The 72,089-nt window shown below is 42.8% G+C and overlaps 3 protein-coding genes across 8 annotated transcripts in view; 2 read left to right on the top strand and 1 right to left on the bottom strand.

Annotated features, from left to right (window-relative positions):
• Positions 1-25,992, bottom strand: part of LOC121535748 (phospholipid-transporting ATPase ABCA1-like) — a 38,542-nt gene extending 12,550 nt beyond the window's left edge. For 2 of the 6 annotated variants that reach the window (XM_041843005.2, XM_045206016.1), the window contains exons 1-23: positions 23,822-24,113; positions 22,795-22,888; positions 19,824-19,965; positions 19,453-19,571; positions 14,517-14,638; positions 13,173-13,364; positions 11,648-11,737; positions 8,308-8,554; positions 7,845-7,984; positions 7,417-7,533; positions 5,790-5,984; positions 4,741-4,949; positions 4,324-4,500; positions 3,744-3,966; positions 3,401-3,622; positions 2,981-3,185; positions 2,669-2,776; positions 2,367-2,541; positions 1,887-2,018; positions 1,508-1,647; positions 1,161-1,298; positions 613-836; positions 195-267 (exon numbers count right to left, since the gene is read on the bottom strand). In XM_041843005.2, the coding sequence (XP_041698939.1) occupies positions 195-267; positions 613-836; positions 1,161-1,298; positions 1,508-1,647; positions 1,887-2,018; positions 2,367-2,541; positions 2,669-2,776; positions 2,981-3,185; positions 3,401-3,622; positions 3,744-3,966; positions 4,324-4,500; positions 4,741-4,949; positions 5,790-5,984; positions 7,417-7,533; positions 7,845-7,984; positions 8,308-8,554; positions 11,648-11,737; positions 13,173-13,364; positions 14,517-14,638; positions 19,453-19,571; positions 19,824-19,965; positions 22,795-22,888; positions 23,822-23,887 (3,550 nt within the window). In that variant the 5' untranslated portion in view covers positions 23,888-24,113. Of the gene's footprint in view, positions 1-194; positions 268-567; positions 837-1,160; positions 1,299-1,507; positions 1,648-1,886; positions 2,019-2,366; positions 2,542-2,668; positions 2,777-2,980; positions 3,186-3,400; positions 3,623-3,743; positions 3,967-4,323; positions 4,501-4,740; positions 4,950-5,789; positions 5,985-7,416; positions 7,534-7,844; positions 7,985-8,307; positions 8,555-11,647; positions 11,738-13,172; positions 13,365-14,516; positions 14,639-19,452; positions 19,572-19,823; positions 19,966-22,794; positions 22,889-23,821; positions 24,114-25,835 lie in introns of those variants that run through there. The other 4 variants (XM_045206012.1, XM_045206013.1, XM_045206014.1 and 1 more) reach the window with 4 other exon arrangements.
• Positions 25,993-57,865: 31,873 nt separating this feature from the next.
• On the top strand, positions 57,866-64,288 carry LOC121535739 (gastrula zinc finger protein 5-1-like). Its single transcript, XM_041842999.2, has 3 exons — positions 57,866-57,901; positions 58,102-59,132; positions 64,282-64,288. Exons 2-3 carry the CDS (start codon positions 58,216-58,218, stop codon positions 64,286-64,288), a joined length of 924 nt encoding a protein of 307 aa, XP_041698933.2. The 5' UTR covers positions 57,866-57,901; positions 58,102-58,215.
• A 69-nt stretch (positions 64,289-64,357) lies between these two features.
• Positions 64,358-71,656, top strand: LOC121535747 (protein krueppel). Its single transcript, XM_045206009.1, has 4 exons — positions 64,358-64,393; positions 67,818-67,909; positions 68,453-68,860; positions 71,374-71,656. Exons 1-3 carry the CDS (start codon positions 64,381-64,383, stop codon positions 68,744-68,746), a joined length of 399 nt encoding a protein of 132 aa, XP_045061944.1. The 5' UTR covers positions 64,358-64,380; the 3' UTR covers positions 68,747-68,860; positions 71,374-71,656.
• The last annotated feature ends 433 nt before the right edge of the window (positions 71,657-72,089 follow it).

Below are 72,089 nucleotides of genomic sequence, written 5' to 3'. Positions count from 1 at the left end.
TCATCGTCGTCATCATCGTCATCATCGTCATCATCGTCATCATCGTCATCATTTTATTGTTATCCAAAAAGGATGAGTACCAAAGGGTTTAATTGATCATTAAATTGTTCATTTCTGATCAAATTGAAAAGGGTACAATAAAACGACTCTCTTATAGGGATGAAGGTGTGCTAATAAGTATTTTTCTGACTTACCAATAGTGGTGGCTTCACTCTCAGGTTCACTACCCAGTCCAGCATCAGAGCTGCTCTCAGAAACACTGTCCTCCTGCAGAGAAAAAAGCAACACACGTTAATCTAACTGAGATCAAATCACTTTAGCAAAAGACACCAGTTAAGACCCTAAAGGTGCATTTATTTTGGTCTGACACAGGGCGATTAACTTGGTTATTATGTGAATTAAAGATCAGAGCAGTCTAGCTGTGAGTAGAATTCAATTTCTGCCATTTCTCACAACTGTGATATATTTAAATCTACCTTTAAAAGTGAGTACCGCAGTTTATATGTGTCGGGAGGTGTCAGGATCTGGGGGCTTTCGTCCCTTCATCCCAGATGAATTTCAATCTACCTTTAAGACTGTGAGGGCCTGAGGTTGAGGCTGAGGGAGGCCCACCTTCTTGCTGTAGGAGACGGAGCTGCTGGAGGAGTTCCGACAGGAGCTGAGGGTCAGGTCGAAGTCTCTCTTCACCAGGGTCAGGTAGTAGCCCGTCCCCAGCTGGGTCTTCAGGAACAGGGAGGAGCCCACGCAGCACAGCTTGCCGTGGGAGATGATGGCGATGCGGTCGCCCAAGATGTCCGCCTCGTCCATGTGGTGGGTGGAGAGGATGATGGTGCGGCCTGAGGGGGGGTAGAGCGTGAGACAGAGAGAGCGAGAGAGCGAGAGGGGAAGGAGAGAGAGAGAGCGCGAGAGAGGGGGGAGGGAGAGAGAGAGAGTGGGGAGGGAGAGAAAGACAGGGGGGAGAGAGAGGGGGGAGGGAGAGGGAGAGAAAGGAGGGAGGGAGAGAGAGAGAGAGAACCAGGGGAGGGTGTTAGAACGAAGAGGAAGGCATTAGATTGGATATAAAGCTAGCCATTAGCCTATCTACTCAAGAATTTGCCTAATGACAGTCTCACTCCTCCAGCACAGGAGAAATATGAACAATGATATGTAGGGTTCGTTACCTGCACGATACTTCAAAAGCAGGTCCCAAATGCCCCGGCGTGCGTATGGGTCGACTCCAGCAGTGGGTTCATCCAGGATCACGACCTTTGACCCTCCAACGAACGCCAACGCCACTGACAGTTTCCTCTGCATGCCCCCTGAGACCAAAACAAACAGGATCGATCAGCATCAAGAAGGTCAACTCGAGAAATCATTAAGGGTCAAAATGTCAATTATTCTCAGCAATAACAGCAATTCTATGTTTCGAAGTGTCACATTTTACTATTTGGAATTATTCACTATTTCATAACTATTTTTAACAATAGCTGATATAGTTGTTATATCGACAGGAAGGAGAGCCACTTACCGGACAGCGTGTTGCTACGACACTGGCGTTTGTGAGGCAGGCCGATGTCGTTGACGATCTGCTCCATCTCAGCCTTCACCTTCTCCTCAGACAGACCCTTCAGACGGGCATAGAACCAGATGTGCTCCTCCACCGTCAGCCTGGGACAGAGGAGGAAGAGGAGGAGGAGGAGGATGAGGAGGAAAAGGTGGAAGATACGAGGGTAAGAAACAGATACAGCCCAGTCATAAACAAACAGCTACAATCGTATTATGCGAATTAACTTGAAAACTTGAGTTAGAACTACTAGTCATTTTGTTTTACTTGAACTAGTAAAGTACTAAAACTGGCAACCCCAGTGAGTATGTATAACAATCATAGTACAGTAATGATGACTTACATGCTGAAGAGAACGTTGTGCTGAGGGCAGACTCCCAGGTTCTGTCGGATGGTGCTGAGCTCCGAGCGGATGTCCTTTCCCAGGATGTAGGCGGTGCCAGAGGTGGGTGGGAACAGACCCGTCAGGATGGACCTATCAGAACCAGGTAGAACACACAACCACACCCGTCAGTTAAGCCAACTCAACAAAGTTCAGTTCCAAACATCTCCTATGTACTTGTATTGCATCGGACTGTTGTATTTTCAATGTGTCAATGTTTTAATTGTATCTGTCCCAATGTTAATAAAGATTAAAATATGATTGCCCTTACACACAAATTCATTTAAGCTGTTTAAATGTCTAGATTGATAAAAGGTGTATAAACCACGTAAGCTGTCCTGCCACAGCACTGTGAACCGTGGCACATTGAAGCATATGATTGGTCTAGTTATGTAAGGGATCAAGGGGATTGGATGCATGTTCTTTGATCCTAGGCCTTACATAGTGGTGGTCTTGCCGGCTCCATTGTGCCCCAGGAAGGAGGTGATCTGCCCCTCGTAGAAACCCAGGGTCAACCCGTCTACAGCCAGCTTGTTGCCATGGCTATACACCTTCACTAGGTTCTTGATGTAAACACCAGGCTCAATGTGAGACGGCTCCTCTTCGATGCACACAGCTGAGGATGAAACGAGACAAAATTAGCGTCTGAAATATCTCGAATCAAAATCACCCAATAACAAAAAAGAAGGTGTTAAATCCTTCAATAAAAAGATAGGTAAGGCGATTTTATTTTTGAAATCTACCTTCTGCGTTTCCTTCCTTTCTTTCTTGTATATTCTTCCCTTGTTTCTCGCCACACCAGTAGGACTTGGTGAAAGGGAAGTACCAGGGTCTGGGGATCCCATACTGTCCTAAGGGGGAATACCAGGCATCATACATGATGAGTACAAACACACACTATTTTATGTACAATATAATATGACGTTTTATAATATTACGTTTATTATTTGGTCTATTTTGTGTGTAGGTTTGCATGGGAAAACCTAACCTATTGAACACATTCAAAAACAATACACGTTCATCAAATGACATGACTTCCTCTGGCTGCTGCTTACCAGGGAAGACAGCCTCGATGTACCAGGTCATGACCCCGTAGAGGAAGGAGTCAAAGAGCATGAGACAGATGGAGGTGGTGAGGGAGTAGCTGTCCTCCTCCAATGGGCTGGACAACAGGTTGGACCACTGGATGCCCACTCCCTGCTCCTCAAACAGGGCAAAGTACTCACAGCCGAACCCAAACGCCACCGGGGACAGCAGGCTCTGGAGAAAGACGGGAGAATAATACAAGTTAGAAAAGAGGACTATGTTTATGACGAAGAACAAACATAAACGTGAAAAACTAGATTCAAACAGTCTTCAGGTCTCGGGCAAGGTAACTCGTCATCACGTGAGAGTGTTTCACAAACCCACCTCCATTACAAGCCCATTCCAACTTACCACGACAACAAACGAGTGTATTAGTGATCTGAACTCACCGCAATGACTTTAGCCCCAAAGCCCACATAGTCCTGCCAGGCCACACAGAGGACGTAGGGTAGGTAGAGGGTGAAGTAGATGATTCCTCCGCAGGCCGCCGCCAGGTTGGCACGAGAGAAGATGGTACTGATGAGGAAGCACTGCATGATGGTTACCACGGCAAAGGAAGCCAGGAACAAGAAGACCACGCAAGGGTCGCTGTAGGGAAGCAGGTTCCCCATCTGATTGGACGAGAGGTGATGGATGAGATTATGAAACATGGTGAATTGTGTGTGTGTGTGTGTGATTGCGTATGTGTTCTGTGTGTTCGGTGTGTGTGTGTGTGTCTGCTTCCACACACACCTTGAGTATGACCACCAGCAGCGAGGCAGAGATGAGTAGGGGGATGAGGCTGCTGATGAACCAGCTGAGCCACAGGATGCCGTTGTCCAATCCCATGATCCTCATGGTCTCTTTGAGCCGCGCCTCCTTCTCGTAGACCACGCCCTTGATGATGAGGGCCACAGAGTACATCCAGGCCAGGGTCATGAAGAGAGGCATGGAGCGACTCATCACCCGCAGGAACCTGGAGATGAGGGAGAATAGAGAAGTAATGAAATAATTTAAATGATTAAAGATCCACCGTACTTTTTCAGGCAGTGTTAACAACTATTCGGAGCTTGTAGCCTCATCTCAATGTTCAAAATGTCTACTTTCCAGCATGAATCCCTGAGAGGGATAAAGATTAGCTTTGTGCTCTTGTGTGCTATGCTATGCTATGCTATGCTATGCTATGCTGTGCTATGTTGTGCTGTGCTGTGCTATGCTATGCTATGCTGTGCTCTGCTATGACATGATATTGTGTTATACACATATACGCTATAATATTTCATCCTGGCTAAACAACAACAGCATGTCTCCAAGTCTCCACAACGATACTTACATATCGTCTACGTAGCAGGGGTAAGGCATCTGTTGGATGTAGACCCCAGTCTTCTCCATACTGCCCGTCACTGCCCTGATGATACCCTGTTCTATAACGTCCTGCAGGTAGGAGAAACCACCCCAGATGTAGCGTAAGTCCTCAAAGGGGTCCGCCCGGGGACCAGGGTCCCAGTAACTACAGAGCGACAAGGATAGAAAGTTAGGAAGACATGTTTATATACTCTGTAATCAGGATTGGCTTCTAATACATTATTACAACATACTTCACTCTTTCAATAACTAGAATAACTAAAAGCATCAAATACATTACAGCCTACAGCAACCGGCGGCCCACGGGCCAAATACAACCTGCAAGCCAATTTGATTTGGCCAGCCAGAGTGGTCGTAGTAAAAAATCAAATAACATGTATCTTACTTGTCCTTGATTTTGTTGGTGCGCTCCACATTGTCGATGTCCATGCGGATCTTGTAGTTGACGTTAGCCGGCAGGACAGAACTGTTGCTACGGGCGATGTCCGGGAACACTATCCCAGCCCAGAACTTCTGGTTGTCTAGGAGACCCATGGATTTGTTGACCAGTCTTTCCTCATTGGCCACTGGTTCTAGTTTATCCAGGTTCACACACTGTGGAGGGATAAAATAAGGGTTGTTAGGCTTTTAACACACTGTGGAGGGATACGAGAAGGGTTTTCAGGCTAATAACTACACACTTGATTTCAAATGACTTGTACAAATAAATTACAATTTTGAATGAGTTTCTCATTGTGACAAAGGCACATTGAAAAGCTTATTTAAATTGCCATTGGCCTTATTTCCAAGGAAGAAATGTGTTAAAGTGATAAGCTGCACTAAGACCGTATATAATGATTGTGTTATAGGAGCCACAAATACCCTTGCAAAACGCATAAGCTATCAGCATGACTCTTGAAGGTCTTGGCCTCCAGCTTTTCAAGACTCACATACTTTGAAGGGACCAGCATCACCAAGCCAAGGCCTATTTGGACACCCTAAACTATTTTCAGCCCGCATGTATGTGTCATCTATAATTATCTGGAACGGGAAAGCATCAGGTTGTCTAATTGCATTGAACCTGGCATGGCAACAACAGTTACCCTTTCATTGGAGTGAATGAAATCGATCAGCATTTAGCTACAGAAAGCAGGGTTACGTAAGACACTGACAAACTGATCCAAAGTCTAAACTGTATTTAATTGATTTGATTTACAAAGGCATGGTAACTGTGATGAGGCTTAGAATGACCACGCGATCTATTGGAGTTGAGTGTTAACAGAAACCAACCAGGGGCTCATTTGTTATCTTGTGTCCCTTTACCTTGAACTGAGCTGACAGAATTAGATAGGAGTGTAGACTATAGAATGGGGCCAATTCCACCTACGGTATTCAATTTGCTTACTAGTGTCATCTAAGTGTATAACTGTCCTTGAGAACGGTGCACACACGCACCTCCATAAAGCGGGAGATGGTCTTGATAGCCTCGTCGGTCTCGTTGAACACCTCTCTCCAGGTGTAGGCCGAGCCGGCGGGACGTTTGTCCTCTGCAGCCTTGGTCAGGAAGCGGGACATGTCCTCCACCTTCCACTCTGTACCAGCCAGACGGTCATTAAAGAAGCGGGCACTGGCGTTGTTCTGAAGCAGTGTCTAAACAGGAATAAGGGAACAGATAGATATAGATTCAGATCCTAATGCCGTATCTGTTGCCTATAATTATTTGTGTAGTGTGGAGCTCTATGAAAATGTATGCACTCACTAACTGTAAGTCGCTCTGGATAAGAGCGTCTGCTAAATGTATTTCCACCAGTTCAAAGTTTGCACAACAGGACAATTTTCAATAAAAATCATATATATATATATATATATATATATATATATATATATATTAATATATATATATATAAATCTAAAGACAATAAGACAAAGATAATATATGGTCTAAAATGTACATTTAGACCGTTTGTTGTTTGTTCTCTTCATATATTATATTATTATATCCTTCATCCATCCTATCCATTAGCCTGTATCTATTATCCAGGGGCTCATATCAACAACACTCACACCACAAAGCAGTACGTAATGAAAAGACAATTACAAGCCATTGTGATTAATGGCCACATTAGTTGGAAGCCACTAAAAATAGCACAAGATAAATTGCTATGGAGAAAACGCCTCTGGGAGTTCATTTTTGTCATATATCTTTTTGACCACTGTGGGGCAGTATGGGACCTTTCTAATAGCATGAGGAGGAGCCATGTTATGTAGCTACCTCGGTAAGAAATGGGAAGATACTATCTCCTAAAGTTACCTTAAATTAACATGAATCAAATAATGTAATTTCATCATGTTGTTTGTCCCTCTCCTTTCAACTGCATGTCTGATTCTCAAAACGATTAGCCTACTGTGTGTACACTGAAAACAATGTCCCCTCTTTTCTAACCCCTTACAAAAAAAGATTGCAGTTTTGAAACTGCAGTAAAAGTGCAGTAACTGCAGTCGACTGTGGTATTTTGGACATAGTAATTGCAAAATAACTGCAGTTATACTGCACTCTGACTGAAATCTTTTTCTGTCAGGGACACCATAGACCACGTTAGTTACGGTGATAGAAATCTTCAACCACATCTTGTCAATAAATAATAATAAACCACACAGAAAATTATGTATTGCTTGGACTTTCTGGGGGTTCTTTCACTTCAAAGTGCTTTCACTTTAAATATTTTTCCCCCTTCCTAGCTCTGACTTTGCTGATAGCTACTTTATTGAGGAACAATGTACTTACTATGACTGTGATATGTGGTCGTCCCAGCTAGCTATCTTAAGATGAATGCACTAACTGTAAGTCACTCTGGATAAGACCGTCTGCTAAATGACTAAAATGTAAATCTAAAAGATCTTACGCAACAGCTTTCTTTTAGGCTAATAATATAACATTAGCAGACTCTATCTTGTTTTCTGTTTTCTGTATTCTTCTACAGTGCCCGATACTGTTGGTACCATGACAACAGATCTGTAGCTACTGTATACTGTAGGTACAACTGTAAATACTATGAGATCAGATGAGAGAGTAGAAACTCACCCGAACCAGGTCCATCTCCTCGCTGCTCTCCATGAAGGTCCAGACTTTAGGCCTCATCTCCTCCCACATCCCACCCAGGTCCCTCAGGATACCCAGCTCCTGGAATGTCTTGTTCATCTGGGGGGGGAGATAGGAGAGAGAGAGCGATAGGAGAGAAAGAGGGAGAGAGATAGGAGGGAGAGGGAGATAGGAGAGAAAGAGAGAGGAGAGAAAGAGGGAGAGAGATAGGAGAGAACGAGACAGAGAGAGAGATAGAAAGATGGGAGAAAGAGAGAGATAGGAGAGAAAGAGAGCAAGAGAGAGAGAGGGAGAATGGAGAGAGATGGTTAAAATGGCGGCCTCGATGCCGAGTTAGTGGAGACACATTTATATGTAGGTTCCTTTTCATGCAGGTTTCTTTGTGTTCCTTCCGTTAGAGTCTATCTCACCTCGTGTATGATCCTCTGTGTGGCGGGAGTGTCGGGGGTGTACAGGATCTTTCCCATGAGGAGAGGCTTCAGGGCCCTCCAGATCATCCTGGAGATGGGGCTAGCTTCCAGACTCCTCATCATGCTGTTACAGTACGGAGCTGAGGGGTGGAGGACAGATGGACACTGGTCAGTATCACACCACCGTAGGCGGAGTATTCAGTAGCCTATACACTTTGAAGAGGGTTACTGTGGCTATCTCTGTTCTAACACCAGGGAGGAATACGTTGGTGTCTATACATCCTGTATTTCCCCCCAAACTGTTAAAAGCCTTACCAAAAATTGAAATTGCATCTGATTGAAGTGTGTGAAGACCATTTTTTACTATAAAATTCCTAACAAATTGATCCACTTTTGATATAAGTAAAAACTATTAATGAATGTAAAAGTTAAATTTAGAGCAGGGAGTTGACCAAGGGCTCACTTGAGGTGTTGTCGTAGGCGGACACGGGTTCGTCGTCACTGTCGTTGCCGCCGTGGTTACCGAACAGTGCCTTGTAGTTGTTGTCCTCGTACCAGTTGAGGGACTTGATCTTCAGTCCGCCGCCCTCGGGGTGACCACAGACGATACGGGACACGGCCTGGTACATGTGGCTGGGGGAGCCTGTGGCGTTGGCCGTCAGGTAATGGATCTCGTTACGCATCTCCTTCCAACTCTTCATACTGGCCAGCTAGGGGAAGAGGAGAGGAATATGTACATTTAAGACACTATTGAATACATATTATGAGTCGTATTATTTAGGATTTTTTATTTCATGCATTTGTCTAGTACCTATTTATTGGAATGTTTACTCTTGTATTTGTGTATTGTGTTGTATTGTGTTTTGTGTATGCGTAAATTAAAGTACTTTCAGAGTACAGTAATATGTGTCAAGTCAACACATGATTACACCATGTGCCGAAGACATGTTAAGACATGTTTACACCAACACTCAGACATGTTCTAGAACTGATGTACTGTGTGAGTTCAGAGAGTTAAGGAAAGCTATTCCAGGTAGGAGTCTTTGGCTTGCATCACAAATGGCACCCTATTCCCTATATAGTGCACTACTTTTGACCAGGGCCCAATATGTAGGGAATAGGGTACCATTTGGGAAACAGACTTTGTTAGACCTAAGGTGAAAAACACTTGTCCTAACTGCCTGCCTGCGTAACAGCCTTGGACAAATATAGCAACTGTTCTTGTCACATTCACTCACATGGTATGGTAGCCTGAAAGCATTGAAAACATGTGGTTTATGTGGTCTATTGTGCAATCCCCCTTCCATATTTTCAATAAATTATTTTTATTTTTTTATTACTAAAATCCTTATTCTCCTCAAGTCCTCACTACTTGTGAGTTTCTGTGTCCAGTAATACATTAGAAGAGCAATGGGTTAACTGTGCACTCTAGGTCAGAAATGGTGACAATCCACAAACATTTAAGCCCCTAAAAAACCCTTAACAACTTCTATGAGAGTTGTATTTTTCTTTCTGTTGCGAAAAACGTAGTAAGCTTTCTGCGACATCTTTTTGAGTACGGACCCATCACACCTTTTTGCTTAGTTGAATTCCCAGGTTTTACGCACCAACCAAACTTCTGGTCCCCTTTTGATTGAGTCTATTTAGCTCATCTGGGTCTTTAGGTGTGAAAGTGAGGCTACAAAAACCAGGCCTTGCACCGACATGCTCCGACCTGTGTGCTTGAGAGTGAGACAGGCTCTCTGCGTATGTGTGCGTGTGTCAGTGCGTACACAATTGAGAGAAAGGTTACTCTCGGTCATTTCTCTAATACAGGAACCACAGTGGACTCACTGCACAAGTGGCTGGTTATCTTAGAAAAACACTTTGAAGACGGTGGACGGAGCTAAAATTAACGTACCTAAGCATACCAAGGTCTTTTGTCATTTGAGACTGAGAATAGAATAGGTAGGTCAGTTATTATAACACAACTCAGCATCTTTCTGGAACTATAAATATGTATTGGATTTATTATCTAACCTTGTTAGATAATATCTTGGGATACGTGATTAAATGAAACCGACTGGATATTGTTGCACAGTTCTAGTAGTTTTCTGCCACAAGGAGATTACTTGAGACACTCAGACACCTAACACATCTTCATTGACACTGATCCTTTAATTAACAACCCTAGTTTTCAAGAGCTGTCCTTTTTGACAAAGATGACGACACATTCTTATCATTTAGAATGTTGTAATCGTTTAGAATGTTGTAATCGTTTAGAATGTTGTAATCGTTTAGAATGTTGTAATCATTTAGAATATTGTAATCATTTAGAACGTTGTAATCATTTTGAGTCAAGTTTCTCATAACAAAGAAACTCCAGCGAACTCTTGAGATCCGCCTTCCTCGCTCAGTGTTCTGTGGTTGCAGCTGATTTCGGAGCCACATCAGCAAGTCACATGCTTCCTCAGCGCCGTCCAAAAACGTACAAAGAAAGAAAGAACAGGGCAGCCAGTGGGAGGAGGGGAGGAAGAGAGAAAGAGATGGGAGGGTCTTCCTCCTCTCCACCTCAAGTAGAGCTCGCCGTATACAGAGAGAACCTTGACCGAGAAAGGCCTCTCTCTCTCTTTCTGTCTGCCTGTGCCTGTCTCTCTGCCTCACGCCCGCGGGCTAGACATATAGCATGCAAACAGGCCGAGTCATTTGAGGAAGGCAGCCTGTACCAACCTCTCGCGCCTCCAGCCTGAAGAGAGGTTACTAGAGGTTATGTCTCAGAGCCAAGGCAGCTCACCACTAGGCTGCTACAGGGCTAACTAAGCTTCTTCCCTCTCATACAAAAGCAGCTAATGGCAAAACGCTGTGGTTGAGGTTAAATAAAGGTGGGAAAAGTTCATTTTTCCATTTTTGAAACATTCATACCGGTAGCTTCTCTTGTCTTGTAACATTGCTGCTTGCTTGACTTCTTGAGCAGGAAAGGGATCATTCAATCATTACTTGAAGGGACTTTTCTTTGTCTCTGCCCATGGATTTCCTCGGATGACACATACAGTATGCCAGATGGATATACAGTGACATACAGTTCTGCCAGAGAGCGTATGCTAAACACATCAGTGGGAACGACCTCGCTTTCCCACAGCTGACGGCTTCCTTATGTTCTGCCTACTCAGCAATATTGTGGCTGGAGAGAGGGGAGGTAGAAGGAGGAGAGATTGAGAGGGGGGGCAGAGGGGCAGAGAGTATTGTGGCAAGGTGATCTATTGTAGTTTTTTCCCCCTAGTACATCCTGCTAAGTCTCTTAGCGTTTCCCAGCCATGTACTGTAGTGGACATTCCTATTGTAGCTAGCACAGATTTGGTTACTCAAGAACTGGGTCTGATATGTTGGGGACAGTTAGCTGTGTTGACAGTGCAGATGCCACGGAGGGATAGCGTTGCAGTTTCGCCATGTCCTGACCTGGACTGGTACCAACTGGACTGCTGACACTAAACAGTCTATTTGTTATGTACAAAATGACAGGGTTACAGCCATTTGAGGTAAAGTGGCCATTTTGTGAGGAGCAGGGCACCAAGCTAGCTTGTTTGTTTGCATATTGTGGTCCAAAGTTGTGTAGCACCTGTTTTTGTCAGACCACTACTACAACTGATGGCAATCTTAGTGGTTGTTTTCGGCCTACATTCAAATGAGTTCACCGATAAGGCAGTTTGCTTTTCCATAGAAAGAAAGTGTCAAAGGTTGTTTAAGACTATCCAAAACAGATGCATACCCAGAAATGTACGTCAAAACATACATGTAAGCGGGTGTGCCTGTCACACAGCACCTACCTCTACAGCCAGCGCTCCCAGGCTCTCTAGTAGACTGTCGGTTGCCGCGGATACCTTCTGGACGACCTCAGGGTCGGACTTCACGTCCTTCTGTTGGGGGTGAGGAGGATGAGGGAGAAAGGGGAGGGGGGATAAAAGACATGAGAACAAACACACTCCAGGGACACTTCAGAGGGTGTTTCCTGTCCAACCTCATCTGTTATTGACTGTCACAAGAGGGCAGCTGAAATGTGAGCTGCTGCACTCTCACAGCTGTTACTGATGAGGGGGGAAAGTTAGACTGCATCTGAAATGGAACCATATTCCTTATATAGTGCACTACTTTTGACCAGAGCCCTGGTCAAAAATTGTGAACTATATAGGGAAAAGGGTGCCATTTCAGACCTACCTTAGCCACTAAGTACAGGTCTGGGGTCAGCTTTCCTTATAGGTCCAATATTGCTGCGTTCCATTGTCTATATTAGTGTACCACTCAGAATGCAAGGCTTAATTTGATGTGTAGTGATATGATGTGGATTTTGGATCAGGGCCTATATCAGTACTTAACAGCAGTGGGTTACTTTATACTGTATTCAGAACAGTTGGTATTTATTCAAACTCTAGTCTAATATCCCTGATCCCTATTTTGTTAGGGAGGGAAACCTATCGGTCTTTTTAAGAACAAATAATGTCACTTTAACACCGGTTTGAAATTACGGCTGATTCAGCAGTATGATATTTCAACAAACATTTACCACATTTCCTCCCATGTTAGTTGACCATTGCGACAGCATTTGCATTGGCAGACTGTTCTGTACACTTGGGCACCTTCCAAAAGCTTGTACCAACACCGGACTGAGAGTTCTGACTTAGCTAACGAAACTGGATCAGCTAAAACATTTCACTCTTAGATTTGCAAGTGTGACTGTCATCTGAAGTGATTCTATTCACTGAGTCCTATTATTGTTGAAATTAACAAACAGTATTTTTCTTTGTGTGTGTGTGTGTGCGCGTGCGTGCCTGCGTGTGTGTATGGTGTGTGTGTCTCAGTGCCATAAGGCTATTTTCAGACATCTGCCACAACAGGGTTGGCAGCCTCTCCAACTCCCATTACGAGAAAGAGACAAGGGACGCATTCATTGTCAAATTAATGTTTTGTGACAGGAACAGAAAACTATGCGATGAGAACAGAAATCTTGGAAAGAAATATGTATTCATAATTCCTGACCTAACATGTCTGGGAACATTATATTTTCTTTATCAGAAGAAAGAAGGTTTGGTGTCAGCAGGCTAAATTATCCCGCCATAAAGTGTGCTTTGTGTGAAAGTGAGTGCATAGGGAATTGCCTATTCAGTTGGTCTGACTGACCAATGATTTAACAAAACATTCATTGAACAAATGAAGATTTGCTAGGCCTATGGCGTTGTGTTATTAGGCGTTCAGTGTTAAAGCCCCCAGTGTTAAAGCCCCCAGTGTTAAAGCCCCCAGTGTTAAAGTGTTCAGTTTTAAGTCTTAAAAAGTGTTAGTATTTTAAGTGTTTCTTACCCGTATGGGTTTCAGGAAGTCCAGGTTGGACAGGAAGTGATCCTGGGCCTTGTTCAGCCAATCAGGGGAGGCCTTGCAGATGATGTCTTGAGTGAGCCGTGACACATTCTTGTCGGAGATGGTCACAAACTCCTCCAGAGAAGTGGTGTTACACATATCTCTAAGATGGACGCCAAAGCCTCCAATCAGGACCTGGTAGATAACATGAAATTATATTTCAGGGATCAAGTTCTCGCAGTCGAGGGGAGAGTTGTGATTTCATGTTTTAACTGTAACAACTTTCACGATGAATGCCTAGTCAGGAATGATTTTGCAAATATATTTTGAATCACATAACATCACAGGAAAGCTGTTATCATGTCAGTGCTGGTAGTTCTACTGCCTCTGGGGCAACGTTTCCCAAACTCAGTCCTGGGGACCCCAAGGGGTGCACGTTTTGATTTTTGCCTTAGCACTACACAGCTGATTCAAATAATCAACCCAACATGTTTTTATTCTATTCCAGGAAGATATTTGCTCAGCCTCGTAAAGATTTGCGGAATGACCCATAAAAAAAAAATCTCATTTCAGAATTCTACATTTCCAATTCATCCATTTCCATATGGCCATAGCTATAGTCATGCATGGGGGAGACTTGTTTTTTCACTTAGGGAGGCATAGCTCGAAGGTCCCACCAGTCTGAGGCACATGCAGTGCACATGTGTCCAAACTGGCTGACTGAGGGAGGGAGGCAGAGGGAAGCTGCTGCGGTGAATAACAATGTGTCCTGTATTAGCACATCCAAGAGAAATGTATCTCTGACCCTCTTCGCAAAAAGAAAACAACAGAAAGCCCAATTAAAATCCCCTAAACATTTCTACAATGTACTGTAGGACCTTCGCGGACTCTATCTGTGGAAAAAGGGCAGAGAGAGACGGGGCTGATGGGTAATAAAACATCCACAGTGGGGGGGGGGATACGGTTAATAGATCCACCGCGTGTGAGTGAGCCCCTCTCTGCACATGCTCACTGTGAGGCAGACAGAAGATGGAGGAGAGATGGAGGGCGGAGCTAAATCATGGGACTACAGCCCTCCAAATACTGAGCTTAATTATTTTCCAGGAAAAAGAGGATGATATGAGCCACAGACTTGGTTCTCTACGCAACACCATCCCCCTTATGATTTCATTACAGGGTGTTATGAGTTTAGCTGTCTCACGGTATATATCATTTAGTTACAACGCGTCAGATACCAGCAAACCAAGGTCATAGCATGTATGACTTCCTTTAAAAAGGTACTCGATGTGTTGACAAACCGAAGGCGAAACCTTCTCTTTTCTCTTCAGACACAGTGAATATGTTTACCTTCTCTAGGTTGAGGTCGGCCTCTACAATCTGCTGGACGGCATGATGGGATAGGGAGGCGTTACGATGCAGGAACAACGATAAGGTCTCCTTATCACGGAGAAAGTCCTTCAGCTTGAAACCTGGAATGGGATGATGGAACGCACATTCAACAGACGCAAGGAACACTGTGCTGCATGATTAGAAACATACATATGTTTTTAAGGATACAATTGTGATTTAGCATCTTGAATAAATAAATTATAGTCTATTATCTGCGGTAACTCCAAATACACTGCGTTCTTTGGGTGAAAACTGTAAAGTCCTCAATAATATGGTATAATAGATACTATATATTATACTAATATACTGGCATGGACAGAATGGAGTGATACAGTGAGGGGGAGACATATCATGGACCCAGTCTACCCCGCTCAGAGGGGCTATTGTGTTCACTGTGTCAGAACATTCCAGAGAAGTCATCTCCGCTTAAAAACCAGTTGGAGTCAGCTCAGCACTCTACTGCTTCGCACTCCGCAGCCGGGGTTACTCTAGGGCGTTCCACTTTGGCCCAAATACTGGGATATAGTACTGTGCTCCTCACTTTTCACTCTGTCCCTCCCTGCCCAGCTTGAATTGGAAATCTCCTTACTTAAACATTAGCGTCTCTGTGTTTGTGTTGCGTTAGTTAGCACAGTGACAAGAATAGCTGCCGGGGGGAGAGGGGGGTACTAGAAGGGAGTTTCACCCATAACTAGGGCCCAGGAGTTTTTCCTGGTCAGAACCCTAACACTATTCCTAACCCTATCCTCTTAGAAAAAAGTTATATCTAGAACTTTGTCTGTCCCTGTAGGAGAACCCTTTTGGGTTCCAGGTAAAACTCAACTGGTAACACGACCTAGACAGGAAACACTTAGCTGCCCCAGAGGCCCCTGCTCCCAGTGGGGACGTGGTGTGTGTTTTAGAGACGTCCCCACAGCATAGAGACGACCCCAGAACAAATAACCAGGGAGTGATAATGAGCTCTAATCATCCTGCCTTCAGGAAACAAGAGACTGGAGATGTGCCCTAACAACAGTACTGAGTGAGAGTACTGCCATGAAACACCAGAGGGATAGCCCCTAAAGGTACTGTTTGTCTGCACTTGGCTTAGGTGGTGACTATGCTGTGTCTTTGACCTACCAAAACAACAACAAGTAGGCTACCACAAAATTAGACAGACTGGCATCCAGGCTTGTCATTACTTGCCCTGGCTTCTGGTGAGGAATACTTGATAGACCTGAGGAGACAGATGATTCACCTGTTTCCAAACCTCTCTGACTCAACAAACAACCTACAATCAGACAAACAAAATGGCTGCCTTTGCCAAGTGTGACAAATGACAGTTGGCTACAGATAATTGCAGGTTGATAGAAGAAGTGGAACTAACGTACTGACCGAGAGGGTCACGGTCACCTGAGGCCAAATGACCCACCCTGTTTCCCATAGGGCTCAGATCAAACGTAGTGCACTATATAGGGAATAGGGTGCCATTTGGGACACAGACAAAGATTGTCCTGACTGACTGACTCTAATAACCTGAGAGAGGGAATCTGAGAGCGACTGATCTGGAACTTGACTGACCGACAGGGGGAAAATGACAAAGAATGTGGGACGCTAGGCAAGCCAGACCTCTTTGAGAAGGAGAATTGTCCGTGCGTCCGAGCGTCCGTGTGAAGAGAATACAGAACCGGGGAGTTACGAGACCTTCGAAAGAACAAACCACCCACCTAGGAAACCGTTCTGCCGGTCAGTCTGGCTGACATATCAACCCATTACATTAAAGCTAGTCTTTGTGACAAACCGAAAAGAGAAACGCAAGCAGCAGCATATTGACGTCTAGCATATAAAACATACAGCCAAGTGAGAGAAGGGAGAAGTCCATGGATTTTGTGAGAGAAGAGAGAAGTGGATATATTTCATTAATAAGACCAAAGTGCTTCTGTTCTGACACAAGGCACTAATTCTAACACGAACACCAACATGAACTTTCTTCCCTTTACATAATGGCACTCCACTGTAAGGCTGTTATATAGTGTAAGGATTTTAAAGAGGGTTAATGCAGAGCTGTGATCTGCTCATAGACTCCTTTTAAACACTGACAACCAATGTTAACACTGCTTGCTTTTTAGTCTTGATATTAAAACACTGCTATTTTTAACACTGACATCTTTCTCCACGTTTGGCCAGACTGTTCACGTGACTCGTTATATTTGCATACAACCTAATTAATTATGCTGGAATGAGCTATTACGCAATAGTGTTGACACAGTCTTCATGACCTGAATATCTCAGGTAATGTATTAACTCTGCTCTAGTCCTCTGGGAGGAAGCCTAGGTGGGAAGTTATACTGCAGGAGTAGATCGACGATAAATGCATGTTGGAGGGGAAATATGATATACTTTTTCACACCCTTTCTCTATCCAGACCAAAGTGGGGTCAGTGAGTTCTGTTTCGAAGCGATTCATCTATTTTTATATATATATTTGTTTTTAACCTTTATTTAACTAGGCAAGTCAGTTAAGAACAAATCTTTATTTACAATGACGACCTAAAGGCAAAAGCGGTAGGCCTATGTTAGTCTCTGAACTAATCTTTGGCTGGATATAGAACAGTGATAGTATGGTTATCACAGATACAGTTCATTTATGCTCCTTTGTGTAATAATGAATTACTTCGTTCGTTATCTTTAAAATGTGTCAGCTTGATGGTTTAACAGCGGTGTTAGCGTTAACCTTGATGAGGTACCATGATGCTTCTCCAGCAGCTGATGTTACATAATTAGCTAATTCAACCAAAAAAGTCCATGAATAGTCAATGTCTGTTGTAAGTTGAAATATTACATTGGTATAATGTTAATTCAACGCGTTTTGCCCGGTGGGTAGGTACTATGTATGGCAGATATATAGGGTGTGGGGACTGGGACACCTCAGGACTCATGCAAGGGAAATATACTATCATCAACCTGATATCCTCAAAGACCTTTTCCCCTCTTCTAGAGCCAAGGTCATGATAGCCCCATATACTATCCACTGTGAAAATGGCTGCTCAGCAAGAGCCAAAAGCTAACATACAGTATCCATTACATCTGTGGAGCAGTGTGCAGGAGTTTCTTTTCAATGGTATTCAGTTTTTCTATGCTGGTAATACGATTATTTATACTTTTTCAACTGCTGAAGTACCAGTAATCGCCATCTAAAATGAGATGGACAGTAATGTGAGGGGAGACTGGAGCAGTAACGTGAGGGGAGACTGGAGCAGTAACGTGAGGGGAGACTGGAGCAGTAACGTGAGAGGAGACTGGAGCAGTAACGTGAGGGGAGACTGGAGCAGTAACGTGAGGGGAGACTGGAGCAGTAACGTGAGGAGACTGGAGCAGTAACGTGAGGGGAGACTGGAGCAGTAACGTGAGGGGAGACTGGAGCAGTAACGTGAGGGAGACTGGAGCAGGCGTGAGGGAGACTGGAGCAGTAACGTGAGGGGAGACTGGAGCAGTAACGTGAGGGGAGACTGGAGCAGTAACGTGAGAGGAGACTGGAGCAGTAACGTGAGGGGAGACTGGAGCAGTAACGTGAGTTGAGACTGGAGCACACAATGATCCTCAAACAGGATGCAGACACATTCCATGTCCAGGGTTGGTCCAGTTCAGACACAGACACAAACACAGAGACAGCAGTCAGAACATTAATGGGCCAGTTAGTTTAGATCTGTATCCTGTTGTGATGGGTGGGCCCAGGGAGGTCTTCCTGCCATTTAAAGAGTTAGAACAGGACAGGACAGGGGCACTGCCCCCCGTTGGCCCAGCAGCAACCTCCCCACCCCAGGTCTGGCATGGACTGATTACACCAGTGCTATGCCACCCATAGAAATCAAATTACTAGAAGGGACAAAGCCTGGTCCCATATTCATTTGTGCCGTCTAGCCAACTCCCAGCAGATCTGGGACCAGGCTAACAAAGCCCCTCAGACCACCACATTCTTTGATTGGGTCACTCATGGATACACTGAATCATAGAACATTGACTGGAATGAAAACGTCCATTCTAGTAATTCTATTTCTATGCTGCCAACCTGCACCCATTGCCCTGCATTACAAGCCAAACGGCCCCATTTTGATTAGGAGCTGTATGGTCGCCAGTAATCTGCTTTTCTTCGCATTAGGAATTTGGGTTTTCATGGAGGCCATTAAAATCTAAGCATGTAATTTGCTCTGAACTCTCTGCACCGTTTGGCCCCAGGAAAACGAAGACTTCACCATCAAACAAATCTCAAGTTCAGTACTATGTGCTTCAAGTCTACAGCATGTTCCCTACGTCTATAGCGCAAGGCATGTACAGATAGGTGATCATACCTACCTACTGAAAATATAGGCTAATCAAACTGAGATCAGTATGCATGCTATACGTTTATGGCTCAGGGTCTATGTATGCAGGTGGGTACAGACTTAGGTTCAGATTCAGTAACATCAATGTACATGCAGAAACATACATAAAAGGTGATGCCATACAGTACTTTAAACAATAGGTACAAATATATAAATCAGCGTAAATATATGGACGGTGCATCAATAAAAAGGTTATCCATGGACATCCCACTGGGCACAGATGTCATTTCAATGTCTAGTTTTCATTTACGTTTGGTTGAGTTGTCAACTAACGTGAATTTTCAACGTGAAATCGACAAAAAATGTCACCATGTTGTTGGATTTAAGTTAAAAGTTGGGTGGAAAAAGACAAAATTCCCTTACGTTGATGACTTTTTGCAAATCCAATCAGTTTTCCACATTGATTCAACATCTTCACATTGCATTTTTTTGTTGAAATGACGTGGAAACAACATTGATTTAACCTCTTTTTTGTCCAGTGGGATGTATCTTTAAGTCTGTAGCTCAGGGTCTATGTACTGTGATCTGTCCTACCTGCCGTGTTGCTTTGTAGTTTCCTCAGAGCCCGCACCAGAACTTTGTAGCCCTCGAAGCTCTTGTCATTCTGGCTGTAGAGGAGGATCTTCTTGGCATCGATGAACAGACGGGAGATTCTGTGTTTCATAGAGAGACGATTAGACGATGTGAGGAACAACGGTGGTAAAACACACATGCTGATCCTCTGGTGTTGAGGGTCTGAAAGGAGGAACAATGCTACTTGTGGCATGGTTCATTATTTCAATGTTTTAATGTCTCAGTTTACATTGTTTACTTAGTTGTTTGTCATAAACATGACTAATAAAATTATTCTATCAATAAATCAATCAGTCAATATTATAGGGTCAGTTTTCGGGGGATGAACTCACATAGAATCGTTGAAGTTGCCCACCAGCCCTGGGGTCTCTCCTGGTGTGGGGTGGCGGAAGCAGGGGTTGTTGGCGTTACAGATGATACCTTGTACCCAGGGCAAGGTGCCCGCCGAGGGCATGGCCTTGTTAGGGAAATGGCCTGGAGAGGGACAAATAGAGAAGGTCAATGATCGACACCCCTTTATGTCACAATATGTCTCTCTATGTAGCTGCCCAGAGTCAAATTATTAGGTTGGGTAATTGTGGCACTTTAGTCAGTCAACCAACATTTCACAATGGCAGAGCAAGGAGGATTGAGTGAAACTCCATTTCAGCTTGGCTCAATTCAGAAGATCGAAATAACAGACAGGCGGACATCTTGTTTAGCAAGAGTACAGTACAACGGGGAACCTTAGTGTGCACAGATTGCTCGTGTACTCTGAGGAACTGTGTTGTCTACCAGAGAGAAAGAGACCAAGGCTGTGTCCCAAATTGCACCCTATTCCGCATGTGATCTGGGACGACTCGTGACCTTTGGATCAACATTCACTTTCAGTGAAGAGACAGAAGAGGTTATCAGTAAACTGTTATCAGCTACTGTATTTAGTTATAAAGCCCAGCAGATTGTGAAACAATCAAATAGAGTAGGACTACACACTGTGACCCAGTCCTGAGGTCAATATTGTTGAGTTGAGTGGGTGAAATCAAGTATTACTATCTATGGCCGAGTGGACTAGAGTGACAGGTTTGACCGTCAACAAAATGGTGACGTGCACATTCTGCAAAACAAGATGTTATAGAAGTATTCACATTTTCCTTTTCGCCTGCTGGGTTTATTAAAGCACTGCCAATTGAATAGTCCTTTCACATTCCACAGTTAAGGTATCATATACAGAGTTTAATAGCCTAGCCTACTGGCCTGCTATCCAACCTACACTGAGTGTACAAAACATTAGGAACACCTGCTCTTTCCACGACATAGACACAAATCAGTGTAGATGAAGGGGAGGAGACAGGTTAAATAAGGAATTTTAAGCCCTGAGACAATTGAGACATAGATTGTGTATTTGTGCCATTCAGAGGGTGAATGGACAAGACAAAATATTTAAGTGCCTTTGAACGGTGTATGGTAGTAGGTGCCAGGTGCACCGGTTTGAGAACTGCAACGCTGCTGGGTTTTCACGCTCAACAGTTTCCGGTGTGTATCAAGAATGATCCACCACCCAAAGGACATCCAGCCAACTTGACACAACTGTGGGAAGCATTGGAGTCAACATTGGCCGGCATCCCTATGGAACGCTTTCGACACCTTGTAGAGTCCATGCCCAATGAATTGAGGCTGTTCTGAGGGCAAAAGGGGTGGACCTCAATATTAGGAAGGTGTTCCTTATGTTTTGTACACTCAGTGTATATCTGTATTTAATAGGAGGGCAAAGGTATAGCCTTCTGACCTGGTGAGAATGTACGTCCCAAATAGCACCCTATTCCCTTTAAAGTGCACTAGTTTTGACCAAATCCCTATGGGCCCTGGTCAAAAGTAGTGCACTATAAAGGGAAGAGGGTGCCAATTGGGATGCATCCAATAACTTTACTGGAGACGTATTGAGAAGATAGAGATAAAGATGGCAATAGAAAGAATAGCAGTTATACATACTTCTACTGACGTACATACTGTCCTACACAGTCCAGTGTTGTTGGAGTCTTACTGGTATACATTTACATTCAGGAAGTCAATTTAATGGAGATGTATTTATTATTGTTTTCGGGGGAATTTTACGATAATTCAATTTCAGAGATAAACAATTCAATTTTAGCTTCTAACTTTGTCAAAATACCTTTAAAATGTAATCAACAGGTTTGTCGGAGTTGCCGTTTTCTAATAATTATTATAATGTTCTCATTAACATTCTATGACATTGTTTTCAATGTGAGTTTGCCAAGACACAACAGACAAATGTTGTACACCGGTCATTTCAGGAAAAGGGCTTTTCTTGACTGACTCCATTGAATCAATGATCAATGGATCTTTCACAAAGCGGAATGCAATGGAAATAGAATTACACTTAAATTAAGTAGCTCAAAGTTGAGAATATATGATCTGTGTAAGTAACAACCTGTTCCCAGAGCTGTTATTGTGTACTCCAGGAGTTCCAGGAGTTTTAAAGGCCAGCGGGTCAATATATCAAATATTGACCAACTGAGTGGGATATTGACCAACTGAGTGGGATGTTTTTAAGATGGCAGTATAGAGGGAGGACCTTGGCTTGGGATGAGTAATGGCAGTTAAGGACATTAATGTACTCTTTGCATTAACATTTCTTGGACATAAAACATTGTTTCTTAATTTCCAGTAGGCCTATGGAACATTTCCACATGTTCACTCAGTCCACAAATTTTCTTTCCTTATCCATTGTTCTAGAAGAACTAAATCCATTGGGACACATTTCTTGTGGGAATCTCCTGCCTTCCACTGTTCTGTTGTGACTATCTGTCTTTGATACTAACTGTAATGTCCTTTAAAAATGATGAGCTCTCTTTCCCTGAAGTATCTTTTGTCTGTATTGCTTTGCTTTCCAAAGAGTCTTGGACTCAATAGACACTAGTGGCTGATGATATATAGAGGACAACTGTCTGGCATTCTGTTATCCTCCATCTTGTGATCTCTGACTCATCTAACTACAGAGAACAGGAAATGGGAACAAACGATTACGGGAAACAGTATTTGACAATAGACCTCTTTGGACCAAACGCCATGAGGTCTCTAGTACGTCACTACTGACCCAGTCGAGACACTAACATTATTCTTGAATTGCCTCATTATAACAGAGTGAATAAATCACCATAAACTAGGCTACATTTGAGTCGATTTGATCTCAGTTCAAATTCTAAAAGCTTTATTGTCCTTCAAATTTACCTAAGACAGAAAATGGTCTTTCACAGGCTAGTACACTGTGATTTCAGGCACTCTGTGTATGTGTGGGCTACTTACACTCATGTTGCTCGTAGGGTGGGTAATGCACCCTCACAGAGATGAGGATGAAGAAGATGAAGAGCGGCCATATTATCTCGATAATTAGCTGGAGCTGAAAGGGAAGTTCAGAAGGTCGATGAGAGACTGATAAACTCAGTCAGGACAAACAGCTTTCAAACAGTGAACCCAATGCCATAGTAAGGATGCCTGGTCTCCCTACAGAACAACCCATTTAGAGATTTCAATCATACCATCATGTGTAATTTATTTGGGGGCAAAACGACAGATAAGGACGAATCTTTGAACCTGACATTGTTTGCAAAGTAGGGTGGCCATGGATGTAAAAACAATTTGATGCAAATAAATGTTTAATGTTTCAGTGTCCTAGAACAGTGGTTCCCAACCAGGGGTACTAGGACCCCTGGGTACTTGGCCTATCCACAGGGGATACTTGAGAAGACTCATGAGACCATAGGCCTAATGGTAAAATGCACATGAGGGGGTACTTCAGGGGTACTCCGGGCAGAGCAAAATGTACTTGGTGGTACAATTAACCGAAAAAGGTTGGGAACCACTGTTCTAGAGTAGACAACCCACATCTCAGCTTTCTTTGTGTACTTTAGTCTTCTTAGATTATTTTCAGCGATTTTGAGGTTTAACAGTTTGATGACATGATAAGACAAGGTGATGGTGTTATTTAAAACTTAAAACTCCTCCATGCTATGCGTCACTGTCACTACATTGACTCTCTGCTACGTTGATGTTTTCTATGGTCTGAACATCCTCAATGAGTCAAAGGATAAATAAAGTTCATTCAAGTGGTGTTTCACAATCTCATTCCTTTTACCAATACATAGACAATGCTATGCTTTCTGTGTGAATTGGCCACACAAACAACAATAGTAACACATTGTATTGCTATAAACCTTGTAGCCACTAAATCGTATTATTCCACTTTGCCCCAGCAACTTTCATTGACACGCTCTCCTTATCTCACAGAATCTACGTGGGGTTGACAGACTTTTATTTTGTAGAAGTTACTTACTGTCTGTCTCCGTCTGTAGGTGAAGTTCTTCCACAGCAGTAAGCCCAGTTGAGTAGAGATGGCCATCTCGCCTCAGGGACCTATCCTACAGCCGTCCAGCTCCCAACTGCAGACACACAGCACAGTGACAACACAGTGAGACTCAGGGACCTATCCTACAGCCGTCCAGCTCCCAACTGCAGACACACAGCACAGTGACAACACAGTGAGACTCAGGGACCTTTCCTACAGCTCTTGAGCTCCCAACTGCAGACACACACACACAGTGAGACCAGAGAAGAAGGCTGCTTGAGTCCACTGGACACCACGCCACTCATAGGTCAAAGTCTAACCAAATATAACCATCAGATCTCCAATGGATCCTGGACTGTATTAACCAATCGGGGCAGTTTTTAGTGGTGCATTAGCATCATTTCCAGGATTGAGAAATTCAGTGTCTGTTACACAAAAACACACAGGGACTTTTGGATCGACAATCAGTCACTGGATACTTGGCAAATGAAGGTGTGCCACCCACACAATTGCAAAGAAATAGACTTTAATATCTAAACTACCAGATGTCCTCATAACATGACATTTCAATTCAATCCAGCAATTGCAATGCAGAAATGAACAATCACTAAAATTGCATAAGGCAAATGCTGTTACTATCATCCAATTATACAGCCAGCTGTAGTATTAAATACTTTCAGATGCAACAGAGTTCTTATTACATGAATGGGTCCCGTGTGGCTCAGTTGGTAGAGCAAGGCGCTTGCAACGCTAGGGTTGTGGGTTTGATTCCCATGGGGGACCAGTATGGAAGAAAAAAAGTATGCACTCACTACTGTAAGTCCCTCTGGATAAGAACATCTACTAAAATGTAAAGCACTTGCCATTCAATCAACTATGGTGACGCAACAAGCTCTCAACCAATTTGAATGTCTTTTCTCAAGCCAAAACTGTATGAGACGAATGAAGGACCAGCAGGCTACGCATTTAACATTTCATCAGTGATGTAGCCTATTCATAACGGAACACATTCAAAAGATTAATTTGGCAAAATCTGAATGATAGTCTACCTCAGGTCCCAGCATAATAAAAACAGATTTTCAAATGAACAGATCGTATATTGGTTACATTTGAGGTGGTCACAATATTTTTAGGTTGACGTTCCATCAGCTTCGTCGCATACCATAACAAACCACTACAGTACAAGTTGTAAACAACAGCCTCCCTGCAAATTAATCATTGCGGTTGCCTGGTGCAGAATTGCTGCGCGCGACTCTAGTGTGTTAATGTGGTTATTGTCTTTTTCTCAAAACATTGCAAAAATCACTCAGAATATGAACATCTTACAAAGGCTAAGAACAAAATTAATCACTGCTTTGATGAAACAGGCTATGAAAAAAAAAAAACGAATTAATAACAATATTACAACATTTATTAAAACAATAAAAACATATTTTCACAAGCTAAGACGTTACATTATTTCATTGTAATCGAATGTGAACCATATCAGTGAAATATAATTATCAAAATCATTTCAGAACTTCCAGCTGGATGTTTCATTGTTTCAAGAGGAAGGGGTTACTATCGGTCATTCAGCGCAGCGCAGACTCCTCCATACAATGAACCGCAGCAGATGCTGTAGCCCATACACTCTATTCATCTAGCACAAAACGGTCATATGCGATAAAGGCATTAAAACACTACCTACACTTTGTCATCTTACCCATCGACCAAACCGCATAAATGCATCTAAGTCATTCAATACATTTGATTGAGAATGAACACTGGAATTCATGTGTTGATTGTTGTGAACAACGTTGCGTACTATACAGGCGCCGAGGCAAAGATGCGCTTTTGTTTTGAAAAGATTTACAGACTGAATCAAACATGCGCAACCAAATACATCCGTTGTGTAAATATCAAACAAAAAAAATCCTTTAGGATGTTGCATGACACAATGTATATCACCCACAGAGCAACTTAACAAAGAAACAACAAAAACTAACAAAGAAAAACAACCGACCTTTTTCCCTAATGCTGCGAAATTCCAATTCTTCAATGTTCATAAATTGTAATTCCTTGAATTGGAAAAGGTAAAATGGACGCTTTTTTATTCGCCTTTTCACCACCGTTATTGTCTTCGCGGCTCTGTCTCTCTGGTTCTAACAGAACTGCTTTTTTTCTCCTCCAAGCTTTTATAGTGGCAGCCAATGCAGCCGCTTTCGGAAGAGGAAAGGTAACTCGCGGTCAAAAGGATCCGAGGCTGTTTGTGTTGCTCTCGCCTTAAACGGGACGCACGTGCAGAGTCAAAGAACTGCTCTTAAGAGGGCTACGTCGCCCTATACAGATGTATTTAGGTATTGAATCCATCCATGCAATGTATACAATCATTTTATGATTGTGTAATTTTCATATCTGTATAATAGCCTAATTTTTTGTTGAAAACAAGTGCTCAGTCTTGTCAGTGGCTAGTGGGGACATAATCGAGTCCAATAAATACCAGTATTCTATGACAGACTCTAAATGTAGGTTCAATCTGAAGGCATATCAGTTCACACATTTTATAAAAATAGAATTCTATTTTATCCTTTTGAAATAGAATTCTAAAAGTGTTTGACCTTCAGATTCAACCTACATTTAGAGTCTGTCATAACATATTGATATTTATTGGCCCAAAGACCATTCCACCTCAGTGACTTTGACTAAACAATAACTAGACACACAAGCTTGACGACCAGGTTCACTGGTTAACTAACTACAGAATACTGTCCAACGTTGCTGCATTCGTGATGACTAGGGCCAATATCAATGTAATATCAACTAGGTTACACGAGAAAATACACTCCGAGGCTGAGCACAAATTGAATGTTGAAGATGTATCACAGATTGTTGAGTAGAGTAATCCTAATTGGTTTGTGTCTGTGTCTTTAGAGGATGGGTGCAAGGACTTGGTAGCATCTCTCTGCCAAGGGATTGACCATCTGGTGTTCAATCTTTAAATAGCTTGCCTCTTAGGTTTAGTCTCACTGTAATACAGTCTTACATACATGTAGTCTTGTATTCACATCCAATATACAATATGGACCATAGAATTCATGAACCCTAAAGGTCTTTATTTGCTGACTTAAGTCCTTTTGAGGGCAACACAAAGGCTGTCCTTACAGTAGCCTATCTTTGTAGATTTACTGTACCTTTACTGTAAGATTGTGAATCTTTACTGAATCTTTATGTATATCTAAATATATTTTTAAGTGTAGATTACTGTATCTATACTCATCTACTGCACAGGAGGTTGGTTGCACCTTAATTGAGGACGGCGGGCTCGTGGTAATGGCTGGAGTGGAATGGTATCAAATACATCAAACACATGCCATTCCATTTGCGCCGTTCCAGCCATTATTATGAGCGGTCCTCCCCTCAGCAGCCTCCACTGATCTACGGTATCTTGAAGAGAGTTTACAAAAGTATTTATTTTTTCCAATAGAGGTAGTAGGACACTGCCACACAGTAGGGGGTACGTTTCAATTAGACAGCAGTTAGGAGAGATTAGACACACAATCCATCATGAAATAGGATTCATTTAGATCTAACAAAAAGGATGAAAGAGGATCATGATTAAGAGAGACAATTGTATTGAAAACGGCTCAATATTTATCCTCACAAAGCTCAATTGACTTGATGTTCAAGTTGATGACATTAAAGGCCCACTCTGTGATATTTAGTCATTTTTTAGCATTTAAATGACTGATGCTACCCATTGATTCTTGATGAATATCACTTACACAGCAAATTGGCCAGTGTTACCTAGTGTTGATTTTTCAGTGTAACATTTCTAGTGTTGATTCAGGAGTTACATTAACTCTGTAAGTGGTAAATTAACTCTCAATGGTGTAAAATAACCTGTGTTGGTGTTAATATCCAGAGTTGCGTGTGATGTGATTGTGTCAGTTTTACTCTGTGAAGAGTAAAACATTCCCATCAAAACCACACTCATCATTATCATATTTCCCAGCATGCTCTACTGCAGGTATATGTTTTATAATTTTTTTATTATCTGTGTTTTTGCATGCACATTCATTGATTCATCACATGCTACACAAAGATACACAACATCATTTTTCAAAACTAATCAAATCAGTTAGATTTATTGCACCCGTGTAGCTCAGTTGGTAGAGCATGGCGCTTGCAACGCCAGGGTTGTGGGTTCGATTCCCACGGGGGGCCAGTATGAAAAATGTATACACTCACTAAAAACTGTAAGTCGCTCTGGATAAGAGCGTCTGCTAAATGACTAAAATGTAATGTAAATGTTACTGAAATGGTTGTTACAGTTTAAATGGTAGTCTCCTTTATCGGTGTTGATAACCCTGACAGCCATTCTGAATGCAGGTTGCTGGTGAATGAAATTCCAACTGTTGTATATCCTAACTCTGACTGGAGTCCAATAGGAATTACACATCACTTTGCAAGCCATCATAATGTGACTTGCAGGCCTGATGTGGCCTGTAAACAATGAGTAAAACTAAGCTTCAAAATAAGGCCTTATGAGATATGTAATGTCATAAAGAGTTTAATTTTAATGATCACATTCGCCTAGAAACTCACTTGGTGAACGAACTCAACAACCATGTCTCTGTCACTGACAAATACAGTCAAGAGTGGTAACTCTACAATTCACTGAAAAAGGCAAGGCACACTGGGAAACTATATCGGAGGCGTGGCTTAGTGGGGGGTGGCTTTCAGTTCGTTATTCTTGGCCAACCTTGAGTGGAAGTGCTGTACCAGTTTAAGTGGTCTATGGTTATGTTAATTAAAGTTTGAGTATGTCCGCTGCCAGTTCTGAAGTCTTTGTAAATACTTACATAAGGGCATGTGACAAAGGGTTGTAAACTACATTGTAACATCCTTAACCCAACACTGAGTGACTTTGTCAAGAGATAAATATACGAGGTGCTATTGCATAATATATATACATATATATACACAGTGCCTTCGGAAAGTATTCAGACCCCTTGACTTTTTCCACATTTTGTTAAGTTATAGCCTTCTTCTAAAATGGATTCAATTATTTATTTTTTCAGCAATCTACACACAATACCCCATAATGACAAACTGACAACAGGTTTTTAGAAATGTTTGCAAATGTATTAAAAAGAAAAACCAAAAATACCTTATTTACATAAGTATTCGTTCATCAAGTATATATACAGTACCAGTCAAAAGTTTGGACACACCTACTCATTCAAGGGTTTTTCTTTATTTTTACTATTTTCTACATTGTAGAATAATAGTGAAGACATCAAAACTATGAAATATCAAATATGGAATTATGTAGTAACCAAAAGGTTTTAAACAAATATATTTTAGATTTTAGATTCTTCAAGTAGCCACCCTTTGCCTTGATGACAGATTTTCACACTCTTGGTATTAACTCAACCAGCTTCACCTGGAATGCTTTTCCAACAGTCTTGAAGGAGTTCCCACATATGCTGACCACTTGTTGGCTGCTTTTCCTTCACTCTGTCGTCAGACTCATCCCAAACCATCTCAATTGGGTTGAGGTCAGGGGATTGTGGAGGCCAGGTCATCTGATGCAGCACTCCATCACTCTCCTTTTTGGTAAAATAGCCCTTACACAGCCTGGAGGTGTGTTGGGTCATTGTCCTGTTAAAAAACAAATGATAGTCCCACTAAACCCAAACCAGATGGGATGGCGTATCGCTGCAGAATGCTGTGGTAGCCATGCTGGATAAGTGTGCCTTGAATTCTAAATAAATCACAGACAGTGTCACCAGCAAAGCACCCCCACACCATAACACCTCCTCCTCCATGCTTTACGGTGGGAACTACACATGCGGACATCATCCGTTCACCAACACCGCGTCTCACAAAGACACGGCGGTTAGAACCAAAAATCTCAAATTTGTACTCCAGAACAAAGGACACAAATTCACCGGTCTAATGTCCATTACTTGTGTTTCTTGGCCCAAGCAGGTCTCTTCTTCTTATTGGTGTCCTTTAGTAGTGGTTTCTTTGCAGCAATTCGACCATGAAGGCCTGATTCACACAGTCTCCTCTGAACAGTTGATGTTGAGATGTTTCTGTGACTTGAACTCTGTGAAGCATTTATTTGGGCTGCAATTTCTGAGGCTGGTAACTCTAATTAACTTATCCTCTGCAGCAGAGGTAACTCTGGGTCTTCCATTCCTGTGGCGGTCCTCATGAGAGACAGTTTCATCATAGCGCTTGATGGTTTTTTGCGACTGCACTTGAAGAAACTTTCAAAGCTCTTGAAAATGTCCGTATTGACTGACCTTCATGTCTTAAAGTAATGATGGACTGTCATTTCTCTTTGCTTATTTGAGCTGTTCTTGCCATAATATGGACTTGGTCTTTTACCAAATAGGGCTATCTTCTGTATACCCCCCCACCTTGTCATAACACAACTGATTGGCTCAAACGCATTAAGAAGGAAAGAAATTCCACAAATTCACTTTTAAGAAGGCACACCTATTAATTGAAATGCATTCCAGGTGACTACCTCATGATGCTGGTTGAGAGAATGCCAAGAGTGTGCAAAGCTGTCATCAAGGCAAAGGGTGGCTATTTGAAGAATCTCAAATATAAAATAGATTTTGATTCGTTTAACACTTCTTTGCTTACTACATGATTCCACATGTGTTATTTCATAGTTTTGATGTCTTCACTATTATTCTACAATGTAAAAAATATCAAAAATAAAGAAAAACCCTTAAATGAGTAGGTGTGTCCAAACTTTTGACTGGTAGTGTATATATATATTTTTTTTTTCTATTGTTGGACATAATAGACTGTAAAATCACCAGAGAATCAGAGAGTGATTTTAATTTTGGAAATCTGTTCCAAAGTATTCCCACACATAATAGAGAGATATAGAGTACGTGATCGTATACAAATGTAAGCAAGGTTTGAAATTATACTGTTTTAGCTAAATATTTAATCTGTTTTAGTTAAATATTATATCAGTTTGGTGTTCTTGAGGTCAATTTGCAGTTGAGAAATTATTTGTAATTCTGTTCTGGCCCCATGACAATCCGCTCAAGAAAGAAAATCGGCCCGCGGCTGAATCTAGTTGATGATCCCTGCTGTATACACTTCCTCGTATTAATAAATACTATATGAGATGTTATTGCATAACACTAAAAGTGTTAATTCCCTAACAATGACAAAGTGTAATGGCGTCAGCACTAAGCACAGTGTTAATTTAACACTGAAAAGTGTGGACCCATGTACACACTGGCCCAGTGTTAAAACTAACAGTGTTGATTCAACACTGGATAATTTTCTGTGTATAAATGGCTCATGGTCTTAGTTCAACTGTCTAACCTCATTATAACTTTAAATTGCGGAGTGGGCCTATAACAATCTCTATTGAGAACAGCATGTCCTGGTTGACCGGTTGACAGTGTGTGCATCCCAAATGGCACCCTAGTTCCCCTTATGGGCCCTGTTCTAGTGTACTGTAAAGGAAATAGGGTGCCATTTGGGATGCACAAAGTGTGAGTAGTTGTCAAGTGCTTTTAATTTTCCAGTGCAATGGGACACAATAGCTGTTGTGGCTAGCACAGTGTGGGGGCTAGACTAGACATGATGTTAGCGGTGGAAGATAATGAGTGAATGAGTTGGGTAGCTAGCTAACCCTCTTATGATGTAAAAAGCCTATTGGGGGAGTGGGGCGGCAGGTAGCTTAGTGGTTAAGAGCGTTGTGCCAGTACCCGAAAGGTCGCTGGTTCTAATCCCCGAGCCAACTAGGTGAAAAATCTGTCGATGTGCCCTTGAGCAAGGCACTTAACCCTAATTGCTCCTGTAAGTGGCTCTGGATAAGAGCGTCTGCTAAACGACTAAAATGTAATATAAAAATGAGTGCCTGATTATTCAGCTGTCTCAAAGCAGAACCTTGCTGTGAGATCTGGTTTGTCTTTCTGTAATCTCGGCAACCCAGAACCAAAATCTTGTGTAACTACGTCAGCGACTCAATATATCTGTCCATGAGAGATTAGTATTTTTGTTAAACAGCGGTAGGCTACTTATAGAAACCTACACCTGCAACAACTTGAATGCAAAGCACTAGCAAAACAGAGGAAGTATGCTATAGGCTTTTCTAACAGTGAAACTTCATCGTCAAGGTTAAAGCATTGACTATTTTGTTCTGGCTCATACAAGTGATCCATAGACATTTTGTTTGTTCCATGTGTTAAAAATTAGACATAGGCTGGAATTCAATTGAAACCACCCTTACAACAAATATTTCAGTTTTAATCTGCAGTAAAAGTGTAGTAATTGCAGTTGAGTGTGGTATTTTGGACGCAGTAATTGCAGAATAACCGCAGTTGAACTGCAGCTATACTACAGTGCAGTTACACTGTAAAATTACTGCAGTAAAGATGTTGTTATTTTGGATGCAGTATTTGCAGCGGACTGCAGTTATACTGCACTCTAACTGCAGTTATACTGCACTCTGACTGCAAAAAATTTTTTTGTAAGGGCATGCTTATGCAAAGTGTAGGCCATTTGTTTACAAACTATTGCCTGTGTGCACACACTCTTATATAAGCTATAGTAACCAGTGGTGTAGTGGAGGGTAAACAGGTAAACGCAGTTAACCCATGTTTTTATTTGCACAACAGTTGACCTTCCTTTTGCGAAAAAACGCATTGAAAGTATTTGGAGTGTAAATTATTTTATTTTTACGCAACTGCCGATCAGAGTTTACCAAGCTATTTTTTTTTACCACTACATCACTGATAGTAGTCTATTATTACAGAACCCCAACATATATTTAGTCATAGGAGGAAGAGATGCTGCCTATTTGATTGAATTAAAGTCCATCTTTCATTGGGGGAGCACACAGTGGCGTTGCCCTTTTAAGAGCGAGCAGTTATGTGGGGGTCCATTGAGAGGGCTACTTGGTCTAGAGCAGAGAACCAGATTCACAGAGGAAACTGCAGTCGAAAGGATGCTGCACACTGAGTGCCTTTAGACGAGGCTTTATCTTTATAAATATGATAGACTAATGACGTATTAAAAATATCAAACACATGATGAACATGTTCAACATGAGCACAATCAGCAATCATGTTGAATGATGAACATTCGCTCATCAAATTACATTTGCCACAGAAAATGTTGACCATTGAAATTAATAACTTGCGTCGTCTTTATTTGGGGTTTGCACGATTGACATTGCCTCGATCTGCAATGAGTTGCGTAATTTGGCAACACCACACAAGAAACATTGCGCTTCCTCATTTGCCTAAATGCCTAGGCAACTTCTCAAAGCCATAACCTCTATATAGTAGGCTAACCTCAATAACGGTGTATCAAGAAGACCATGATGCAATGGGAACAGAGACTGCCTGTCTGTATGTCGCCATTATCCGAAAAGTACGTGTTACAGAATACAGAAACACAGTTGTGTTGAAAACAAGGGCACGCCTGCCTGCCTGCCCATACGCAATGTAAGCAGCACAGTTGATGAGCGGAGGAGGATGGTTTGTCCGATAGTAACCTCGGAGTGAGCAAGAAAGGGAGGAGGTTACGGGTTTATAATCAGTTTGCTATATATAGAACGGTATGTTTCATTTTTATATCTGTACCGTGCCCTGCAATTATGAAATCAACCAATTTTCATCCTGGACCTGTGACAGTGTCCATTCTTGTCAGTGTCATTCATATGCATCACTCATTCCTTCCTCTCTGTCTGATATTTGTCATACAAAGAAATATAATCTATGAATATAACAATGTTGACGAAAACATATTGAAGCTAAACACAAACACAAATGTCCAAATGTTGAGAAATCATTGCATCTTTTCGAAAAGAAAACGCTAGAGAAGAGAAACATCAACTCGAGTCGAGACTAAATCCGCTCTCCTCTCCACCTCGCATGAAAAGCAGCTTTGACCGATAGTAACCTCGCTTCGCAGGCGGCAGGAATTAGGTGAAAGGGGAATGATGTCATTGGGCTGTCGAGGAGAATATTATGGCTCGAAACAGCAGAATACCACGATGGCTACTTGGTTTTAGGGTAATATTTATAAGAACATGGTCATTTGTGATTTACTGCACTTAATGCTGCAATATGTCACTTTTTGGGCTACCGCACCAAATTGACATAGAAAAGTGAGCTATAGATCTGTCATTCTCATTGAAACCACGTCTAAGAAGTGGTAGATCTGTTCTATTTGCGGTATTTCTATGCTTCACGTTCTAAATTTCCTTTTTACATCTTTTACTTTTGCCTTTGTATACCAGCTTCAAACAGCTGAAAATACAATATTTTTGGTTATGGAAAATGTATTTCACAGCGGTTTAAATTGTACAATGAATCTCTACACTCTAAAAAGTAAAGGTTCCTGGAGAATCCTTTAGGGGTTCTTCAAATTGAAACTGTGGGGGAACCCCTATAAGTTCTTCAAAGAACCCCTTTTAATGGATCCTCAAAGAACCTTTTGAAGAACCTTTTGGGGTTTATTTTTTAACTACCCCCCCTATTAATATTATTATGAATAATACGCTTAACAATAACAACAATAACACAATATTTTAGTTGTCAGTGTTTATTATGATTTTAGTGGCAAAGCAGAATCAAAAAATCTAAATATGAGGTCAACTCCCAGCAGAGCCCCAAGTCCAATGGGTATATCCTCTGGCGTGTTGATGTTAATGTGTTGATGTTCTTCGTATCCATAGCCAGAATGATTTTGCAATGCAAGGTGATCGAGCAGGTTTCCTGTTATATTCATCAGAGGTGTAGGGAGGGTGAAGTCTGTGAATCCCCCAAAAATAGTAGTTATACAGATGATTAACAAAACATGCACACGACACTATTCATACCTTGGTTTTTGTGGTAAATGTGAATGAAAAGAAACGGTTTTAATAATTGTTTTCATACACATACCTTGTCCATAATGTAGAGGCCTGTGGGATATTCATTGAAGAGTTAAGAGAGGAGGATGGTACATGTGATCTGCATAGCATACCAATACCAATTGACATACCTTTGTATGCCTCCTTGTCTGTATACCTGCCGACACAGACACAAAAGTGAGCAGTTCAGTCATCTGCACCCAATACAGCTAGCCTTCAATATATTCTTATAGCCTACAGTACATATTCTTACGTCTTTGTTGATTGATATCCATTGAATTGTGTCCATTTTCTGTTTTAGTAAGATTTGCACAAATATGAAAAGATGGATAGTGTCATCAGAAAATAATATCAATTACAGTGGCTTGCGAAAGTATTCACCCCCCTTAGCATTTTTCCTACTTTGTTGCCTTACAACCTGGAATTTAAATTGATTTTTGGGGGGTTTGTATCATTTGATTTACACAACATGCCTACCACTTTGAAGATGCAAAATATTTTTTATTGTGAAACAAACAAGAAATAAGACAAGAAAACAGAAAACTTGAGCGTGCATAACTATTCAACCCCCCAAAGTCAATACTTTGTACAGCCACCTTTTGCAGCAATTACAGCTGCAAGTCTCCTGGGGTATGTCTCTATATGCTTGGCACATCTAGCCACTGGGATTTTTGCCCATTCTTCAAGGCAAAACTGCTCCAGCTCCTTCAAGTTGGATGGGTTCCGCTGGTGTACAGCAATCTTTAAGTCATACCAAAGATTCTCAATTGGATTGAGTTCTGGGCTTTGACTATGCCATTCCAAGACTTTTAAATGTTTCCCCTTACACCACTCAAGTGTTGCTTTAGCAGTATGCTTAGGGTCATTGTCCTGCTGGAAGGTGAACCTCCATCACAGTCTCAAATCTCTGGAAGACTGAAACAGGTTTCCCTCAAGAATTTCCCTGTATTTAGCACCATCCATCATTCCTTCAATTCTGACCAGTTTCCCAGTCCCTGCCGATGAAAAACATCCCCACAGCATGATGCTGCCACCATCATGCTTCACTGTGGGGATGGTGTTCTCGGGGTGATGAGAGGTGTTGGGTTTGCGCCAGACATAGTGTTTTCCTTGATGGCCAAAAAGCTCAATTTTAGTCTCATCTGACCAGAGTACCTTCTTCCATATGTTTGGGGAGTGCCTTTTGGCGAACACCAAACGTGTTTGCTTATTCTTTTCTTTAAGCAATGGCTTTTTTCTGGCCACTCTTCCGTAAAGCCCAGCTCTGTGGAGTGTACGGCTTAAAGTGGTCCTATGGACAGATACTCCAATCTCCGCTGTGGAGCTTTGCAGCTCCTTCAGGGTTATCTTTGGTCTCTTTGTTGCCTCTCTGATTAATGCCCTCCTTGCCTGTTTTGGTAGGCGGCCCTCTCTTGGCAGGTTTGTTGTGGTGCCATATTCTTTCCATTTTTAAATAATGGATTTAATGGTGCTCCGTGGGATGTTCAAAGTTTCAGATATTTTTTTATAACCCAACCCTGATCTGTAGTTCTCCACAACTTTGTCCCTGACCTGTTTGGAGAGCTCCTTGGTCTTCATGGTGCCGCTTGCTTGGTGGTGCCCCTTGCTTAGTGGTGTTGCAGACTTTCAGAACAGGTGTATATATACTGAGATCATGTGACACTTAGATTGCACACAGGTGGACTTTATTTAACTAATTATGTGACTTCTGAAGGTAATTGGTTGCACCAGATCTTATTTAGGGGCTTCATAGCAAAGGGGGTGAATACATATGCACGCACCACTTTTCCGTTAATTACTTTGTATACTTTTTTTAAACAAGTTCTTTTTTTTATTTCACTTCACTTCACCAATTTGGACTATTTTGTGTATATCCAAATAAAATCAATTTAAATTACAGGTTGTAATGCAACAAAATAGGAAAAAACGCCAAGGGGGTTGAATACTTTTGCAAGGCACTGTAGATCATACAAGGGACATACCTTACCTTAAATTGAGGAGATCTTTACATTTTTCAGTTAAGTGCCTGCACCCCCTGTCCTTTCAAATTAAAATCCAAATGTTTCAGTTGGGCAGTTAGGTTCCTGCAAGAACCACCACCAACTTAGGAGGTTCCTTGATGAACCCCACCTCCTATGGGGTTCTTGGAAGAACCCTTTGGGTGCAATTTTCAGTGCCAAGAACCCTAAGGTTCTTCAAAGAACTTTGTTGAACCCTTAATTTTTAGAGTGTACACTATAGTTGCTTGTTTTGTCACAAACTGAAATTAGGTGAATTATTTCTACATATTGCACCTTTAAAACATAATATTATTATACAGATGATCTATAACATAAACCACATTCCTCCCAATATATATATTTGTGAAAAGAAAGGAAAACATTTCCTTCAAGTGAAGATTGCATTTTAGGGTTGAGGGTGTTAAATGGATGCCCATATGACTAAGCCATTACCATTCATATTTCAGGACAGGGTTGTGTACGTGTAGTATAGGCTACTCTGTCTAGAATCATCTAGATGATCTGGAAGATGCTGAGCTAGTTAAATCACTGTGTCAGAACAATCGCTACAGTATATGGATCTACACTGCTCAAAAAAATAAAGGGAACACTTAAACAACACAATGTAACTCCAAGTCAATCACACTTCTGTGAAATCAAACTGTCCACTTAGGAAGCAACACTGATTGACAATACATTTCACATAATAATAATAATAATAATATGCCATTTAGCAGACGCTTTTATCCAAAGCGACTTACAGTCATGCGTGCATACATTTTTACGTATGGGTGGTCCCGGGTTTCGAACCCACTACCTTGGCGTTACAAGCGCCGTGCTCTACCAGCTGAGCTACAGAGGACCATGCCCAAATCTTACAACAGGTGGAAATTATAGCCAATTAGCAAGACACCCCCAATAAAGAAGTGGTTCTGCAGGTGGTGACCACAGACCACTTCTCAGTTCCTATGCTTCCTGGCTGATGTTTTGGTCACTTTTGAATGCTGGCGGTGCTTTCACTCTAGTGGTAGCATGAGACGGAGTCTACAACCCACACAAGTGGCTCAGGTAGTGCAGCTCACCCAGGATGGCACATCAATGCGAGCTGTGGCAAGAAGGTTTGCTGTGTCTGTCAGCGTAGTGTCCAGAGCATGGAGGCGCTACCAGGAGACAGGCCAGTACATCAGGAGATGTGGAGGAGGCCGTAGGAGGGCAACAACCCAGCAGCAGGACCGCTACCTCCGCCTTTGTGCAAGGAGGAGCAGGAGGAGCACTGCCAGAGCCCTGCAAAATGACCTCCAGCAGGCCACAAATGTGCATGTGTCTGCTCAAACGGTCAGAAACAGACTCCATGAGGGTGGTATGAGGACCCGACGTCCACAGGTGGGGGTTGTGCTTACAGCCCAACACCATGCAGGACGTTTGGCATTTGCCAGAGATCACCAAGATTGGCAAATTCGCCACTGGCGCCCTGTTCTCTTCACAGATGAAAGCAGGTTCACACTGAGCACGTGACAGACGTGACAGAGTCTGGAGACGCCGTGGAGAACGTTCTGCTGCCTGCAACATCCTCCAGCATGACCGGTTTGGCGGTGGGTCAGTCATGGTGTGGGGTGGCATTTCTTTGGGGGGCCGCACAGCGTCCTCCATGTGCTCGCCAGAGGTAGCCTGACTGCCATTAGGTACCGAGATGAGATCCTCAGATCCCTTGTGAGACCATATGCTGGTGCGGTTGGCCCTGGGTTCCTCCTAATGCAAGACAATGCTAGACCTCATGTGGCTGGAGTGTGTCAGCAGTTCCTGCAAGAGGAAGGCATTGATGCTATGGACTGGCCCGCCCGTTCCCCAGACCTGAATCCAATTGAGCACATCTGGGACATCATGTCTCGCTCCATCCACCAACGCCACGTTGCACCACAGACTGTCCAGGAGTTGGCGGATGCTTTAGTCCAGGTCTGGGAGGAGATCCCTCAGGAGACCATCCGCCACCTCATCAGGAGCATGCCCAGGCATTGTAGGGAGGTCATACAGGCACGTGGAGGCCACACACACTACTGAGCCTCATTTTGACTTGTTTTAAGGACATTACATCAAAGTTGGATCAGCCTGTAGTGTGGTTTTCCACTTTAATTTTGAGGGTGACTTCAAATCCAGACCTCCATGGGTTGATAAATTTGATTTCCATTGATAATTTTTGTGTGATTTTGTTGTCAGCACATTCAACTATGTAAAGAAAAGTATTTAATAAGATTATTTCTTTCATTCAGATCTAGGATGTGTTGTTTAAGTGTTCCCTATATTTTTTTGAGCAGTGTATATGAAGATATATGGCCCTTGTATGTAGGCACACAAAAAATGCTGGGTTAAAAACAACCCAATTTTGATTATGTGGTAACCCAGCACTGGCTAAATATTGGACAGAACACACGCTGGGTTACTTTGACCCAGCCAGTTGACCCAGCCAGATACAATGTTGGGATATGTATTATTTACATTTACCAACACTGCGATATGCATTGGCTCTTGTGGAACTCATACACGTGTGTAAGCCTCTTAAAGCCTAAAAAGTGTCAGTGTTTGACTTTAACATGTGAAAATAATACAACAGAACAGATTAATCGGAATGACATTTACTCTTATGGGTGGCCCAAAAAAACTACCTGAAAGCCATGCCCCAACTAAGCCACGGATCTAGCCTTCTGAGCTGACCCGCTGGGTGATATCTCAATAGCCCAGCATCAATAACCCAGTAGTTTTTTAAGAAAACAACCCAACTAAGTGACCCAACACCTGCAACCCAGCTGTTGGGTCAACCAAACAACCCAGTATTTTTTTTAGAGTGCAAGCTTCCTGCACTAGAGAAAAACTCTATACGGAAAAAGTAACGATCTCCTAGGGAAAAACTAGGGTCTACAAAGGAAAAAAATAAGGTCTACTAGGGAGAAAAAATATATTTTAAAAAATAACAAATCGATCTACCAGGGAAAACTGGATCCACTAGGGAAAACTGGTTCCACTAGGGGAAACCGGATCTACTAGGGAAAACCTCTACCTCAGGAGAAGAACATTAATCATCTGTAGACTGAAGCATCACATGCTATGTGGTCGGTGCCATGAGAGCTGACGTCTATAGAACCAATGACTCAGTATTTACTAAGCACCTTCACTATGTTACATCAGCACACTAAGTTACTCGGTTGGTGGTGTGTTGAAATGCTTGACAAATCATGCTTTACTTTCTCATTCGTTAGAATTATCTTGATTAATCCCACATCACCCCCCACCTTGCCTTTATTGCACCAACATTCATACTGATAGCTGCTTTATTTGGGGAAAATGTACTTCCTATGACTGATATGTGTTTGTCTCAGCTAGTACTAATTGTAAGCGTATGCATTGATAAAGTTGTTATGGAGGTGTTTGTCGTTAGTAAGGTTTTGGAATTGGAAACCTATATTTATTATGTTGTCCAATATGTTGACAGTTTATGCCAAGTAGTATGTTACATTGCATTGTAAGACTCATTTACAAAGTGCAGTACAAGCCTCCTCTTGATGTGGTTGATATTTCTAAAAAGATTAGGAGCTATGAGCTGCATTTAAATCGATTATAGAAGCTGTTTAATACTTATTGTGCAAAAATGTTTTGATCCTTAGAAAGCTCAGTAGAATTCATGAATGTACAAGGGAATATTATTGGAAATAGCTAAATTAATATACCTTATCAAATATAAGCTTATGGAAGGATACTATATTAGTTACTTTAATTATGTAAAACAAAACTGTAAAAGTATGAGCATTTTGGATAAGAATGTGGATTCTCCCAAGTAGGCCAAAAACAATTGACAGCAACATACTTATAGCATGTCATTATCCTCCCCATTGAAGTTTAATACACTCCTACATGTGTGTTCTGCCTGCCTGTCTGTGTCTCGTGCCTGCTGACCAACCAACCATCTGTAGCCCACTGCCACATAAAGGCCCATTCAACCCCAACAGCTGGCTACAACACTGTTCCCTCTCTCATTTCTCTCTCTTTATCTCTTTCTCTCTTTCATGGTCAGAGTGGTGGTTACCCCCCTCTGTTTTTCATGACTCTATATCTGTTTGGCCTTGAATACTTTTCTCTATCAATTGTTGTTTTGTCTAACAGACAGTTGTTTTTTCTTCTACCCCAGTGTGTTGGAGGGCAGGCTATCGCTGTCCCAACATGGGCCCGTGACCAACACTGTCGCTGTTCTGCTGACTGCGCACAATCGCATGTTTCACTTCACTAACTGTGTGTTGAGAACATGAAAAACAACCGGTTGTGTAACGCTGAGGTCTCTGGCCGGCATGTACTCACTTCTCCCATAGTTAGGGCCAGGAGTTTTTCTGACCATGTGACCAGATCAGGAAAAGCTCTAGGCCATAGTTAATGGCTGTACTGTAGGGGCTGGAGTTTTCCTGGTTGGGTCACATGCTCAGGAAAAACACCTGGTCCCTAGCAGAGGTGTAAACTTTTTTTTTTTTTAAGACAAAGACTGAGCGTTCATTCTGTTCCCAAAGGGATCACCCAGTCTATTTTAAGCAGGCCCTTTGAAGTAGTCAGATTCAGAGGCTGACGATGGATGTATGAAATACCTATTTTAGTTACAAACAGGGTTTCAATTACAAGATTGCTGGGGGCAGCTTGGTTGGCACTCTGGACACCCCTTTACCCACTGTAATATTAACACGGGAATCCCTATAGATGCTCGAAAAACTATGCCCTATTTTTAGAGCACCTCGCTGCGCAAGTATGACTGTATGTAATTCAATCCCTAGTATGAAATGAGTCTGGAAATGAACCAAGCCTCAATATAGGTTGAATATAAATCTCAGGTGGATTCGGAAAGTATTCTGACCCCTTAACTTTTTCCACATTTTGTTACGTTACAGCTTTATTCTAAAATTGATTAAATTATTATTTTTCCTCATCAATCTACACACAATACCCCATAGTGCCAAAGCGAAAACAGGTTTAGACATTTTTGCAAATTTATAAAAAAAATAACAAAAACTGAAATACCTAATTTACATAAGTATTCAGACCGTTTACTATGAGACTCGAAATTGAGCTCAGGTGCATCCTGTTTCCATTGATCATCCTTCAGATGTTTATACAACTTGATTGGAGTCCACCTGTGGTAAATTGAATTGATTGGACATGATTTGGAAAGGCACACATCTGTCTATATAAGGTCCCACAGTTGACAGTGCATGTCAGAGAAAAACCAAGCCATGAGGTCGAAGGAATTGTCCGTAGAGCACCGAGACAGGATTGTGTCGAGGCACAGATCTGGGGAAGGGTACCAAAAAATGTCTGCAGCATTGAAGGTCTCCAAGAACACAGTGGCCTCCATCATTCTTAAATGGAAGAAGTTCGGAACCACCAAGACTCTTCCTAGAGCTGGCCGCCCAGCCAAACTGAGCAATCGGGAGAGAAGGGCCTTGGTCAGGGAGGTGACCAAGAACACAAATGGTCACTCTGACAGAGCTCCAGAGTTCCTCTGTGGAGATGGAAGAACCTTCCAGAAGGACAACCATCTCTGCAGCACTCCACTAATCAGGCCTTTATGGTAGAGAGGCCAGACGGAAGCCACTCCTCAGGAAAAGGCACATGACAGCCACCTAAATACCTAGTCATGATGCCTTCATTTTCACAGACCTTGTAGCCAAAATACAGGTATCGGGTCTGCGTGAATGATTCTCTGCTTTTTTGCAGGTAAATTCATTAACACTTCCATTGTTAAACACCTCCCCAATTTGAACTGCAAACAGCCCCCACCACACCTTTCAATTAGCCAGTTACCCAAATTAGTGTTAAATAAGGGGTTGTTTGAAAGGGGCTCATATAAACATTGCCTTATATTTTTTACAGGTAACATACCACACCTTCTGTCAGAAATGGGTAAAAGAGACAAGATACAATTCCAACCTAACAATATGACAGACAGGCAGTCCTGCAAGGACACATTCTAGAATTCTCTCATTCTTCAATGATAATTGGAATTCCGCCGCTTGCGTCAGTGTGACTGACTGTGTGTGTGACTGACTGTGACACTACTGAATAGCATTGCTCAGCCCCTCGACCTTGGTGATGATGACTTGAAGGAGACGAGGCACCGACTAAAACCCACAGCCGCCCGATAGCAGGCGGATCAATCCCACTGGAGTGCAGTAGCAGCACGCGCCGCTCACTGCAGACACGTGAGGGAGAGGAAGGAGGAGCCAGTGTGTGTGTGTGGGGCTAACACTGCTAATACACCCCCTCCCCTCCACCCTCCTTCCTTTTCATAACAATGTCTCCCCATTGAACAACAACCCATACACATATATATATATATAAAAATCAAAATGTTTCAGTTGGGCAGTTAGGTTCATACAAGAACCCCCACCAACTAAGGAGGTTCCTCAATGAATCCCACCTCCTATGGGGTTCCTGGAAGAACCTTTTGGGGGCAATTGTCAGTGCCAAGAACCCTAAGGCTCTTCGAGGAACTTTGAGGATCTTAGAAGAACCCTTGTTGAAATAAAAAATTGCCTAATAACTGTAAAAATCTGAAAGTCTCTGTCTGGGCCCCTCAAAAGAAAAAGACACATGCCCTGGTCAGCTGCTTCAGTGTGTGCATGTGAAAGGTTGTCATTATTAAAACAAATAATGAAGAAAAAAGAGAAGGATGTGGAAGAAGGATGTGGTGCTCACAAAACAGGAAGCGATGTCTGTCCATAGCGTGTCTAGAACTGTGACTGTCAGCTGTTACCAGCCAAATGACAGGCCGTTCATCAATGCAACAACGACCAAAACATGCGCAAGTCAAGTCCCTCTTAACTGTGTCTGTTATTACCCCCACAGCTCACAAGCTTATCCATATATCATCTGTGGTGGGGATCTTTACAACCTCAAACATTCATCATCAATTTGATTCTTCACGTCATTTTACAACATATGTTTCACTGCCGTATGTGTTTTCATGTAGCCTCCTAGCCCATACTCTTATGCAGGGAAAGGATCCTCATTTTGAAACAGTCACCATTGTGGGAAGGGAACGTTTGGGAAATGACTAAAGATTTCCTCATTCATTGTCCTTATTTGAATGTCTTGGTCTCTCGTGTCTGTTTCATCTCCCCTGAGAAGATAGTGGTCTATGGATGGAATTGCGTAAGCGTTCCGAGAAGTTGTAATGTTCTAGAACCTTTGGTGACTCATTTTGCTTCCCAACAGGAATACAAGTAGAAACCCTGGACCATTGCACCATCTAGTGGAGTATAGGGATAAATGGTGCAGTACAGTTGTGTTGGTACGCTTGCTTGCACTATCATCATTATATAATAATATTTAAAACACATCAGATCAAAACAGATCAAAAACTGATATTTTTATTTATGTCACTTTCACAGAATTATACACTGTACAGATGGATGACTTTATAATATAGAGAAACAAATTGACATTATTTTCAAACAATGAATAGACAAATTGAAAATTGAATTTGGCCTAAAATAAGAAAAGTCAAGTGATTCATTTAACCCAAATAATTTGAAGTTGAAGTGACAATTTTAGGATGCCACGTATCCTAGAATGTACAGTAAGTAGCCTGGGGCTCTAAAGGTGAGTAGGGTCTTGTTTTTTCACTGTGAGTGTTCCTCCAATCTTGTGACCATGGGCTGGAAAACAGAAAACAGGGTAATCCCAGAGAGGAAGCCTTTGACCTTTGCTCTGCATTGTTTGCGACTACATTTAAAACAAGGGTTAACTAAACCAACCATTGGAGGGAAGCCAGTTCTGCTGAGATTACATGGCCCCGAGGTCATGCTTTCATTGGGGAAGAGGTCCAAAAACAATCCCTACTGTGGCCCTTTCCCCTATAGCCCTCCTCCCCTCTATCAACTTCCAGACTGACTGGTCTCTACAAACTGGGTCAGAGTGTACAACCTGTTTACATTTTATTCATTTAGTTTACTTCTGTTTAGGAGTGTAATTAACCACATACACCTTATTAACCCTTTGTTAACAGGCTGGTAAATACCAGTTTTTAGAGAGACAGTAAACCTAGGCAAGATAAAAGACTGTTGAATATTTTCCTAATAAGCAGTACCGTAATTCAAAGCTCTCTCTCTCTCTCTCTCTCTCTCTCTCTCTCTCTCTCTCTCTCTCTCTCTCTCTCTCTCTCTCTCTCTCTCTCTCTCTCTCTCTCTCTCTCTCTCTCTCTCTCTCTCTCTCTCTCTCTCTCTCTCTCTCTCTCTCTCTCTCTCTCTCTCTCTCTCTCTCTCTCTCTCTCTCTCTCTCTCTCTCTCTCTCTCTCTCTCTCTCTCTCTCTCTCTCTCTCTCTCTCTCTCTCTCTCTCTCTCTCTCTCTCTCTCTCTCTCTCTCTCTCTCTCTCTCTCTCAAAAAGCATATTTCTCTCAAACTTTGTGCACAAATTTGTTTACATCCCTGTTAGTGAGCATTTCTCCTTTGCCTAGACAATCCATCCACCTGACAGGTGTGGCATATCAAGAAGCGCAGTTGTCACACAACACAATGCCAAAGATGTCTCAAGTTGAAGGAGCATGTAATTGGCATGGTGACTGCAGGAATGTCCACCAGAGCTGTTGCCAGATAATTTCATGTTAATTTCTCTACCATAAGCCGCCTCCAACATCGTTATAGAGAATTTGGCAGTACATCCAACCGGCCTCACAACCGTAGACCACGTGTATGGCGTTGTGTGGGCAAGCAGGTCAAGAAAGATGCCAGAGTTTCCGACTTGGAATAACGAGTTGGATGACCGTTCAAAACACATTTTTCCACTCGGAGCTCGTTTCCCCCTCCCCTTTGCATAGCGCATAATGTTAAAATAATGTTAAATATATAATTCTAAACTAAAAAGAGAATGACTACTTTATATAAGATACATAATATTATAATGTGGAGCACATTGAGAAATGTTTGGAGCTTAAGTAAATGAATGTAAGGAACATAATATTCTACAGACCCTATTGATCTAGCACTAGAGTCTATATATGGTGTTATTTCTTGGATGACTATGGTCTAAATACCCAGCAGCCCTTTCTACCCCACCCATTCCATTGGTCCCAATGCAACACACTGTATGCCTATAAATTACATTATTGTCTTAGAGAGAAAAAACTATTCTATGTGTCAATGTAAAAGTGGGGTTGGAAATACTCAGTAGGGTCTGTAGAATCTATGATGTTATTTCATGGGGGACTGAGGTCTATTTGCCCAGCAACACTTTCTACTCCACGCATTCCATTGGTCCCAATGGAAATGGGTGCTGTAAAAGGCCAGCAACACTCCATATTATTCAGAGCCCCATGAAATGACACCATATATACAGTTGAAGTTGGAAGTTTACATACGCCTTAGCCAAATACATTTAAACTCAGTTTTTCACAATTCCTGACATTTAATCCTAGTACAAAATCCCTGTTTTAGGTCAGTTAGGATCACCACTTTATTTTAAGAATGTGAAATGTCAGAATAATAGTAGAGAGAATGATTTATTTCAGCTTTTATTCATTTCAGCACATTCCCAGTGGGTCAGAAGTTTACATACACTCAATTAGTATTTGGTAGCATTGCCTTTAAATTGTTTAACTTGGGTCAAACGTTTCGTGTAGCCTTCCACAAGCTTCCCACAATAAGTTGGGTGAAGTTTGGCCCATTCCTCCTGACAGAGCTGGTGTAACTGAGTCAGGTTTGTAGGCCTCCTTGCTTGCACATGCTTTTTCAGTTCTGCCCACACATTTTCTATAGAATTGAGGTCAGGGCTTTGTGATGGCTACTCCAACACCTTGACTTTGTTGTCCTCAAGCCATTTTTACACAACTTTGGAAGTATGCTTGGGGTCATTGTCCATTTGGAAGACCCATTTGCGACCAAGCTTTAACTTCCTGAATGATGTCTTGAGATGTTGCTTCAATATATCCACTTAATTTTCCATCCTCGTGATGCCATCTATTTTGTGAAGTTCACCAGTCCCTCCTGCAGCAAACCACCCCCACAGAATGATGCTGCCACCCCCTGTGCTTCACGGTTGGGATGGTGTTCTTTTGCTTGCAAGCCTACACCTTTTTCCTCCAAACATAACGATGGTCATTATGGCCAAACAGTTCTATTTTTGTTTCATCAGACCAGAGGACATTTCTCCAAAAAGTACGATCTTTGTCCCCATGTGCAGTTGCAAACCGTAGTCTGGCTTTTTTATGGCGGTTTTGGAGCAGTGGCTTCTTCCTTGCTGAGCGGCCTTTCAGGTTATGTCGATATAGGACTCGTTTTACTGTGGCTATAGATACTTTTATACCTGTTTCCTCCAGCATCTTCACAAGGTCCTTTGCTGTTGTTCTGGGATTGATGTGCACTTTTTGCACCAAAGTACGTTCATCTCTAGGAGACAGAACGCGTCTCCTTCCTGAGTGGTATGACGGCTGCGTGGTCCCATGGTGTTTATACTTGCGTACTATTGTTTGTACAGATGAACTTGGTACCTTCAGGCGTTTGGAAATTGCTCCCAATGATGAACCAGACTTGTGGAGATCTACAATTTATTTTCTGAGGTCTTGGCTGATTTCTTTTGATTTTCCCATGATGTCAAGCAAAGAGGCACTGAGTTTGAAGGTAGGCCTTGAAATACATCCACAGGTACACCTCCAGTTGACTCAAATTATGTCAATTAGCCTATCAGAAGCTTCTAAAGCCATGACATCATTTTCTGGAATTTTCAAAGCTGTTTAAAGGCACAGTCAACTTAGTGTATGTAAACTTCTGACCCACTGGAATTGTGATACAGGGAATTATAAGTGAAATAATCTGTCTGTAAACAATTGTTGGAAAAATTACTTGTGTCATGCACAAAGTAGATGTCCTAACCAACTTGCCAAAACAATAGTTTGTTAACAAGAAAGTTGTGAAAAACGAGTTTTAATGACTCCAACCTAAGTGTATGTACACTTCTGACTTCAACTGTACATTCTACAGACCCTACAAAACTTTTACTGCGGCACCCAGAATAGTTTTTGCTGTATAAGCCAATATGTATTCCATTTACAGTGAATCGCATTGGGGGCATTAATTTGACCTTGGAACATGTTTTAAAACCCATATTTAATGAAAATGTCACTTACATATGAACAAATATTAATCATTGTTAATGTTTAGACAATAATTATTCATATATATATCATGAATAAATGCAGGCTATTGACACTTTTCTACTATTACTTTGAGGACCTTTATTTTGAAGAATTTCGAAATTCTGTGACCCAGAAGTACTTTTTTAAGTGCTGCTGACGAGACGCTGATTTTTCTTTCACGTCAGTGTAAACGGAAGTAAACAGTGACGAAGAACAATTTCCACGTTAGCGTTTTTATTTAGACGTTTATTAACACCATCACAGCATCACATACTTACCCCAGGTAGTTGGAGACAGGACTTGGTTGATAGATGTTATCTATATAACGCTAGCTAGTTGCTAATGTTAGCTAACAATGGCTAACTGTATGGTTTTTCACACTCAAATAGCCTCCATCATGGAGGTGCTAGCGAATGCAGCCGTGGCAGAGATCTGTAAACTCGTAGATGACGACTATGCAGTCTTTCGTTTGGAAATAACTCAAAGCCAGAAAGAAAACAGGACATTGCGGAGGAAACTACAGCTAATGGAACTTAAGGGGTCACGGGAGCGCGCAGAGGGGACAATGCGAGAGCGCGTCCTCGCCAGTCGTCCCAGAAGTGTCAAGATCCTCGACCGATACAGAGGAATGGCAAGAGGTACATTTTGCATAAAGGCGCTACATGGTCAAACCTACTTAATTGAATGAACATGAAATTGATTTCAATATCATTGAAATATATAGGCCTATACTGTAGGTAGGCTGTATCTTTTTAATGCATTTACGGTGATACGGCCTCTGCAGAAGTCAGGGCATTCATACTTATTGCGTTACGGGGAGCAACACAGAGCTGTGAAGGAAGTTGTCTTTTATGGTATATTGGCGAACTCACAATTGAATATGCATCCCGCCACCTACTGTGTGGGATGTAAAAAGGATTCCCCAAAATAGAACAAAATACCCCAAAAAATTAAATACAAAATAAATAAACTGAAATAAATCAAACAACTTTGCTGTTAAAAATAACAGATCTGATCCCTACACAGGCTCAAGGGGAACCTGGAAGGGCAAGTCTAAAGATGTAAAATCTTTTCTGCCATCAGCCACAATAATGTCCAGTTTCTTAGACTTCTTTGAGACTTGTGCCATACAGTTTATTACTGTGGCAATGAACGCCACAAAATAAACCCTTTTAACACACAGGGTATCTTTTGACTGACAGCAAACAGTTACTACAGGCTGTGGTGAGTCCACTACCATTATAGTACATTCGGAAAGTATTTAGACACCTTGACTTTTAACACATTGTTATGTTACAGCCTTATTCTAAAATAGATTTTAAAAATGATAGTTCTCATCAATACCCCATAATGACAAAGCGAAAACAGGTTTATAGAAATCTTTGCAAATGTATTACAAATAAAAAACAAATACCTTATTTACATACACTACAAGTCAAAGGTTTGGACACACCTACTCATTTAAGGGTTTTTCTTTATTTTTACTATTTTTTACATTGTAGAATAATAGTGAAGCATCCAAAACTGAAATAGCACATATGGAATCATGAAGTAACCAAAAAAGTGTTAAACAAATCAACATCTATTTTATATTTGAGATTCTTCCAATAGCCACCCTTTACCTTGATGACAGCTTTGCACACTCTTGGCTTTCTCTCAACCCGCTTCATGAGGTAGACACCTGGAATGGATTTCAATTAACAGGTGTGCCTTCTTAATTTGTGGAATTTCTTTCCTTCTTAATGCTATTGAGCCAATCAGTTGTGTTGTGACAAGGTAGGGGGTATACAGAAGATAGCCCTATTTGGTAAAAGACCAAGTCCATATTATGGCAAGAACAGCTCAAATAAGCAAAGAGAAACGACAGTCCATCATTACTTTAAGACAAGAAGGTCAGTCAATATGGAAAATTTCAAGAACTTTGAAAGTTTCTTCAAGTGCAGTCGCAAAAACTATCAAGCGCTATGATGAAACTGGCTCTCATGAGGACTGCCACCGGAATGGAAGACCCAGAGTTACCTCTGCTGCAGAGGATAAGTTCATTAGAGTTACCAGCCTCAGAAATTGCAGGCCAAATAAATGCTTCACTGAGTTCAAGTCACAGACACATCACAACATCAACTGTTCAGAGGGGACTGTGTGAATCAGTCCTTCATGGTCAAATTGCTGCAAAGAAACCTCTACTAAAGGACAACAATAAGAAGAAGAGACCTGGTTGGTCCAAGAACCACGAGCATTGGACATTAGACCGGTAGAAAATGTGTCCTTTGGTCTGGAGTTCAAATTTGAGATTTTTGGTTCCAACCGCCGTGTCTTTGTGAGACGCGATGTGGGTGAATGGATGATCTCCGCATGTGTAGTTCCCACCGTAAAGCATGGAGGAGGAGGTGTTATGGTGTGGGGGTGCTTTGCTGGTGACACTGTCTTTGATGTATTTAGAATTCAAGGCAAACTTAACCAGCATGGCTACCACAGCATTCTGCAGCGATACGCCATCCCACCTGGTTTGGGCTTAGTGGGACTATCATTTATTTTTCAACAGGACAATGACCCAACACACCTTGTGTAAGGGATATTCTACCAAGAAGGAGAGTGATGGAGTGCTGCTTCAGATGACCTGGCCTCCACAATCCCCCGACCTCAACCAAATTGAGATGGTTTGGGATGAGTCGGACGGCAGAGTGAAGGAAAAGCAACTCCTTCAAGACTGTTGGAAAAGCATTCCAGGTGAAGCTGGTTGAGAGAATGCCAAGAGTGTGCAAAGGGTGGCTATTTAAAGAATCTCAAATATATTTTGATTTGTTTAACACTTTGTTGGTTACTACATGATTCCATATGTGTTATTTCATAGTTTTGATGTCTTCACTATTATTCTACAATGTAGAAAATAGTCAAAATAATTTTGACTGGTACTGTAAGTATTGAGAACCTTAGCTATTACACTCGAAATTGAGCTCAGGTGCATCCTGTTTCCATTGATCATCCTTGAGATGTTTCTAAAAACTTGATTGGAGTCCACCTGTGGTAAATTAAATTGATTGGACATGATTTGGAAAGGCACACACCGTCTATATAAGGTCCCAGAGTTGACAGTGCATGTCAGAGTAAAAACCAAACCAATCCAGGCTCTGTCGTAGCTGGCCGCGACTGGGAGACCCATGGGGCGGCGCACAATTGGCCCAGCGTCGTCCAGGGTAGGGGAGGGAATGGCCGGCAGGGATGTTGCTCAGTTGGTAGAGCATGGCGTTTGCAACGCCAGGGTTGTGGGTTCGATTCCCACGGGGGGCCAATTATGAAAAATAAATACAAATAATGTATGCACTCACTAACTGTAAGTCGCTCTGGATAAGAGCGTCTGCTAAATGACTCAAATGTAAAATGTAATGAGGTCGAGAGAGGATTGTGTCCCGGCACAGATCTGGGGTACCAAAAAACATCTGCAGCATTGAAGGTCCCCAAGAACACAGTGGCCTCCCATCATTCTTAAATGGAAGAAGTTCATAGAGCTGGCTGCCTGGCTAAACTGAGCAATCGGGGGAGAAGGGCCTTGGTCAGGGAGGTGACCAAGAACCCAATGGTCACTCTGACAGAGCTCCAGAGTTCCTCTGTGGAGATGGGAAAACCTTCCAGAAGGACAACCATCTCTGCAGCACTCCACCAATCAGGCCTTTATGGTAGAGAGGCCAGACGGAAGCCACTCCTCAGTAAAAGGCACATGACAGCCCGCTTCGAGTTTGCCAAAAGGCACCTAAAGACTCTCAGACCATGAGAAACAAGATTCTCTGGTCTGATAAAACCAAGATTGAACTCTTTGGCCTGAATGCCAAGCGTCACGTCTGTAGGAAACCTGGCACTATCACTACGGTGAAGTATGGTGGCGGCAGCATCATGCTGTGGGGATGTTTTTCAGCGGCAGGGAGACTAGTCAGGATCGAGGGAAAGATGAACGGAGCAAAGTACAGAGAGATCCTTGATGAAAACCTGCTCCAGAGCACTCAGGACCTCAGACTGGGGCAAAGGTTCACCTTCCAACAGGACAACGACCCTAAGCACACAGCCAAGACAATGCAGAAGTGGCTTCAGTACAAGTCTCTGAATGTCCTTGAGAGGCCCAGCCAGAGCCCGGACTTGAACCCGATCGAACATCTCTGGAGAGACCTGAAAATAGCTGTGCAGCGACGCTCCCCATCCAACCTGCCAGAGCTTGAGAGGATCTACAGAGAAGAATGGGAGAAACTCCCCAAATACAGCTGTGCCAGGCTTGTAGCATCATACCCAAGAATACTCAAGGCTGTAACAAAGGTGCTTCGTCAAAGTACTGAGTAAAGGGTCTGAATACTTATGTAAATGTAATATTTCAATTTTTTATTTTTTACCCATTTGCAAAAAAACTAAAACATTTTCGGATCAAGCATAAATTGGCTGTTAGGCCGACGCTGCGGGGGCAGTCGCACCGCTACCCTCTGCGCATGTGTTCAGGGCCCGGTTTCCCAAATGCATCTTAAGGCTAAGAATATAATTAGAACCTTCGTAGGAGCATTGTTAAATCTCCAAGCTGTTTTCCAAAACCATCGTTAACGTTGCACTTAAACGCTCGTAATTTAACGCCTGCCTCAGCCAACTCGAACAGCTGAGTGTGTCGTTTTTTGCCCTCCCGCGTCACTTTATACACAGAAGATCTATGTTATCAGTCTCTCCGAGACCACCGATAACTTCACAACGAAGTTGACTACAAATACGAAGTTGCCAATGTCTTTGCAATTGTAGGGATAAAATGAAAACTGAGATGCCTGTTTAAAATACATAGCCTACCTACAGTATAGGCTATAGGCCTATATATTGAAATACATTTCATGTTCAATTGAGTGTTATTTGGTTATTTGGCTACTGTCAAATTTTTTGCCTCAAAATATTTCATGATATGTAGCCTAACGTGCGCAATGATCTTGATTGTATTGTGGAATACTTTTTATCTTAAGGTATGATTTGAATGGAGAAAACTGATCTGAGAGCAGCGCTGCCTTTCTTTAGATCCTATCAGTATCTACACTTAAAGGCTCCTTATGGTCAATCCGGAGTCTGCAGTGGCAGTATACAGCATTTACTGTGACGCAGCCTCAGAAGTCAGCACATTCATACTTGTTGGGCTTTGGGCAGCTGTCATAGGTTTCTAATCAATTGGTCTGCACCACAACACTAGTAGTGATTCAGGGCTAATCTCTATAGCCGTCCAGCTAATTACAAGCAACAGGCTAAACGAAAAATACAAGACCTTACCTCTTCTGAGATGGAGTCCTTTTCCCGGTGCTCGACAAAGGAGCTCAGCCAAGATAGCAGGAAGTAAAAAGGCTGCACCGTTTTTCCCACCTGCATCTCCACCCCGAATCTCCCCATTGCCCCCCAGCAAAATTAGCCTACATTTTGGCCAGCATTTCCCAAACTCTGTGCACAGCTGATTAGAATTATCAAAGCTTGATGATTAGTTAATTATTTGTATCAGCTGTATAGTGCTAGGGCAAAAAGTTACCAAAAACAATTTAGTCCAATCAATGTGGCTAAATATCATGTGGCTGTCCATGGAACTGATTTCTGTGTGTGTGGGCGCACGTAAGTAAAGAAAACTAGTTTAATGTAGACTAGTTGAATGTCTATGCATTCCTCCTCTCTTTCATGTTGGCAAAAGGGTCTATGGCTCTGTCATAGAGTACACTTTAAGTTGTCATAGGCTACCTAGCTAAAATGCTTGCTAGCCTGACTTCCTCACATGGGCAACAATGAACCATCTAAGTTAGCTAGCTAGTTAACGTGAGCCTACTATGCTACATCTAGGCTACATATTGAACTTCAATCGGCACAGGCCAGTGGCACAACATATGAATTTATGGTTCGATCAGAATCGCCTTCATAATCATCGGCCTGTACAGAGAATTAAGTCCAAATCCACATGTTTATGTCATTGTCATCAATCAACTGCATTACAGTTAAAACTACTTTGACTACCACCACTGTTTTCTGTATGCTAGATATGCTACCAGTTTATACGAATGGGAGTTAGCATTTAGCAGTCACTTTTTCTAAACCTGAAAAGGGACAACTTCTAAATGTAATGCAGTGAAAACATCCAAATATATCCAAATTGGATTTGAGTAACCACGTTGTGGGCCTGGTACAATATATCAATCATGATGGATTTGACAAATATCCACTTTGTTAGATCAGATTTATTGAATGTGCGCCAATCCAGCTTCCTTCTATCCCCTACGGTCAGCATTCCATTGACCTTTTTACCGCATCTATCCCCATTACCTTACCGATCTCTTTCCAGGAGTTCAAACACATTTTAGTGTCTTTGAAGTCCCTACACGAGGTATCATAAATGTTTTTTTATTTGTGAACTTCTTCTGATAGCCTTTCGTCAAAGTTCTCCATGTTTGTTGTCAAGGAAGTTGTCAAGGAAGTGAGTTTGTGTTTATAGAGGATGTACCAACCCCACCTACCGTCAACCAATCATGTCAATGTGGAGCTATACGGAGCTATGCGGAGCACTCCGCATTGTTACAAAATACGAGAGACACATGGCATCGCTGTACGGAGCTCGATTTGGCCTCCGCAAGCCTCCGAATGCTCCACAATTGCGTCACATCCTCCGTACGGAGCCTTTGGATCAAGCATAAATTGGCTTTAAGCGAACGTTCTCTGCTTGGTGTTTTGGGAAACACGTTACATCTTAGGCCGTTGTAGGAAAGATGCATCGTTAAAACACTCGTAAGCCTAAGTTCCATAGCTATCGGGAAACCGGGCCCAGATGTGTTACCCAGAATAGGGTCTTGTTCAGTTTTTGGATAGTGTGCAATAATTCCCGCAAAGACACAATATCATATTCTAAACAGATTCTGGATTGGGGCTGCAGGTAGCCTAGCGGTTAAGAGTGTTGAACCAGTAACCAAAAGGTTGCTGGTTCGAATCCCCAAGCCGACAAGGGGGAAATCCGGTGATGTGCCCTTGAGCACGGCACCTAACCCTAGTCGCTCCTGTAAGTCGATCTGGATAAGAGCGTCTGCTAAATGACTAAAATGTAAAATGTTGATTTACTGTATTTCAAATTATTTACTAATTGAAAACAATGTGTTGCATGGAACATAATACATCGATCAATAATTAGTCTATCAAGAAGTTAAGAGAAGTGTTACCTTACATCCTGGCCAATTCAAATCAAATCAAATCAAATTGTATTGGCCACATGCACTGAATACAACAGGTGCAGACATTACAGTGAAATGCTTACTTACAGCCCTTAACCAACAGTGCATTTATTTGTAATAAAAAAGTAGAATAAAACAAAAAAGTGTTGAGAAAAAAAGAGCAGAAGTAAAATAAAATAACAGTAGGGAGGCTATATATACAGGGGGGTACCGGTGCAGAGTCAATGTGTGGGGGCACCGGCTAGTTGAAGTAATATGTACATGTGGGTAGAGTTAAAGTGACTATGCATAAATAATTAACAGAGTAGCAGCAGCGTAAAAAGATGGGGGTGGGGGGGCAGTGCAAATAGTCCGGGTAGCCATGATTAGCTGTTCAGGAGTCTTATGGCTTGGGGGTAGAAGCTGTTGAGAAGTCTTTTGGACCTAGACTTGGCACTCCGGTACCGCTTGCCGTGCGGTAGCAGAGAGAACAGTCTATGACTAGGGTGGCTGGAGTCTTTGACAATTTTGAGGGCCTTCCTCTGACACCGCCTGGTATAGAGGTCCTGGATGGCAGGAAGCTTGGCCCCAGTGATGTACTGGGCCGTACGCACTACCCTCTGTAGTGCCTTGTGGTCGGAGGCCAAGCAGTTGCCATACCAGGCGGTGATGCAACCAGTCAGGATGCTCTCGATGGTGCAGCTGTAGAATTTTTTGAGGATCTGAGGACCCATGCCAAATCTTTTCAGTCTCCTGAGGGGGAATAGGCTTTGTCGTGCCCTCTTCACGACTGTCTTGGTGCGTTTGGACCATGATAGTTTGTTGGTGATGTGGACACCAAGGAACTTGAAGCTCTCAACCTGTTCCACTACAGCCCCGTCGATGAGAATGGGGGCGTGCTCAGTCCTCTTTTTTTTCCTGTAGTCCACAATCATCTCCTTTGTCTTGGTCACGTTGAGCGAGAGGTTGTTATCCTGGCACCACACGGCCAGGTCTCTGACCTCCTCCCTATAGGCTGTCTCATAGTTGTCGGTGATCAGGCCTACCACTGTTGTGTCGTCGGCAAACTTAATGATGGTGTTGGAGTCGTGCCTGGCCATGCAGTCATGGGTGAACAGGGAGTACAGGAGGGGACTGAGCACGCACCCCTGAGGGGCCCCCGTGTTGAGGATCAGTGTGGCAGATGTGTTGTTACCTACCCTTACCACCTGGGGGCGGCCCGTCAGGAAAAAATAAAAATAAGTCCAGGATCCAGTTGCAGAGGGAGGTGTTTAGTCCCAGGATCCTTAGCTTAGTGATGAGCTTTGAGGGCACTATGGTGTTGAATGCTGAGCTGTAGTCAATGAATAGCATTCTCACGTAGGTGTTCCTCTTGTCCAGGTGGGAAAGGGCAGTGTGGAGTGCAATAGAGATTGCATCATCTGTGGATCTGTTGGGGCGGTATGCAAATTGGAGTGGGTCTAGGGTTTCTGGGATAATGGTGTTGATGTGAGCCATGACCAGCCTTTCAAAGCACTTCATGGCTACAGACGTCAGTGCTACGGGTCGGTAGTCATTTAGGCAGGTTATCTTAGAGTCCTTGGGCACGGGGACTATGGTGGTCTGCTTGAAACATGTTGGTATTACAGACTCAGTCAGGGACATGTTGAAAATGTCAGTGAAGACACTTGCCAGTTGGTCAGCACATGCTCGGAGTACACGTCCTGGTAATCCGTCTGGCCCTGCGGCCTTGTGAATGTTGACCTGCTTAAAAGTCTTACTCACATCGGCTACGGAGAGCGTGATCACATAGTCATCCGGAACAGCTGGTGCTCTCATGCATGCTTCAGTGTTGCTTGCCTCGAAGCGAGCATAGAAGTGGTTTAGCAGGTCTGGATGTCTTGTGTCACTGGGCAGCTCGCGGCTTTGCTTCCCTTTGTAGTCTGTAATAGTTTTCAAGCCCTGCCACATCCGACTAGCGTCAGAGCCGGTGTAGTACGATTCAATCTTAGACCTGTATTGACTCTGCCTGTTTGATGGTTCGTCGGAGGGCATAGCGGGATTTCTTCTAAGCGTCCAGGTTAGAGTCCCGCTCCTTGAAAGAGGCAGCTCTACCCTTTAGCTTAGTACAGATGTTTCCTGTAATCCATGGCTTCTGGTTGGGGTATGTACGTACGGTCACTGTGGGGACGACATGATCGATGCACTTATTGATGAAGCCAGTGACTGATGTGGTGTACTCCTCAATGCTATCTGAAGAATCCTGGAACATGTTCCAGTCTGTGCTAGCAAAACAGTCCTGTAGCTTAGCATCTGCGTCATCTGACCACTTTTTTATTAACCGAATCACTGGTGCTTCCTGCTTCAGTTTTTGCTTATAAGCAGGAATCAGGAGGATAGAGTTATGGTCAGATTTGCCAAATGGAGGGCGAGGGAGAGCTTTGTATGCGTCTCTGTGTGTGGAGTAAAGGTGGTCTAGAGTTTTTTTTCCTCTGGTTGCACATTTCACATGCTGGTAGAAATTAGGTAGAACTGATTTAAGTTTCCCTGCATTAAAGTCCCCGGTCACTAGGAGCGCTGCCTCTGGATGAGCGTTTTCCTGTTGACTTATGGCCTTATACAGCTCATTCAGCTCATTCAGTTCTAGACAGCGTCATTAGTGTATAATATACAGTTGAGCATTGAAAGTAACTAACCTAACCACCACTTTTCCCCCAATCACTCTCTCAGGTGAAGGACATCTCACTGGAGGCCACAGGAGCTTTGTGAAGCCAGCGGGACACAATACATGGAGAGATGACCAACCAATCACTGTTGATGAGGGGAGTGGAACCTCAACCCAGCACATTATCGTGATAGAGGTTAGTGTAATAGTGTTACATTAAAATTACAGTACATCAAATGTGACCCGTTTATTTCAGAAAGGCTCCCCACAGCTATTCATTAGCTTACATGTACATCCTTATTTATCTGCCATAGGGGAGCTTGTGAGACTTCCCTACGACATTGTTATCCAATACAACTCAAGTATCGGGAATAACCTCCTCTCTTCTTATGTCAGTCTGCAGATGCAGAGGCTTCAGGTCCTGGGGTTAAGCAGGAGAGGTCTGAAGGGGAGGACCCACGGCACAGCAGAGACATCCAGACTGGGGCGGCTGGAGAGCCCCCTGTAGCCATGGAGGACCCCACAACCGCCCCAGTGCAGCCCAGGACCCAACGCAGCATCACGGAGGTCAGTGGAACGCTGAACGCCGTCCTCAAGTCAGAGACAGACACCAAGACTTTAACTGAAACACAAAGGCCAGAGAGCCCAGAGAAACTGGGCTGTCCTCCTGCTCCCAGCTCAGAGTATTTCATTTACGGTAACCCGAGGACGATTCAATCCCATCAGGACTCGGGTGACTTGTTAGAGACTGGCAATGATCCGTCTTGTTCTTACACTACAGAGATGGACCCTGGCAACATGCCCTTGGGTTTAGAGACACAAACTGATCTATCTAGAGGAGACTGGAACCGGTACAGTAGTAGTGTATACGCTGAAGGGTGCCTAGATAAGAAAGGGGAGGGTCTGGTTGTAGATGAGGTGACTATGAAAGAGGAGGGCGACATTTCTCCCACATGGAATGCAGATAGTCACCTAGGAGACGGACTCTCACAGGGAAGAGATTTCTTAGATTACAGGGAAAGCTTAGAAACAAATCCAAATGTCGCGACCCACTCCCCTTTACACGCGCTCAGGCATCGTGAACCAGTGTCCACATCGATGGGGCCTTCCGATTCACATGGTCGCGTCCTTTTCGATCAGGTATTGAACTCAAACAACAGGGCGAGAGCCCAGGCTCATGGAGGGGGAGCCACATCAGGCAATAGTAAAGAGAAACGGTTCCTCTGCATGTTCTGTAACAAAGGCTTCAGCTGTTCCCAGAAGGTGGAGAGGCACCAGAGGGTCCACACAGGGGAGAAACCATTCAGCTGTACCCAGTGTCACATGCGCTTCGCCCAGGCAGGCCACCTGAAGAGACACCAGAGGGTCCACACAGGGGAAAAACCCTACAGCTGTACCCAGTGTCACATGCGCTTCGCCCAGGCTGGTGACCTGAAGAGGCACCAGAGGGTCCACACAGGAGAGAAACCCTATAGCTGCCCCCAGTGTGAGCAGAGGTTCTCAGAGAGGAGCTACCTCAGGATACACCAGCAGAAAAAACATTCCACGCGATAGCTTCTGACGTTTAGATCAAACCCTGCGTTAAAGACACATTGTCATTGTTGTCAGCAGAAAATATCCACAGATGCATTTGGAATAACAAGGTTAACAGATTTCAGTGTTGAATATTCCTGGGTAGAATCTTGCATCCAGACATTATGTGATATACACTGAGTGTACAAAACATTAGGAACACCTTCCTAATATTGAGTTGCACCCCCGCACTTTTGTCCTCAGAACAGCCTCAATTCGTTGGGGCATGGACTCTACAAGGTGTCGAAAGCGTTCCACAGGGATGCTGGCCCATGTTGACTCCAATGCTTCCCACAGTTGTGTCAAGTTGGCTGGATGTCCTTTCGGTGGTTGACCCTTCTAGATACACACGGGAAACTGTTGAGGATGAAAATCCCAGCAGCGTTGCAGTTTTTGACACACTCAAACCAGTGCGCTTGGCACCTACTACCCCGTTCAAAGGCACTTCAATATTTTGTCTTGCCTATTCACCCTCTGAATGGCACACATACACAATCCATGTCTCAATTGTCTTAAGGCTTAAAAATCCTTCTTTAACCTGTCTCCTCCCCTTCATCTACACTGATTGAAGTGGATTTAGCAAGTGACATCAATAAGGGATCATAGCTTTCACCTGGATTCACCTGGTCAGTCTATGTCATGGAAAAGTGTTCAGAATGTTTTGTACATTCAGTGTATAAGCCACATACAAGCCTAAAAGTATGTTAGATATTGTGTTTTTACTGTATAGGTTATATGATGGTCACAAATGCCTATTTCATTACTTCCATTCAACTACTTAATTCCCCCCAAGACATGTTTAATGAAAAAATGAATGCAGTTTATCAAGTTCATGCAGATTTTTTGTTGAGACGTGTATGTGTGGTTTTCATATGGTGTATTTAAAACTTGTTTATGTTTAATAAACATAAAAAATTGAACTTTTCATTCTAAGACTTTCATTGAGACTCTTTAGTATATGTCACATTTGGGCCTGTATCCACAAAGCATCTCAGAAAAGGTCCTATGAATCCTGTTAAAACCTGTTTTAAGAAGAAAAAAAAACTCCCAGCTAAGAGTAGGTTTTATGATGACGTTAAGACACTGCCCAGACAAACTGAGCCAGGAATAAAATCAACTCTCAAAGGTTTCTCAGCTGGTTTTCACGACAGTTTGAGGTACTGCAAGGAAAGATACTGATGACGTTCATTGACATTGTTGCAAATGATGAGAAATAACCATTTGCGATGAGGCATCGCCAGTTGCTTCAGACAACCACGGTGAATGTGACTGCAAATAAAATGTTGCGATGGTAAAACATTTGATATCACTTTGCCTACTCTTAATTCTTGCCTAATATGAAATGAATCACTTTTTTTTTTTAAACCAATTTTGAATTAAAAGCATCATTTTACATTAGCATTATACTGTATCAACATTAGTCACTTCCCTTTAACAACTTTGAATTCCCGTTTATCAAGTCACTTGCCGGTAATGTTGCAGACGTTTGAAAGGTCTATCATTTTCACCGGACACAATCAAAGTTAACATAAGCCCTAGATGCTTTCAATTGCCCAATTTACAAAAAACATTTAACAGGATGTTGCGCTCCAAAGGGATAACGTGAAATAGCATGATGTAGATTATTAAATAATCCAAAGAAAAACGTGTTTATTTATTAGCCTGGTGGTTACAAGTATTTAGACATGTCATGTGAAATCATTGTCAAAAGTGCAAGAGATACTATTGCATCTAAATTATTTATGGGTTGATCATATAGAAAAATCAACAACAAAAAATGTAACAACTTCAAAGCAATTGCCTGTCTATGGTCCAGGAACCACTGACTCGCTGCATTTTTCTATTATCAAGACACTTGCTGGTAACTCAACTAGTTAGGACAGCTCATGAGGTCTCCTAAATATAATAATAATAATAATAATAATAATAATAATAATAATAATAATAATATGCCATTTAGCAGACACTTTTATCCAAAGCGACTTACAGTCATGTGCGCATACGTTTTTACGTATGGGTGGTCCCGGGGATCGAACCCACTACCTTGGCGTTACAAGCGCCATGCTCTACCAATTGAGCTACAGAGGACCACCCTCTGTCGACTAGGTGTGACTCTTATGACTAAAGAGGTTTCATGCATAGCTTTTATTTCTACCCATTAGAGTAGGAGTAAAATGTAGCTTCTCAGAACTTACAACCAATTTTCTACTCTAAGATGCTTTGTGGATACAGGCCCAACAAAGAGTCTCAGAGTAGGAGTGCTGATCGAGGATCAGGTCACCAGCTGCCCACATAATCTTATTCATTATGATCTAAAAGGCTAAACTGATCCTAGATCAGCACTCCTCTGAGAGGCTTTGTGGATACGGCCCCTGATTTCACCCTATTCTACATACCCCCGACAGCGCTTTATAACCAGACTACGTACTAAATATACCTACACATACCCACACACTAACAAACACCGACTGTACACGTCAAAATAGTTTAGTCAGGTTTGTCTGATGATTACTTTTGACTTAGTGTAGCTGACTCATATTTACCCACAACATCATAAACTCAGCAAAAAAAGAAACGTCCTCTCATTGTCAAATGCATTTATTTTTAGAAAACTTAACATGTGTAAATATTTGTATGAACATAACAAGATTCAACAACTGAGACATAAACTGAACAAGTTCCACAGACATGTGACTAATAGAAATTGAATAATGTGTCCCTGAACAAAGGGGGGGTCAAAATCAAAAGTAACAGTCAGTATCTGGTGTGGCCACCAGCTGCATTAAGTACTACAGTGCATCTCCTCCTCATGGACTGCACCAGATTTGCCAGTTTTTGCTGTGAGATGTTACCCCACTCTTCCACCAAGGCACCTGCAAGTTCCTGGACATTGCTGTGGGGAAGGGCCCTAGCCCTCACCCTCCGATCCAACAGATCCCAGACGTGCTCAATGGGATTGAGATCCGGGCTCTTCGCTGGCCATGGCAGAACAGTGACATTCCTGTCTTGCAGGAAATCACGCACAGAACGAGCTGGTGGCATTGTCATGCTGGAAGGTCATGTCAGGATGAGCCTGCAGGAAGGGTACCACATGAGGGAGGAGGATGTATTCCCTGTAACACACAGCGTTGAGATTGCCTGCAATGACAACAAGCTCAGTCCGATGATGCTGTGACACACCGCCCCAGACCATGACGGACCCTCCACCTCCAAATCTATCCCGCTCCAGAGTACAGGCCTCGGTGTAACGCTCATTCCTTTGACGATAAACGCGAATCCAACCATCACCCCTGGTGAGACAAAACCGCGACTCGTCATTGAAGAGCACTTTTTGCCAGTCCTGTCTGGTCCAGCGACGGTGGATTTGTGCCCATAGGCGACGTTGTTGCCGGTGATGTCTGGTGAGGACCTGCCTTACAACAGGCTTACAAGCCCTCAGTCCAGCCTCTCTCAACCTATTGCGGACAGTCTGAGCACTGATAGAGGGATTGTGCGTTGCTGGTGTAACTCGGGCAGTTGTTGTTGCCATCCTGTACCTGTCCCGCAGGTGTGATGTTCGGATGTACCGATCCTGTGCAGGTGTTGTTACACGTGGTTTGCCACTGCGAGGACGATCAGCTGTCCGTCCTGTCTCCCTGTAGCGCTGTCTTAGGCGTCTCACAGTACGGACATTGCAATATATTGCCCTGGTCACATCTGCAGTCCTCATGCCTCCTTGCAGCATGCCTAAGGCACGTTCACGCAGATGAGCAGGGACCCTGGGCATCTTTCTTTTGGTGTTTTTCAGAGTCAGTAGAAAGGCCTCTTTACTGTCCTAAGTTTTCATAACTGTGACCTTAATTGCCTCCCGTCTGTAAGCAGTTAGTGTCTTAACGACCGTTCCACAGGTGCATGTTCATTAATTGTTTATGGTTCATTGAACAAGCATGGGAAACAGTGTTTAAACCCTTTACAGTGAAGATCTGTGAAGTTATTTGGCTTTTTACTAATTATCTGTGAAAGACAGGGTCCTGAAAAAGGGACGTTCCTTTTTTTGCTGAGTTTATTTATGTCCACCATGATGGGTTTAACAACAATGAAGTCATTCTGGAACTACAGTATAGGACTCAAACGTAGACACACACACACACACACACACGATAACATGGATTCTGCATTGTAGATATGTGGTAGTAGAGTAGTGGCCTGAGGGCACACACTTAATGTGTTGTGAAATGTATTGTAACGTTTTTTAAATGGTATAACTGCCTTCATTTTGCTGGACACCAGGAAGTGTAGGTCCTGCCTTGGTAGGAACTAATGGGGATCCATAATGCATGCAAATAGTGGGGATGGGTAAACACTCCATGTTGAAAGTGTGTTTATTATCTGTGTGTACGTACCTGAGGGAGTGTATGTCTGTGTAATCTGTATCACCTGTCTCTTCCAGGAGGAGGAGGGTCCAGAGGTGCTGCTGGTGAAGGAGGAGGGGTGTGAGGAGGGTCTGGGGAACCCTGAGGGGACCATGGTCATGGAGGACAACCAGACTACACCTCCTCCTGAACCCACAGAGGAACCAGCTGAGCAGCACAGGACCACACACAGTCTCACTGAGGTGAGCCCACTGTGAACTACTGTCTGAATGGTATTAGGTCAGGGCCCGTATCCACAAAGCCTCTCAGAGTAGGAGTGCTGATCTAGGATCAGTTTTGCCTTTTAGGTCATAATTAGTATGATTATATGGAAAGATCCAAAATAAGCTATCCTAGTCTGAGACTTTGTGGATACGGGCCCAGGTGTTGACTCATATTTTGTTTTAAGTGTGGGATCCTGCATTTGAAATATCAAACCATTTAAGTGTCAAGTAATCAAATCAACTAACACGTCTGCATTGTATCAAATCAACTAACATGTTTGCATAGTACTCATAGCAATCCCTCATTGCCCAATCAGAAGATGCTCCATAGCAGGGTGCTCATATCAGATTTCTTGATCCAACATCCTCTTACTCTGTAAATCTTACAGTCAGTAGACATGGAGGATGGGAAGCCTGATCTGCTGCTGGTCAAAGAGGAGACAATAGAAGATGGACCAGAGAGCATTGACCTGCTGAGTGGACTAAAGATGGGGGAGCAAGGTAAGGGAGAAATACATATAGCCTACATACAGTAATAGATCTTCAATGGGAATAGTGATGCACCTGACTAATTTTTTTAGTAAACACATATGAAACAATGAGTACTTTATTCATAAAACAATATCAATACAATTTGTATGAAATACAAAAATAAACAATATGATGTACACTACCAGTCAAAAGTTTTAGAACACCTACTCATTCAAGGGTTTTTCTTTATTTCTACTATTTTCTACATTGTAGAATAATAGTGATGACATCAAAACTATGAAATAACACATATGGAATCATGTAGTAACCAAAAAAGTGTTAAACAAATCAAAATATATTTTATATTTGAGATTCTTCAAATGGCCACCCTTTTCCTTGACAGCTTTGCACACTTTTGGCATTCTCTCAACCTGCTTCACTTGGAATGCTTTTCCAACAGTCTTGAAGGAGTTCCCAATTCGACCATGAAGGCCTGATTCACACAGTCTCCTCTGAACAGTTGATGTTGAGATGTGTCTGTTACTTGAACTCTGTGAAGCATTTATTTGGGCTGCAATTTCTGAGGCTGGTAACTCTAATGAACTTATCCTCTGCAGCAGAGGGAACTCTGGGTCTTCCTTTCCTGTGACAGTCCTCATGAGAGCCAGTTTCATCATAGCGCTTGATGGTTTTTGCGTCTGCACTTGAAGAAACGTTCAAAGTTCTTGAAATGTTCTGTATTGACTGACCTTCATGTCTTAAAGTAATGATGGACTGTCGTTTCTCTTTGCTTATTTGAGCTGTTCTTGCCATAATATGAACTTGGTCTTTTACCAAATAGGGCTATCTTCTGTATACCCCCCTACCTTGTCTCAACACAACTGATTGGCGCAAACGCATTAAGGAAAGAAATTCCACAAATTTGGGTGGGAGAACTTGCACAATTGGTGGCTGACTAGATACTTTTTCCCCCCACTGTATATGCCCGTCTGAAGTTTGCCAATGAACATCTGAATGATTCAGAGGAGAACTGGGTAAAAGTGTTGTGGTCAGATGAGACCAAAATCGAGCTCTTTGGCATCAATTCAACTCGCAGTGTTTGGAGGAGGAGGAATGCTGCTTATGACCCCAAGAACACCATCCCCACCGTCAAACATGGAGGTGGAAATATTATGCTTTGGGGGTGTTTTTCTGCTAAGGGGACAGGACAACTTCACCGCATCAAAGGGACGATGGACGGGGCCATGTACCGTCAAATCTTGGGTGAGAACCTCCTTCCCTCAGCCAGGGCATTGAAAATGGGTCGTGGATGGGTATTCCAGCATGACAATGACCCAAAACACACGGCCAAGGCAACAAAGGAGTGGCTCAAAAAGGAGCACATTAAGGCCCTGGAGTGGCCTAGCCAGTCTCCAGACGTTAATCCCATAGAAATTAGCCTCCCGAGTGGCGCAGTGGTCTAAGGCACTGTATCGCAGTGCTAGCTGTGCCACTAGAGATCCTGGTTCGAATCCAGGCTCTGTCGTAGCCGGCCGCGACCGGGAGACCCATGGAGCGGCGCACAATTGGTCCAGGGTAGGGGAGGGAATGGCCGGCAGGGATGTAGCTCAGTTGGTAGAGCATGACGTTTGCAACGCCAGGGTTGTGGGTTCGATTCCCACGGGGGGCCAGTATGAAAAAGTATGATCCCCATGTGCAGTTGCAAACCGTAGTCTGGCTTTTTTATGGCGAGTTTGGAGCAGTGGCTTCTTCCTTGCTGAGTGGCCTTTCAGGTTATGTCGGTATAGGACTTGTTTTATTGTGGATATTGTCACAAATGCGGTAGGCCAGAGTCAAGCGCAGGACACAGAATGAGATGAAGAACCACTTTACTGAGAAGTAAAGAAATACAAGAAAACCCTCCAAAACGACAAAGGAGGAGCAAAACCTGCACACAAAATGACACTCTAACAGTACAATAAACACGCACACCAAACAGTGGACGTGTACAGGTTAAATAGGCAGACAAACTAACATAATGGGGAACAGGTGCGCAACAACAGACAACAATCAAGTGAACATAGAAACATCTAACATAGAGTGGCAGCAGCTAGTACTCCGGTGACGACGAACGCCGAAGCCTGTCCGAGCCAGAAGGAAGGGCAGTCTCGGCAGAATCCGTGACAGATATAGATACTTTTGTACCTGTTTCCTCCATCGTCACAAGGTCCTTTTGCTGTTGTTCTGAGATTGATTTGCACGCGTCTCCTTCCTGAGCGTTATGACGGCTGCGTGGTCCCATGGTGTTTATACTTGCTCCCAAGGATGAACCAGACTTGTGGAGATGTACACATTTTTTTCTGAGGTCTTGGCTGATTTCTTTTGATTTTCACATGATGTCAAGCAAAGAGGCACTGAGTTTGAAGGTAGGCCTTGAAATACATCCACAGGTACACCTCCAATTGAATCAAATGATGTCAATTAGCCTATCAGAAGCTTCTAAAGCCATGACATCATTTTCTGGAATTTTCCAAGCTGTTTAAAGGCACAGTCAACTTAGTGTATGTAAACTTCTGACCCACTGGAATTGTGATACAGTGAATTATAAGTGAAATAATCTGTCTGTTAACATTTGTTGGAAAAAGTAGATGTCCTAACCGACTTGCCAAAACTATAGTTTGTTAACAAGACATTTGTGGAGTGTTTGAAAAACTAGTTTTGATGACTCCAACCTAAGTGTATGTAAACTTTCGACTTCAACTGTAGGCTACCGCACATTACGCACAACAGAAAAACATAAAAGCTCTCCCGAGTGGCGCAGTGGTCTAAGGCACTGCATCGCAGTGCTAGCTGTGCCACTAGAGATCCTGGTTCGAATCCAGGCTCTGTCGTAGCCGGCCGCGACCGGGAGACCCATGGGGCGGCGCACAATTGGCCCAGCGTCGTCCAGGGTAGGGGAGGGAATGGCCGGCAGGGGATGTAGCTCAGTTGGTAGAGCATGGCGTTTGCAACGCCAGGGTTGTGGGTTCGATAAAATAATGTATGCGCTAACTGTAAGTCGCTCTGGATAAGAGCGTCTGCTAAATGACTAAAATGTAAATGTAAATGTAAGAAGGTACACCTGTTAATTGAAATGCATTCCAGGTGACTACCTCATGAAGCTGGTTGAGAGAATGCAAAGCTGTCATCAAGGCAAAGGGTGGCTATTTGAAGAATCTCACATAAAATATATTTTGATTTGTTTAACACTTTTTTGGTTACTACATGATTCCATATGTGTTATTTTCTAGTTTTGATGTCTTCACTATTATTCTACAATGTAGAAAATAGTAAAAATAAAGAAAAACCCTTGAAGGAGTAGGTGTTCTAAAACTTTTGACTGGTAGTGTATAACAACATAACATTCATGGACATCAAAATCAATTTTGTTCTGTTGTCATGTTTGTTATGTCTGGATTGTAACATTTGCCTGTAGGTGGCTGGCCGGAGGTTAACAGAGGAGACTGGGTGGCCATCTTGGATCCCCAGACTGGTGCAGCCAAGGGCCCAGGGGACGACATCACCGAGGTCAGTGGATGGGACCGCGTCCTCAAGTCTGGGCTGGGGAACAACTCTGTTAACCACAACCAGAAACAGACAGTCGAACACAAAACAACAACCGAACTTAGTCTCCATGACAATAGACTGGCTGAGACCAGGGCGAGGCGTAGATTTGGTCTGCGGGGATGGGGAGGTGTCAGTATGCGGCGGAAGAGAACAGACACCGACTTGGCTAGCGATGCTCCGTCCGGCTCCTATAGTTGTGATTCAGAGAGACTGATGGCGCCTAAGGTTAACCCCCTAACAGATGCTGCCTTCAGCCTGCCTTCTATAGGATCTATCAACTGGAACATGGACCCTGCGACAACACAGACACTCCCTGGCCTTCATCCTCCTCACACTCTCCTAATGTTAAACCAGACCTCAGACAATGCCAGTGCCTCAACACTAAATGGCTACACAAGCCCATTGACAAATGACAGTAGTAGTAACGCTATCAGCATATCTGGTGGCAAAGAGAAGCGCTTCCCGTGTTCTTTCTGTTGGAAAGTCTTCCGTTTCCCCAAACAGATGGAGAGCCATCAGAGGATGCACACGGGGGAGAAACCATTCGGCTGCCACCTGTGTGAGAAGAGGTTCTCCCACCAGCACCACCTGAAGAGGCACCAGAGGGTCCACACAGGAGAGAAACCCTACAGCTGCCCCCTGTGTGAGAAGCGGTTCTCCCACCAGCACCATCTGAAGACGCACCTGAAGGTCCACACGGGAGAGAGGCCATTCACCTGTACGCACTGCGGGAAGAGGTTCTCAGAAAGGAGCTATCTCAGGATACACCAGCAGAAAATGCACTCAGCCCATGTATAGAGTATAGTGACATGTAATGTAGTACTAGTTAGCTTGTTTGTAGTTAATTCTGTTGGTTTTGGATGTAGTAGGGAACTGGATGAGGTGAACTGAGGAAAGAATGAGTATGATGAGGTAGAGTCAGTGGCGGCTCCTGAAAAAATTCTCAGGGGGGGCAATTTTTCTGATGATTTAGGTGACCTACACACATTTTAAAAAAGATATGTCCAGCAACAACATGAAGACAGGGGCAGCATATAAGTCAATACCAGAAGCATTTATTGACTGATCTCAAAAGTGTTGGCTTACCAGGGTTGGTGGAGCCCTCAGTTTCATCTTTGCCTCGCAAAGCTAACTCAAACACTCCGCAAAACTTCACACACTGGATTAGCCGGCTGAGGATGTGGCGGTTCTTGCTAATGTCGTAGTAAATATATTTGTTATAGTGAATATGGAATATGATATGTTGAGTAAAATGTTGTGCTAAGATCTATTTAGGTCAGGAGCTGGTTATAAGTTCTGTTCCTATCCAATAACAATGGACAAAAGGGTCCTATCTTGTCAGCCTTGTCAGCAGGTGGCCAAGGACAACACCCACGCCATAGGCCTCTCAGTTCTTCCAACTCACGAGTTCTTGCTCTGAGGACACACACACACACACACACAAACACACACACACACACATCATCACTGTTAAACACACACACACACACACACACACACACACATCATCATCACTGTTAAACACACACACACACACACACACACACAAAAATCCCCTCTCTTAGGCTGAACATTTGAAGACAGAGAACCCGACTCAGAGCCAATGCAACAGTGACAGTAGCCTGGAGGGGACCTCGCCCAACTCATCAGGACCAATCAGAAGATCAGAACTACTAGATTCAACCTACTTCATTTATTGCATAAAATGTCTGCACACAATGTTTCGGGGCTCTCTTCAGATAATAATAATAATAATATGCCATTTAGCAGACGCTTTTATCCAAAGCGACTTACAGTCATGCGTGCATACATTTTTGTGTATGGGTGGTCCCGGGGATCGAACCCACTACCTTGGCGTTACAAGCGCCATGCTCTACCAGCTGAGCTACAGAAAGTGGATACTCATGGATGCGCATCGCAATTGTAAAATGTCAACACAATTGGAGACACCACGTCATTTTTGGAGACATGTTATTGACAGTAAACTATTGTAGATGCGACTGCTAACTAAATAAAACATTTTAGCTGGCTAGCTAATCATCTTAGCTAAATGTGGGGCAAACAATTCAGTTATTTACCGTTAATTTGAGGGATTGGGGTGAAAGAAATCGAGTTACATAGTGATACTTTACGATATACTGTATTGACAATATCGCAATATTTTAGCGCTAGTTGGCTGTACCTGCACCAAAACACCATTATTGTTCCTTCATAGCTTGTTCTCAATCTTTTCACATTGGGAGCCAATTTGTTTTCAGCACTTTTATTTCCATGACTGATCAAAACTCGTTCTCATGGCTTTCTGATCCCTCTGCAACAGACATATGGTGCGCAATAAAATCACAGTATCGAATCGCAATACGTATAGAATCATGAGACTCGCAATGCTGATGCATATATCTTATCGTGAGGTTCCTGGCAATTCCCAGCCCAAGTTCATTTGCCACAACAAATCTCTTCGCTAGCAAACGCGATGTCTTCTCCAAAACGGCAATGTGTCTCCAGCAATGTTTACTTTTTTGACGTTCTATGGCATCTCCACTTTCCAAGCATATATGACCACATGTAATATTTTGGTAAGTGATGCAAATAGTGAACTATGTAGGGCCAGGATGTAAAATATATGTAGCTGCAGCAATTTCTCTTATCTGATATGGTAAGTAATGGGGCTTAATTTATAGCTCCCTAAGAGTTTGACGAACGGGTCCGTGCACGCGATTCCAGATATCTTTACCTCTGAATAAACTGCCTTTATTATACCATATCCACCCTGTCCAAAGTCTCTACTTGGTCTCAGTTCTCCAGTAAACTTGTGATTATCAACACTAACCTCATCGTTGTGGCGGCGGACAGCTAGCCTGTATCCCTCATCAAGTTGAGTGGCAATGTTATTTTTCCGTTCGTACCAATTTTTGGAAAATCCTCGGGTGTAGGACTTTCCGCCTTTAGTAGAAACCTGTTGAATTATTAAATTTGGTCTGGGAGGTCCTAATTGTTTCGTTGCCAATTTATCTTCATTTGTTCGCCGACAAAAAGGAACTTCTTTCAAAGACACAATCCGCTCTTTTCTCAGTTACGTTCATGGTTACGTTACGTTACGTATGACGAAAGCGCGTAAGTGCAAGCCCTCAGACACCCATAGAGATTGTATTGAAGGCTCTGAAATTTGAAAAAAATAGATTTTACATTAGAGGCTATGAGAGACTTCTGGGCGATTTTCAACCTGACTGAAATCGCCCCAAAAGGGGGGAGCCATTTGAAGCACGACTTTAGCCTGATTCGACATTTAGTGGCAGTGTGGCACTGTGGCAGATCAGACGTATAGATTACAACACTGATAACTACTGTTGCCGTGATATAATTGATTAGAAAAAAAATCCCTTCCTTTTCCCGTTTGGCAGTGCGTCGCCCATATCGCCCTATGGGTAGAGTAGATGATATGGTGATGGTTGGTGTGATGGTGTCTGTAGAAATGCTGATGAAAAGTGACAACCTTGTCCTGTTGTTTGATGCTGGTGTTTTATAATGGGGAAATGATAGTGCCTTAAGTCATGTTTACTTGACATGAAGTGGTGAAGCTGTCTGTAATGTTATTTTGAACCTTTTCCAAGGGATTCTAAAATTCATTTGATCAAAGCGAGGGTACCAGATAAAAGTTATTCTACTTGTCACATGTATAATTGTGTGCAATAAAAGTACTGTACTTCACATTGTGAGTGTATGACCATTTTGTTGAAATGAATTACAAAATTGACTCTGTGCTGACTGACTTGGTTATTTTTGTATAATTTCAGGGACGGCGTTTCCCTTATCTCAGTGGAACCAAAACATTATACTTCATTCTTGAATCAACCCATATGGACATTTTTTTATATTAAACTCCAATGGCTCCATATTGTTAGGTACTTGAATCACAGTGTTAGAGATGGGCTGGGAACGGGACCGAGCCGCAATGGACCGAGACTCCACCACCACCACACAGAACACAACCAGTGGAGACAAACGGGACTGAACAACCTCAGACCTGGTGGCTTTCTCCTACAATGGGTTTTGAGAAGGAGACAAGGAGATAGGACCCGAGGAGTAAGCAATTAAGATCTTCCCAGAGGCTCCAATCAGGGATCCAGTCTGCAGCCCAGAC

This window comes from Coregonus clupeaformis, chromosome 21 (assembly GCF_020615455.1).
Source record: "Coregonus clupeaformis isolate EN_2021a chromosome 21, ASM2061545v1, whole genome shotgun sequence".
NCBI classification, from domain to species: Eukaryota; Metazoa; Chordata; class Actinopteri; order Salmoniformes; family Salmonidae; genus Coregonus; species Coregonus clupeaformis.
The sequence above is the reverse complement of the archived record's forward strand: the minus strand, read 5'-3'. Positions and strand labels throughout refer to the sequence as shown.

Coding starts and splice junctions, on each gene's coding strand:
- LOC121535739 (XM_041842999.2), top strand. CDS start 58,216: ATGGAGGACCCCACAACCGCCCCAGTGCAGCCCAGGACCCAACGCAGC.
- LOC121535747 (XM_045206009.1), top strand. Junction 67,910..68,452: donor CAGGGGACGACATCACCGAG/GTCAGTGGATGG, acceptor TTCCCCAAACAG/ATGGAGAGCCATCAGAGGAT.